The 69711-nt window shown below is 44.0% G+C and overlaps 2 protein-coding genes and 2 long non-coding RNA genes across 6 annotated transcripts; 2 read left to right on the top strand and 2 right to left on the bottom strand.

The window, feature by feature from the left end:
• Positions 1–14021: 14021 nt before the first annotated feature.
• LOC149119035 (uncharacterized) lies at positions 14022–19058 on the top strand. 3 transcript variants are annotated; one of them, XR_016203077.1, is made up of 2 exons: positions 14022–14703; positions 17197–19058. It is a non-coding gene; the product is annotated as an uncharacterized LOC149119035 (long non-coding RNA). The 3 variants fall into 3 exon arrangements; XR_016203078.1 differs by lacking the exon at positions 17197–19058 and having other exon boundaries at positions 14022–14355; positions 14622–14896; XR_016203076.1 differs by having other exon boundaries at positions 14025–14355.
• Positions 15471–16482, bottom strand: LOC149119036 (uncharacterized). Its single transcript, XR_016203079.1, has 2 exons — positions 16159–16482; positions 15471–15655 (listed from the first exon to the last, which is right to left on the bottom strand). It is a non-coding gene; the product is annotated as an uncharacterized LOC149119036 (long non-coding RNA).
• Positions 19059–39714: 20656 nt separating the features above from the next.
• LOC149119034 (uncharacterized) lies at positions 39715–42369 on the top strand. Its single transcript, XM_089276179.1, has 5 exons — positions 39715–40130; positions 40590–40857; positions 41043–41275; positions 41357–41667; positions 41879–42369. Exons 1-5 carry the CDS (start codon positions 39728–39730, stop codon positions 42101–42103), a joined length of 1440 nt encoding a protein of 479 aa, XP_089132305.1. The 5' UTR covers positions 39715–39727; the 3' UTR covers positions 42104–42369.
• Positions 42370–43027: 658 nt separating this feature from the next.
• LOC149119033 (uncharacterized) lies at positions 43028–47440 on the bottom strand. Its single transcript, XM_089276169.1, has 7 exons — positions 46857–47440; positions 46575–46691; positions 46347–46414; positions 45560–45687; positions 44571–45166; positions 44093–44276; positions 43028–44013 (listed from the first exon to the last, which is right to left on the bottom strand). Exons 1-7 carry the CDS (start codon positions 47352–47354, stop codon positions 43781–43783), a joined length of 1824 nt encoding a protein of 607 aa, XP_089132295.1. The 5' UTR covers positions 47355–47440; the 3' UTR covers positions 43028–43780.
• Positions 47441–69711: the final 22271 nt, after the last annotated feature.

Here is a 69711-nt window from a genome sequence, read left to right as displayed (position 1 = left end):
CTTGTCAAGTTCACCTCAAACCAAGGTGATCAGGAGTTAGTTTAAGGTCCCCAGGACTGGAAAATATCCCCCAAGTTCCCGGATATCGATCCGAGGGTGGTCAAAATCACGATTCGCGAAACGCGGGTCGGCTATTGTTGCCGTCTTAAAGTGAAGTGGGGCTATATTTCAGCCTAGAAGCTCGAAAGTGACCGTTTAAAAAGTTACGCTTCATGCATTTAACTGCAAAAAAAGGCCATCAGGAGTTTTTTTAAAGTCCCCTGGACTGGAAAATATCCTCCATGTTCCGGGAAATGGAGCTGAACTTGGTCAAAATCACGATGTGTGTAAGGCGGTCTCGGCTATTCTTTCAGTCTTCAAGTGAAGTGGGGCTATATTTTGGCGCAGAAGCTCGAAGATGAGCGTTCAAAAAGTTTTGCTGTGTCCATTTCATTGCAAACCAAGGCCATCAGGAATTAGTTTAGAGTCCACAGAACTGGAAAATATTCCCTAAGTTGCAGCCAATCGAGCCGAAGTTGGTCAAAATCACGATGCGCGCAACGCGGACTCGGCTCATCTTTCACTCCTCAAGTGAAGTGGGGCTATATTTCGGCCCAGAAGCTCGAAACTCTGCTTTCAAAAACTTTTGCTCTTCCAATTTCACTGCAAAACAAGGTCATCAGGACTTAGTTTAAAGTCCCCGAGACTAGAAAATATCCCCCAAATCTCGGGAAATCAAGCCGAAGGTGGTCAAAATCACGATGCGCGTAAAGCGGTCTCGGCAACTCTTTAAGTCTTAAAGTGAAGTGGGGTTATATTTGGGCCCAGAAGGTCCAAAGTGAGCGTTCAAAAAGTTTTGCTGTGTCCATTTCACTGCAAAGCAAGGCCATCAGGAGTTAGTTTAGAGTCCCCGGGACTGGAGAATATCCCCCAAGTTCCGGAAAATCAAGCCAAAGTTGGTGAAAATCACGATGCGCGTAAGACGGTCTCGGCTACTCTTTCAGGCTTAAAGTGAAGTGGGGCTATATTCGGCTCAGAAGCTTGAAAGTGAGCGTTTAAAATGTTTTGCTCTGTCCATTTCAATGCAAACCAAGGCGATCGGGAGTTAGTTTACAGTCCCTGGGACTGAAAAATATGCCACAAGTTCCGGCAAATTGAGCCAAAGTTGCTCAAAATCACGATGCGCGTAAGGGCGTTTCGTCTATTTTTTCAGTCTTAAAATGAAGTGGGGCTATATTTCGACCTAGAAGCTCGGCACCGAGCGTGCGCTAATTTAATCTGTGTCGATTTTACTGAAAACTAAGGCAATCAGGAGTTAGTTTAGAGCTCCCAAAGCTGGAAACTATCCCCCAAGTTCCGGGAAATCCAGCCATAGAGGCTCAAAATCACGATGCGCGTAAGGCGGTCTCGTCTACTCTTTCAGCCTTAAAATGAAATGGGCTATATTTCGGCCCAAAGGCTCGAAAGTGAGCGTTCAAAAAGTTTTCCTGGTCCATTTCACTGCGAACCAAGACCAAGAGGAAATACGTTAGAGTCCCCGGGACTGTAAAATATCCCCCAAGTTCCGGTAAATCAAACGGAAGTTGGTCAAAATCACGTTGCGTGCAAGGCGGTCTCGGCTATTCTTTCAGTTTTAAAGTGAAGTGGGGCTATATTTCGACCCAGCAGCTCGAAAGTGAGCGTTAAAAAAGTTTTCCTGTGTCCATTGCTCGGCCAACCAAGGCAATCAGGATTTAGTTTAGAGTCCCCGGGACTGGAAAATATCCCCCCAGTTCCGGGAAATAGAGCCGAACTTGGTCAAAATCACGATGCGCTTAAGACGGTCTCGGCTACTCTTTAAGTCTTAAAGTGAAGTGGGGCTATGTGTTGGCCCAGAAACTTTAAAGTGAGCGTTGAAAAAGTTTTGCCTTTTCCATTTTACTGCAAACCAAGGCAATCAGGAGTTACTTTAAAGTTCCCGGGTCTGGAAAATAACCCCCAAGTTTCCGAAAATCGAGCTTAAGTTAGTCAAAATTACGATGCGCGTAAGGCGGCCTCGGCTAGTCTTTATATCTTACAATGAAGTGGGGCTAAACTTTTGGGCCCAGAAGCTGGAAACTCAGCGTTCAAAAAGTTTTGCTGTTTCCATTTCACTCCAAACCAAGACAAGCAATAGTTAGTTTAGAGTCCCCGCGACTGGAAAATATCCCCCAAGTTCCGGGAAATCAACCCGAAGTTTATCAAAATCACGATGCGCGTAAGGCGGTCTCGGCTACCCTTTTAGTGTTAAAGTAAAGTGGGGCTATATTTTGGCCCAGAAGCTCGAAATTGAGCGTTCAAAAAGTTTTGCTGTGTCCATTTCAATGCAAACCAAGGCCATCAGGAATTAGTTTAGAGTCCTCAGAACTGGAATATATCCCCTAAGTTCCGGCAAATCGAGCCGAAGTTGATCAAAATCGGGATGCGCGTAAGTCGGTCTCGGCTACTCTTTGAGTCTTCAAGTGAAGTGGAACTATATTTCGGCCCAGAAGCCCAAAAGTGAGCCTTCAAAAAGTTTTGCTGTGTTCTTTGACTGATAAACAAGGCCATCACCAGTTAGTTTAGCGTCCCTGGGACTGGAAAATATTCCCCAAGTTCCGGTAAATCGAGCTGAAGTTGGTCAAAATCACGATGCACCAAAGCGTTCTCGGCTACCCTTTCAGTCTTAAAGTGAAGTGGGGCTTTATTTCTGTACAGAAGCTCGAAAGTGAGCGTTCAAAAAGTTTTGCTGTGTGCATTTCACTGCAAACCAAAGCTATCAAAAGTTAGTTTAGGGTCCCCGGGACTGGAAAATATTCCCCAAGTTCCGTGAAAGCGAGCCCAAGTTGATCAAAATCACGATGCGCGAAATGCGGTCTCGGCTACTGTTTCAGTCTTAAAGTAAAGTGTGTCTATATTTCGGCCCACAAGCTCGCAAGTGAGCGTTCAAAAAGTTTTGCTGTGTCCATTTGACTGCAAACCAAGGCAATCAGGAGTTACTTTAGAGACCCCGGAACTAGAAAATATTCTCCAAGTTCCAGGAAATGGCACCGAAGTTGATGAAAATTACGATGCGCGTAACGGGCTCTCGGTTATTCTTTCAGTCTTAAATTTAAGTAGGGCTATATTGCGGCACTGAAGCTCGAAGGTGAGCGTTCAGAATGTTTTGCTGTGTTCATTAAACTGCAAACCAAGGTCATCGGGAGTTAGTTTAGCGTCCCCGGGACTTTAAATTATTCGCCAACTTGCGGGAAATCGAGCAAAAGTGGCCCAAAATCACGATGTGCGTAAGGCGGTCTCGGCTACTCTTTCAGTCTTAAAATTAAGGGGGGCTATATTTCGACCTAGAAGCTCGAGACCGGGCGTGCGCTAATTTTACCTGTGTCCATTTCACTGACATCTTAGGCCATCAGGAGTTAGTTTAGAGTCCTTGGGACTGGAAAATATTTCCCAAATTCTGGCAGATCGAGCCAAAGTTGCTCAAAATCACGATGCGCGTAAGGCGGTCTCGGCTACTCTTTCAGTCTTAAAATGAAGTGGGGCTATATTTCGGCCGACAAGCTCAACACCGAGCGTGCGCTCCTTTTGCCTGTGTACGTATCACTGAAAACTAAGTTCATCAGGAGTTAACATAGAGTCCTCGGGACTGGAAAATATTCCCCGAATTCCGGCAAATCGAGCCAAAGATGCTCAAAATCACGATGCGCCTAAGGCGGTCTCGGCTACTCGTTTACTCCGAAAATGAAGTGGGGCTATATTTCGGTTCTACAAACTCGACACCGAGCGTGCTCTCCTTTTACCTGTGTCCATTTCACTAAGAACTAAGTCCATCAGGAGATAGTTTAGAATCCTCGAGACTGGAAGCTATCCTCCAAGTTTCGGCAAATTGAGCCATACTTTCTTAAAATTACGATAAGCGTACGGCAGTTTCGTTTACTCTTTCAGTCTTAAAATGGACTGGGGCTACATTTCGGCCTAGAAGCTCGACACCGAGCGTGCGCTCCTGTTACCTGTGACCATTTTACTGAAAACTAAGGCCATCAAGAGTTAGGGTAGAGTCCCCGGGACTGGAAAATATCCCCCAAGTTTTGGCATATCGAGCCATAGTGGCTAAAAATTTCGATGCGCTTAAGGCGGTTTCGTGTACACTTTCAGTCTTAAAATAAAGTGGGGCTATATTTCGGCCTACAACCTGGAAACCGAGCGTGCGCTCCTTTTACCTGTGTCCATTTCACTAAAAACCAAGGCATTCAGGAGCTAGTTTAGAGCTTCCGGGACTGAAAAATATCCCCCAAGTCCCAGGAAATCAAGCCGAAGTTCGACAAAATTACCATGCGCGTAAGGCGGTCCCGGCTACTCTTTCAGTCTTAAAGTGAAGTGGGGCTATATTTCGGCCCAGAAGCTCGAAAGTGAACGTTCAAAAAGTTTGGCTGTGTCCATTTCACTGGAAACCAAGGCCATCAGGAATTAGTTTAGAGTGCCCGGGACTGGCAATTATCTCCCAAGTTCCGGGAAATCGGGCCGAGGTGGCCCGAAATCACGATGCGCGTAAGGCGGTCTCGGCTAGTCTTTGTGTCTTAAAGTGAAGTAGTGCTATGCTTCGGCCCAGAAGCTCAAAAGTGAGCGTTCAAAAAGTTGTGCTGCGTCCATTTCATTGCAAACCGAGGAAATCAGGAGTTAGTTTAGAGTCCCCGGTACCGGAAAATATCCCCCATTTCCCGAGAAATTGAGCCAAAGTTGGTCAAAATCACGATGCGCGTAAGGCGGTCACGGTTACTCTTTCATTCTTAAAGTGAACTGGGGCAATATTTCGCCCCAGAAACTCGAAAGTGAGCGTTCAAAAAGTTGTGCTGTGTCCATTTCAATCCAGAGCAAGGCCATCAGGAGTTACTTTAGAGTCCGCGGGACTGGAAAATATCCCCCAAGTTCCGGGAAATCGAGCCGAAGTTTATCAAAATCACGATGCCCGTAAGGCGGTCTCGGCTACCCTTTTAGTGTTAAAGTAAAGTGGGGCTATATTTCGGCCCAGAAGCTCGAAAGTGAATGTTTAAAAAGTTTTGCTCTGTCACTTTCAGTGCAAACCAAGGCCATCAGAAGTTAGTTTAGAGTCCCCGGGACTGGAGAATATCCCCCAAGTCCCGGGAAATCCAGCCGAAGTTGATCAAATTCTTGATGCGCGTAACGTGGTCTCGGCTACTGTGTCAGTCCTAAAGTGAAGTGTGGCTATATTTCGGCCCACAAGCTAGAAAGTGAGCGTTCAAAAAGTTTTGTTGTGTCCATTTGACTTCAAAACAAGGCCATCAGGACTTAGTTTAGCGTCCAAGAGACTGCAAAATATCCCCCAAGTTCCGGGAAATCCATTAGAAGTTCGTCAAAATTACGATGCGCGTAAGACGGTCTCATCTACTCTTTCAGTCTTAAAGTAAAGTGGGGCTATATTTCTGCCCAGAAGCTCCTAAGTTGTGCTCTGTCCATTTCACTGAAAACCAAGGCCATCAGGAGTTACTGTAGAGTCCCTTTGACTGGAATATATCCCCCACGTTTCGGGAAATAAACGCGAAATTGCTCAAAATCACGATTCGCTCAGGACGGTCTCGCCTACTCTTTCAGTCTTAAAGTAAAATGGGGCTGTATTTCGGCCCAGAAGCTCGAGAGTGAGCGTTCAAAAACTTTCGCTGTGTCCATTTCACTGCAAACCAAGACAAGCAGGAGTTAGTTGAGAGTCCGCGGGACTGGAAAATATCCCCCAAGTTCCGGGAAATCAACCCGAAGTCTGTCAAAATCACGATGCACGTAAGGCGGTCTCGGCTACTCTTTCAGTCTTCAAGTGAAGTGGGGTTCTATTTCGGTCCAGAAGCTCGAAAGTATGCGTTCAAAAACTTTTTCTGTTTCAGTTTCACTGCAAACCAAGACCAGCACGAGTTAGTTTAGAGTCCCCGGGACTGGAAAATATTCCCCAAGTTCCAGGAAAGCGAGCAGAAGTTGCTCAAAATCACGATGCGCGTAACGCGGTCTCGGCTACTGTTTCAGTCTTAAAGTGAAGTGTGGCTATATTTAGGCCCACAAGCTCGAAAGTGAGCGTTCAAAAAGTTTGGCTGTGTCCATTTGACTGCAAACCAAAGCAGACAGCAGGTAGTTTAGAGTCCCCGGAACTGGAAAATATTCTCCAAGTTCCAGGAAATGGCGCCGAAGTTGATTAAAATTACGATGCGCGTAACGGGCTCTCGGTTATTCCTTCAGTCTTAAATTTAAGTAGGGCTATATTGAGGCACTGAAGCTCGAAGGTGAGCGTTCAGAATGTTTTGCTGTGTTCATTAAACTGCAAACCAAGGTCATCGGGAGTTAGTTTAGCGTCCCCGGGACTTTAAATTATTCGCCAACTTCCGGGAAATAGAGCAAAAGTGGCCCAAAATCACGATGTGCGTAAGGCAGTCTCGGCTACTCTTTCAGTCTTAAAATTAAGGGGGGCTATATTTCGACTTAGAAGGTCGAGACCGGACGTGGGCTAATTTTACCTGTGTCCATTTCACTGACATCTTAGGCCATCAGGAGTTAGTTTAGAGTCCTTGAGACTGGAAAATATTTCCCAAATTCTGGCAGATCGAGCCAAAGTTGCTCAAAATCACGATGCGCGTAAGGCGGTCTCGGCTACTCTTTCAGTCTTAAAGTGAAGTGGGGCTATATTTCGGCCGACAAGCTCAACACCGAGCGTGCGCTCCTTTTGCCTGTGTACATATCACTGAAAACTAAGTTCATCAGGAGTTAACATAGAGTCCTCGGGACTGGAAAATATTCCCCGAATTGCGGCAAATCGAGCCAAAGATGCTCAAAATCACGATGCGCCTAAGGCGGTCTCGGCTACTCGTTTACTCCGAAAATGAAGTGGGGCTATATTTCGGTTCTACAAGCTCGACACCGAGCGTGCTCTCCTTTTACCTGTGTCCATTTCACTAAGAACTAAGTCCATCAGGAGATAGTTTAGAATCCTTGAGACTGGAAGCTATCCTCCAAGTTTCGGCAAATTGAGCCATACTTTCTTAAAATTACGATAAGCGTACGGCAGTTTCGTTTACTCTTTCAGTCTTAAAATGGACTGGGGCTACATTTCGGCCTAGAAGCTCGACACCGAGCGTGCGCTCCTGTTACCTGTGACCATTTTACTGAAAACTAAGGCCATCAAGAGTTAGGGTAGAGTCCCCGGGACTGGAAAATATCCCCCAAGTTTTGGCATATCGAGCCATAGTGGCTAAAAATTTCGATGCGCTTAAGGCGGTTTCGTGTACACTTTCAGTCTTAAAATAAAGTGGGGCTATATTTCGGCCTACAACCTGGAAACCGAGCGTGCGCTCCTTTTACCTGTGTCCATTTCACTAAAAACCAAGGCATTCAGGAGCTAGTTTAGAGCTTCCGGGACTGAAAAATATCCCCCAAGTCCCAGGAAATCAAGCCGAAGTTCGACAAAATTACCATGCGCGTAAGGCGGTCCCGGCTACTCTTTCAGTCTTAAGGTGAAGTGGGGCTATATTTCGGCCCAGAAGCTCGAAAGTGAACGTTCAAAAAGTTTGGCTGTGTCCACTTCACTGAAAACCAAGGCCATCAGGAATTAGTTTAGAGTGCCCGGGACTGGCAATTATCTCCCAAGTTCCGGGAAATTGAGCCGAAGTAGCCCAAAATCACGATGCGCGTAAGGCGGTCGCGGCTAGTCTTTGTGTGTTAAAGTGAAGTAGGGCTATGCTTCGGCCTAGAAGCTCAAACGTGAGCGTTCAAAAAGTTGTGCTGTGTCCATTTCACTGCAAACCGAGGAAATCAGGAGTTAATTTAGAGTCCCCGGTACGGAAAAATATCCCCCATTTCCCGGGAAATCGAGCCAAAGTTGGTCAAAATCACGATGCGCGTAAGGTGGTCCCGGTTACTCTTTCATTCTTAAAGTGAACTGGGGCAATTTTCGTTCCAAAGGCTCGAATGTGAGCTTTCAAAAAGTTGTGCTGTGTCCATTTCACTCCAGAGCAAGGCCATCAGGAGTTACTTTAGAGTCCGCGGGACTGGAAAATATCCCCCAAGATCCGGGAAATCGAGCCGAAGCTGGTCAAAATTACGATGGGCGTAAGGCGGTCTCGGCTACTCTTTCACTCTTAAAGTGAAGTGGAGCTATATTTCGGCCCAGAAGCTCAAAAGTGAGCGTTCAAAAAGTCTTGCTGTGTCCATTTTACTGCAGACCAAGGACGTCGGGGCTCAGTTTACAGTCCCCGGCTCTGGAAAATATCCCCCAAGTTCCGGGAAATTTAACCAAAGTTGGTCAAAATCACGACGCGCGTACGGCGGTCTCGGCTACTCTTTCAGTCTTAAAGTGAAGTGGAGCTATATTTCGGCCCAGAAGCTCAAAAGTGAGCGTTCAAAAAGTCTTGCTGTGTCCATTTTACTGCAGACCAAGGACGTCGGGGCTCAGTTTAGAGTCCCCGGGACTGGAAAATATCCCCCAAGTTCCGGGAAATTTAACCGAAGTTGGTCAAAATCACGACGCGCGTACGGCGGTCTCGGCTACTCTTTCAGTCTTAAAGTGAATTGGGGCAATATTTCGTCCCAGAAGCTCGAAACTGAGTGTTTAAAAAGTTTTGCTGTGTCCATTTCACTGCAAAACAAGGCCATCACGACTTAGTTTAGCGTCAAAGGAACTGGAAATATCCCCCAAGTTACGGGAAATCCACCCGAAGTTAGTCAAAATCACGATGCGCTTAAGGGGGTCTCGGCTACTCTTTCAGTCTTAAGGTAAAGTGGGCTTAGATTTAACTCCAGAAGCTCGAAAGTAAGGGTTGAAAAATTTTTGTGTCTATTTCACTCACATCTTAGACAATCAGGAGTGAGTTTAGAGACTTTGGGACTGGAAAATATCTCCCAAGTTTCGCCAGATCGAGCCGAAGATCCTCAAAATCACAATGCGCGTAAGGCGCTCCCGCCTACTCTTTCAGTCTCAAAAAGAAGTAGGGCTATATTTCGGCCAGGAAGCTCGAAAGTGCACGTTCAAAAAGTGTTCCTGTGTCCATTTCACTGGAAACCAAGGCCATCAGCAGTTAGTTTAGAGTCCCCGGGACTGGAAAATATGCCCCTATTTCCGGGAAATCGAGCCGAAGTATCCCAAAATCACAATGCGCGTAAGGCGGTCTCGGCTACTCTTTCACTCTTAAAGTGAAGTGGAGATATATTTCGGCCCAGAAGCTCAAAAGTGAGCGTTCAAAAAGTCTTGCTGTGTCCATTTTACTGCAGACCAAGGACGTCGGGGCTCAGTTTACAGTCCCCGGCTCTGGAAAATATCCCCCAAGTTCCGGGAAATTTAACCGAAGTTGGTCCAAATCACGACGCGCGTACGGCGGTCTCGGCTACTCTTTCAGTCTTAAAGTGAAGTGGAGCTATATTTCGGCCCAGAAGCTCAAAAGTGAGCGTTCAAAAAGTCTTGCTGTGTCCATTTTACTGCAGACCAAGGACGTCGGGGCTCAGTTTAGAGTCGCCGGGACTGGAAAATATCCCCCAAGTTCCGGGAAATTTAACCGAAGTTGGTCAAAATCACGACGCGCGTACGGCGGTCTCGGCTACTCTTTCAGTCTTAAAGTGAATTGGGGCAATATTTCGGCCCAGAAGCTCGAAACTGAGTGCTTTAAAAGTTTTGCTGTGTCCATTTCACTGCAAAACAAGGCCATCACGACTTAGTTTAGCGTCAAAGGAACTGGAAATATCCCCCAAGTTACGGGAAATCCACCCGAAGTTATTCAAAATCACGATGCGCTTAAGGGGGTTTCGGCTACTCTTTCAGTCTTAAGGTAAAGTGGGCTTAGATTTAACTCCAGAAGCTCGAAAGTAAGGGTTGAAAAATTTTTGTGTCTATTTCACTCACATCTTAGACAATCAGGAGTGAGTTTAGAGACTTTGGGACTGGAAAATATCTCCCAAGTTTCGCCAGATCGAGCCGAAGATCCTCAAAATCACAATGCGCGTAAGGCGCTCCTGCCTACTCTTTCAGTCTCAAAAAGAAGTAGGGCTATATTTCGGCCAGCAAGCTCGAAAGTGTGCGTTCAAAAAGTGTTCCTGTGTCCATTTCACTGGAAACCAAGGCCATCAGGAGTTAGTTTAGAGTCCCCGGGACTGGAAAATATGCCCCTATTTCCGGAAAATCGAGCCGAAGTATCCCAAAATCACGATGCGCGTAAGGCGGTCTCGGCTACTCTCTCAGTCTTAAAGTTAAGTCGGGCTATATTTCGACCCATAAGCTCGAAAGTGAGCGTTCAAAAAGTTTTGCTGTGTCCATTTAACTGCAAACTAAGGCCATCGGAAGTTAGTTTAGCTTCCCTGGGAATTGAAAATATTCGCCAACTTCCGGGAAATCGAGCCGAAGTTGGTCAAAATTACGATGCGCGTAAGGCGGTCTCGGCTACTCTTTCAGTCTTAAAGTGAAGTAGGGCTATATTTCGGCCGAGAAGCTCGAAAGTGGGCGTTCAAAGAAATGTGCTCTGTCCATTTCACTGCAAACCAAGGCCATCAGCAGTTAATTTAGAGTACGCGGGACTGCAATATATCCCCGAAGTTCCGGGAAATCCAACGGAAGTTGGTCAAAATCACGATGCGCGTAAGACGGTCTCGGCTACTCTTTCAGTCTTAAAGTAAAGTGGGGCTATATTTCGGCCAGAAGCTCGAAAGTGAACCTTTAAAAAGTTACGCTTTGTGCATTTAACTGCAAACCAAGGCCATCAGGAGTTAGTTTAAAGTCCCCCGGACTGCAAAATATCCCCCAAGTTCCGGCAAATCGAGCTGAACTGGGTCGAAATCTCGATGCTCGTAAGGAGGTCTCGGCTACTATTTCAGTCTTAAAGTGAAGTACGGTTGTATTTCGGCCCAGAAGCTCGAAACTGAGCGTTCAAAAAGTTTTCCTGCGTCCATTTCACATCAAACCAAGGCCAGCAGGAGTTACTTTAGAGTATCTGGGACTTGAAAATATCGCCAAAATTCTAGAAAATTGAGCGCAAGTGGCTCAAAATTACGATGCGCGTAAGGCGATCTCGCCTACTCTTTCAGTCTTAAAGTGAAGTGAGGCTATATTTCATCCCAGAAGCTCGAAAATAAACGTTCAAAAAGTGTTACCTTGTTCATTTCACTGCAAACCAAGGCCATCAGGAGTTAGTTTAAAGTCCCCCGGACTGGAAAATATCCCCCAAGTTCCGGCAAATCGAGCTGAACTGGGTCGAAATCACGATGCTCGTAAGGAGGTCTCGGCTACTATTTCAGTCTTAAAGTGAAGTACGGTTGTATTTCGGCCCAGAAGCTCGAAACTGAGCGTTCAAAAAGTTTTCCTGCGTCCTTTCACATCAAACCAAGGCCATCAGGAGTTACTTTAGAGTATCTTGGGCAAGACACTTTACTCTCACAGTGCCTCTCTCCACCAAGGTGTATAAATGGGTACCGGCGAACTTAATGCTGGGGGTAACCCTGCGATGGACTAGCATCCCATCCAGGGGGGAGTAGAAATACTCCTAGTCGCTTCATGCTACAGAAACCGGGATAAGCTCCGGCCTGATGGGCCACTTGGCTCGCATGCAGACTTTACCTTTTTTTTATCCGGGACTTGAAAATATCGCCAAAATTCTAGAAAATCGAGCGCAAGTGGGTCAAAATCACGATGCGCGTAAGGCGATCTCGCCTACTCTTTCAGTCTTAAAGTGAAGTGGGGCTATATTTCATCCCAGAAGCTCGAAAATAAGCGTTCAAAAAGTGTTACCTTGTTCATTTCACTGCAAACCAAGGCCATCAGGAGTTAGTTTAGACTGCTCGGGACTGGAAAATATCGCCCAAGTTCGGGGAAATCGAGCCGAATTTTGTCAAAATCACGATGCGCGTAAGGCGGTCTCGGCTACTCTTTGATTCTTAAAGTGAACTGGGGCTATATTTCGGCCGAGAAGCTAGAAAGTGAAAGTTGAAAAAGTTTTGCTGTGTTCATTTCAGTGCAAACCAAGGCCATCAGGAGTTAGTTTAGACTGCTCGGGACTTGAAAATATCGCCCAAGTTCGGGCAAATCAAGCCGAATTTTGTCAAAATCACGATGCGCGTAAGGCGGTCTCGGCTACTCTTTGATTCTTAAAGTGAACTGGGGCTATATTTCGGCCCAGAAGCTAGAAAGTAAAAGTTCGAAAAGTTTTGCTGTGTTCATTTCACTGCAAACCAAGGCCATCAGCACTGGAAAAGTTGAAAATTTACATGGACATGTCAATTTTAATTTACAGCATGTAAATATTGATTTACATTCTTTGTAAATTACAATTTACATGTTAGGGTTTTGTAAAATAAATTTACAGGAAATTTACAGCTTTTAGTACAGCATGTAAATGTTCTGTAAATAGTGATTTACATTGTCTTTGTCGACAATGATCATTTGAAGAACATGTAAAAACCTGTAAAATATTTTACGCACTTTTACAGTATCTGCCTTTGTAAAAAACATGTAAATTGCTTTGCTAAACCATGTAAGAAACATGTAAATAATTCAAGCGAATGCTGTAAAAAGTCTGGAAATGTTATGTTTGTAACCCTGTAAAAACCATGTAAATGAAAAAAGGGGGCCTGTAAGAAACATGTAAAAACCATGTAAATGAAAAAAGGCGGCCGGTAAGAAACATGTAAAAACCATGTAAATGAAAAAAGGGGGCCTGTAAGAAACATGTAAAAACCATGTAAATGAAAAAAGGGGGCCTGTAAGAAACATGTAAAAACCATGTAAATGAAAAAAGGGGGCCTGTAAGAAACATGTAAAAACCATGTAAATGAAAAAAGGGGGCCTGTAAGAAACATGTAAAAACAATGTAAATGAAAGAAAGGGAGCCTGTAAGAAACATGTAAAAACCATGTAAATGGAAAACCTAGAAGTTGCACGGGTGCAGTGGGGGACTGTAAATAGCCTGTTAAAAACATGTAAATTAAAAAGGGGGACCTTGCAAAGGCTGTGAAAACAATTTAAATGAGCTAATGGGGGCTTTTCGAAAAACTGTTAAAACCACGTTAATGTAAAATGGAGACTCTTAGAAAAAAAAAATCTAAATTTAAGAGAAGGCCTGCCTAAACCCTGCAAAAACCATGTAACGGAAAAGTGGGCTTATTTAATATAACTCTGGTGTAATGGTTCAACCAACGGAGACTGTTGAAATGATGTAAATTCCAAGTTACCGACAGGTTCGCTATCCTCTTGTAAACGGTTGGTTGGATTTTGCAAAGAAATAAATGAAAAGTTACCCTGGCCAGGTTAAACTTGGGGGACGGGGGGGAGAGAGAGGAAGGGTTGTCTCGGGTAACCGAGAACATATAAATGGGACCTTTTAAAGGCGCGTAAAGTTAAAACGTAACACCGCCCTAAAGCTCCGTAAACCTACCGTGAAGCCTCCATTAAGGTGCCTTTTACGTTGAAGCATTTGAACTTCTCTAAAATCCAAGCGTGTGCTATAGTGTGCTTTAAATTGAAGTTGGGTGAGAGGGTATGCACCAAACTAAATCGCTGCATTGATCGACACCGCACGAAGCTGTCTTCTTGTGAACTTTCCGCGCATCCACAACGACAAAATAAAACTAGAATTGTTACTGCACATGCAGGCGTCCCAAGCTTACGCCTCTAGGAAAGGGAAAAATTAATTCTCGGACACGTACGTATTTATTCATGAAGGACCATGAAAGCGTCACGTGTTGTGTGAGTTCAAGACGGAAAGAGCCCCGGTGACCGAGTTTGAACTGACGCGAGTTAGGTTAGGCAGGGAACCATAAGGGACACGGCCGACCCAACGACCGTTTTCTCTCGAATGCTTTGAAACGCTGTTTTAGGCTATCTGGTGTACTTTCAAAGCTCTGTAGGTTAATTTTAGGTAGCGCAAAAAATAAATATATCTGTTCGGTTATTCTAGAGGAGCTTGGGTATCTCGTACTTATTAGGGCTTTTTTGTCCATTTCCCGAAAACGTTAGGACTTATCGCCTTTCCGAAAATGATAGCTGACTTTTTTTCGGTACTCAAAATGACATTTTGTTTTTTTGTTTTGTTTTGGTTTTTTTTTGTGATTTCTACCGTTCTGTGCTTTCATTGCCGTCACTGTTATCACAGTCCCTTTATAAGAGCGTACCAGCCTTGTGATTGCCCGATCTCCAACAAACAGGAATCAGCGGTCTTCATGTTAGGTACCAGGTCCTCTCGGTTCTCCCGCCATGTTCGGCAGTTCGTTGGAACTTGCATCGAACTCGAGCTCTGTTTCAGCGGGCCAAAATCCACTCTACCTTCGCTTCGTCATCGTGCACAGTTTCAAGGCAAAGTTTTCCGTTACCCAGAAGCTGAAGATAGCGATTACAGGCAACAACAACAACAGGTAAGCAAGTCTTGCATAAATTGAACGAGTAGAGTAAAGTAACGTCAAGATACGTATACATTTCGTTTTGTCTTTGGTTGTGAATGTGTCATTATCAAGGAGAAGTTACATTGCTTGTGGAATCGACTTTGTTGATGTTCACCTGCTGTGCATAAAGGGCTTTATTATCTGTTCTTATCTGTTCTCGATAACCGAGTAAGAGCATGCGACATTTGTTATTGGCTTATATGCACCTTATGATTCCTTCTGATGCATTCTCTTGTAAGGTTATGTTGCCCTCTGATGTGAATGCTAGTAAGCTAAAATGTAATGTGCCATCTTCAGCAGAGAAATTTCTCTTATGCTAGTGTAAGTATTCTGAAGTTACTCAAGTGTCTACAGTTGTACCTACATGCAAGTTACAATATGCTACATAACTGTATATGGACATTGCACCCACTGGTGCTGATAGTAAGTTAAATGTTGTGAAATTTTCTTTCACAAAAAAAACACTACGATACTTTATAAAGAGGTATACATGTACCTCAAACTGTCATGAAAACTACACAGGACTTGAAAAAAAGGAAGAGTAACTTGCCCAGGCAGGAAAATCTACTTGTCTTGGACGACACAGTATAGTCAATCGATTATTTCAACAATCAATAGGAATTAGTCAATGATATCAGAAATCAATAAAAGGATTCGTCATGAGTAATCGATTGTGATCAAATTTTCAATAAGCATTATCAATTTTGCTGATACTAGCTTATCTTTTAAGCAACATTTAATAAGAAAGAAATGAACAAAAGATATAAAGTGAAATATGAAATCATGAATACAATTGCATAAAAACATAACATTGTATCTTGTAAACAGAATATTTTGCTGGCATACATGTATTGGGGACTATGTTTTAGGGGTCTTTGGTAGTGCCTTTGAAATCTACATAAAAAAGTTACAATCAAACATTGTGTTGAGGGACACAATTTTTCTACAGTTTATGTGAACTAACAAAGAGAGGCCAACTTTCAATTGATTCTCTAATGACTGATAAATTTGGTAAAATCAAATTGATAACTTGAAACTTCTCTAGCATGTGAGTATGAATTTCTTTCAGTTGATTGATAGCACTGATAACACTTACATTAATTTCAATTTATTGATTTATATCAATTTATGGATCAATTTCAATCGATTGCCTTACCCTGGGATGACCAGACAGCATTTTAGAGACCTGTTACAGCTGTACATTTTACTTGTACGAAATTGGGCTCTTACCAAATACATGCAGGTTTCATGTGTCATGCATCTGTTCATTCATCTGTAGCAGGGCAGGAAAAAAAATTGTAAGTCACTTGCCCAGTGGGCCAGTCAATTTCAGTTTTCGCTTGCCCCCATTTAAATATTAGTTGCCAGTGTGGTGGCCAGTAAGGAAATCAGAGGACAAATGCGAATGAAGTACGCTCGGATTCCTAACTAATTCTTGCTTTCAACCTAATAATTAACTAATCTTTAGGTCTTAAGTTTTGAAATGGAATGACTGGAAATTATCATTTATCAAGCTTGCATTTTTAGTCAGACTCACAAGACTACTGAGGCTACATTGTAATTTCACTTGCCCACTGGGCCACTGAACTTCTATTGTCACTTGCCCAAGAGCAAAATTTACTTGGCTGAGTAAATCAGATCTGGTTTTTTCCTGCCCTGAGTAGATCACAGATAACACCAAAATGTGGTAAAAACAAAAAATATTCACATAAGCCATTACCAGAGTGTGTCACAGAATCTGTGAATTTTTCAGGCGTGTGTCACTGATGTTCTTACCACATTTTGATGTCTTCTGCCATCTATTACTGAACAGATGCGCGACAACGTAGAATCTATCTGCTTCATAATACATAACAAAGAAACAAAAACAAACATTTATGACATCAGCTGTACCTTTGTCCACCAATAGAGCATAAGTACACGTAAGAAACAATCAAATTGTGCCTGCAAATAACTTGACTTATTATTTAAACATTGTTTGATAGGAGTTTGATTTATTGTGCATGAATATTACAATGTAGAAGATAGTGAAAATTGAATATTTACTGCCACACATTTTGAGTTTAGTTCTTCTACATCCTCTGACATTCAGTGCCTTCCAATCAGAAATGCAAAGTTTTTGTCACACAGTAGCTACAGATGTAGATTAAGATCTGTTTGATTGATGAATATTCAGGGCTCAAAATAATGGCCGGTCAACGGGCAATGTCTGGCCAGAATGGTCACTTGACTGGCCAAAAACTTCACTCGCCAGTCATGTTGACCAGTCATGTCATGTTGAGACGGTCACGTTGTTCATTCTTGAATAAACAATCAAATCCCCAACTGTAGATCTGAGAGTTTTTAATCTCTTTTTTATTATGACCTCTAATGAAAACATACACCAATGCATACATGTATCTGTTCGAATGGCTAAAGACCATTCGCTTGCTGTTTGTCATGCATTCAAGATCGATAGGAATGCCATTCGAGTGACTGGGGTTAATATTAAGCCAATTTTTAAACGGTCTAGCAGTGACTGGAACAAATAAACTATATTTGTGGGTTTAATTTGGCTCACATTACATGTACTTGATTTTTGCATAAATATCCTGACCGGTCAGAAACGAGACATGACCGAGCTAAAATTACTTTGGCCAGTCAACATGACCGGCTACAGTCTGATTTCAAAGGTCACAGTATACATTGGAATGACAAGAAACAAAATAATATCTCCAATGTAAAATTCAGTGATTGATATCATACACAGAATTTGCTGATTCATATTCAGACATAACTTATCTTATTTAACGAAATGTTTTATGTTACTTGTAGGATGAAGTAAAATTGAGAGTGGTCAATACATGCATACTCCTTGGCATTGATGCTTGATCAGGAAAAAATCAGCCACTGAGAAGTCTACAGTACTTATGACTCTATAAGGGGTCCAAGGCCCATTTCTTGAAGGCCCTGGAAACTTTTCGGGCCCACAAAGCCATCTTTAATTGAGCTGTGTCTAAAAACTAAGAGCTGTATATGCCTGAAACTTCTTGTGTGAAGGAAACCTCTGTTCATATTGAGAATAAGCGATTAAAACAGCTCTGTAAGCATAAGATTTCAGATTTTGGTATGGCTTTCTGGGTGCGAAAACTTTTTGGGACCTTCGAGAAATGGGTCCCTGGTGCATTACAGTCTAACATGGTGACCTTCAACACTTTGATATGTTCTGGCAGCTTTCTGGCATAAATTCAACCACTTTAAACATTATTTTTTAATGCTTTGAAGTATCACTTACACTGTACCTGTGTTAGTGAATTAGCATCAAATTTAAATATCTTAGATTACTAGGTTGATACTTATTGTTCAATACAGCAGCTATAAGATTTCATCATAAAAAGAAAAGGCTATGTTTACATACATGTAGTACCATGATGTGTTATGGGAACTATGGTACTGATAGGCCTTTCAATTTCAACAGGCCCCTATGAATTTTTTTTTTTACAGTACAGTTTTTTATCACAAAAAGAAAAAGTAAAATTTTGAATATTGTTTACAGTGAACGTTTTGTCAGGGGTCCAAAATGTTTGTACTGTTTGGATTCCGTACAGTTTTGGAAAAAGAAGGAAACTGTGACTTTGTAAACATAGCCTAAAAGATGTCAGAAGCCTTGTTTTATGTTATGCAATGTAGTATTCCTTTGGCATGAATGTTTTTATGATGAATTTAAAATGTCAATCTCTATCTTGTGGTAAATGTTTTTTCTCCCTATTTTCTGTTATTTCAAACGAGAACAATTCACTCTATGAAAAAAGTTGATCAATACTTCACACTTACATTGCAGTAATATTTTCATAATAAGGTAAAGGTAAAGTCTGCATACGAGCCACATGGCCCAACAGGCTGGAGCTTATCCCGCTTTCTGTAGTAGGAAGTGACTAGGACTATTTCTACTCCCCCTGGATGAGATGCCAGTCCATTGCGGGGTTACCCAACCATTAAATTCGCTGCTACCCACTTATACACCTGGGTGGAGAGACACTGAGAGTAAAGTGTGTTGCCCAACAACACAACAGAATGTACCCGCCTAGAGCTTGAACCCGGATCGCTCGATCAGGAGTTGAGCACACTACATGTAACTACGAGGCCATCGTGCCTCCCCCATTTTTCATTGTTAAGGCTAATTTAATCCTACATTAATTACTTAGTAAGAAAAAACAGTTTATTCATTCATTTTATGACAAAGGTATTATCATTACGTTACATTTGACTTTGTGGATTTAGTATATATTTAAGAGAGGTATCCATTCGCAAACAATTTTAATTTAGTAATACACCTAAATTGCAAAATTTTTACTAGTTGTAGCTGACAACAGTATAGTTCTTAATCATTTTATTATTTATGAATTAAATAGAGCTGAATATGACATGGTTTCGCACAATCTTGAAAAGGTCTTGAATTTTAGTAGTCTTCTTGAAAAGTGCTTGAATTTGGTTAAAGGAGCTCAGTCATGGTATTTTAAAATATTTTGGCCATGCACAAAATTACATTTAAGTCGTCTTGTTATGAATAGATAGAAAAGAAAACATGTTTTATTTGTTGCAATGTATACACTGTAAACCTTATTCATGGCATATAAAAACTATTTGAATTTTACTGAGTTTTTTCTGATTGCAATAAATTTCTGATTCTGTATAAATTTGCATATTTTCTACTATTATAATTAAGGTCAACAGATTTGATTACAATAAAACTACATTCCATGCATTTTTCCTCAAGTGATTATTTACACATCATTTATTGCACAGGGTTTCTGCCTTCCTTTTTCGATTTTCATGTTATTTACAGGCTCCCTTTTTCAATTTACAGGTTATTTGCAGGCTCCCTTTTTCAATTTACAGGTTATTTACAGGCTCCCCTTTTCAGTTTACATGTTATTTACAGGTTCCCTTTTTCGATTTCCATGTTATTTACAGGCTCCCTTTTTCCATTTACATGCTCTTTACAGGCTCCCTTTTTCGATTTCCATGTTATTTACAGGCTCCCTTTTTCCATTTACATGTTATTTACAGGCTCCCTTTTTCGATTTACATGTTATTTACAGGCTCCCTTTTTCGATTTCCATGTCATTTACAGGCTCCCTTCTTCGATTTACATGTTATTTACAGGCTCCCTTTTTCGATTTACATGTTATTTACAGGCTCCCTGTTTTGATTTACATGTTATTTACAGGCTCCCTTTTTCGATTTACATGTTCTTTATGGGCTCCTTTTTTGATTTCCATGTTATTTACAGACTCCCTTTTTCAATTTACACGTTATTTACAGGCTCCCTTTTTCGATTTACATGTTATTTACAGGCTCCTGTTTTCATTTTCCATGTTATTTATAGCCTCCCTTTTTTTATTTACATGTTGTTTACAGCCTTCCCTTTTTTATTTACATGTTATTTACAGTATTATGGCACCCTCCCTGTATTAAATTTACATGTTATTTACGGGTTTCCAGGTTGAATCACAAGAAATTTACAGGCTATTTACAGTATTTGCACGAACAGTTTACATGTTATTTACATGATCTTAGCCCTTTGCTTTGAAACATTTAAAGTGTTTTCTTCATCATTTACATGTTTCACTTAAAATATTTACATGTTATTTACATGAAACCTCCAAAACATGTAAAAGGGGAAAAATCATGTAAATTATTCTTTACAGTCTTTTTTTGATTATTTACATGTTAAATACATGTTATTTACATACTCTGTAAATTTTCAACTTTTCCAGTGCAGGAGTTAGTTTAGCGTCCCCGGGACAAGAAAATATGCCCCAAGGTCCGGGAAATTGAGCCGAGGTTGGTCAAAATCACGATGCCCCTAAACTGGTCTCGGCTACTCTTTCATTCTTAAAGTGAACTGGGGCTATATTTCGGCCGAGAAGCTAGAAAGTGAAAGTTCAAAAAGTTTTGCTGTGTCCATTTCACCGCAAACCAAGCCACATCAGCAGATTGTTTACAGTGTCCGTACATCAAAATATCCCCCAAGTCCCGGGAAATCCAGCCGAAGTTTGTCAAAATCACGATGCGTCTAAGGCGGTCTCGGCTACTATTTCAGTCTTAAACTGAAGTGGGGCTATATTTCGGCTCAGAAGCCCAAAGGGGAGCGTTGAAAAAGTTTTGCTCTCTCCATTTCAATGCAAACCAAGGCAATCAGGAGTTACTTTAGAGTCCCCGGTACCGGAAAATATTCCCCATTTCCTGGGAAATCGAGCCAAACTTGGTCAAAATCACTATGCGCGTAAGGCGGTCTCGGCTATTCTTTACTTTATTCTGAACTCGAACTATATTTCGGCCCAGAAGCTCGAAAGTGAAAGTTCAAAAAGTTTTGCTGTGTCCATTTCACCGCGAACGAAGCCACATCAGGAGATAGTTTACAGTCTCCGGGACATCAAAATATCCCCCAAGTTCCGGGAAATCGAGCCGAAGTTTGTCAAAAACACGATGCGCGTAAAGCAGTCTCGACTACTCTTTTAGTCTTAAAGTGACGTGGCTGTATATTTTGGCCCAGAAGCTCGAAAGTGAGCGTTCAAAAAGTTATGCTGTGCCCATTTCACTGCAAAGCAAGGCCCTGAGGAAGTAGTTTACAGTCCCCGGAACTGGAAAATATCGTCCAAAATCCGCGAAATCGAGACGACGTTGGTCAAAATAACGATTCGCGTAAGGCGGTCTCGGCTACTCTTTGAGTCTGAAAGTGAAGTAGGGCTATATTTCGGTCCAGAAGCTCGAAAGTGAGCGTTCAAAAAGTTTTGCTCTCTCAATTTCACTGAAAACCAAGACCATCATGAGTTAGTTTAGAGTCCCCGGGAGTGGAAAATATCTTTTAAGTTCTGGCAACTCAAGCCGAAGTTGGTCAAAATCACGATGCGCCTAAGGCGGCCTCGGCTACTCTTTCAGTCTTAAAGTGAAGTGGGGCTCTATTTCGGCCCAGAAGCTCCAAAGTGAGCGCTGCAGAAAATTTGCTGTGTAGATTTCACTGCAAACCAAGGCCATCAGGAGTTAGTTTAGAGTCCCCGGGACTGCAATATATTTCCCAAGTTCCGGAAAATCGAGAAGACGTTGCTCAAAATCACGATGCGCGCAAGACGGTCTTGGCTAGTCTTTCAGTCTTAAAGTGAAGTGCGGCTATATTTCGGCCCAGAAACTCAAAAGTGAGCTTCAAAACGTTTTGCTGTATCCATTTCAATGCAAACGAAGGCCATCAGGGGCTACTTAAGAGTCTTTGGGACTGGAAAATATCCCCCCAAGTTCAGGGAAATTTAGCCGAAGTTGGTCAAAATCACGGTGCGCGTTAGGCTGTCTCGCTTACTGTTTCAGTCTTAAAGTGAAGTGAGGCTTTATTCCTGCCCAGGAGCTTGAAAGTGAGCGTTCAAAAAGTTTCCGCGTGTTTATTTGACAGCAAACCAAAGCCATCAGAAGCTAGTTTAGAGTCCCCGGAACTGGAAAATATCCCCCAACTTCCGGGAAATCGAGCCGAAGTTGGTCAATATCACGATTTGCGTAAGGTAGTGTGGGCTACTCTTTCAGTCCTAGAGTAAAGTGGGGCTATATTTCGGGCGAGAAGCCCGTAAGTGAACGTTCAAAAAGTTTTGCTGGGTCTATTTTAGTGCAAACCAAGGCCATCAGGAATTAGTTTAGAGTCCTCAGAACTGGAATATATCCCCTTAGTTCCGTCAAATCGAGCCGAAGTTGCTCAAAATCACGATGCACGTAAGGCGGTCTCGGCTACTCTTTCAGTCTTCAAGTGAAGTGGGGTTCTATTTCGGTCCAGAAGCTCGAAAGTATACGTTCAAAAACTTTTTCTGTTTCCGTTTCACTGCAAACCAAGACCAGCACGAGTTAGTTTAGAGTCCCCGGGACTGCAAAATATTTCGCAAGTTCCGGGAAATCGAGCCGAAGTTGATCAAAATCACGATGCGCGAAACGTGGTCTCGGCTACTGTTTGAGTCTTAAAGTGAAGTATGGCTATATTTCGGCCCACGACCTCGAAAGTGAGCGTTCAAAAAGCTTTGCTGTGTCCATTTCACTGCAAAACAAGTCCATCGGCACCTAGTTTAGCGTCCAAGGGACTGGAAAATATCCCCCAAGTTCCGGGAAATCCATTCGAAGTTCGTCAAAATCACGATGCGCGTAAGGCGGTCTCATCTACTCTTTCAGTCTTAAAGTAAAGTGGGGCTATATTTCTGCCCAGAAGCTCCAAAGTTGTGCTCTGTCCATTTCACTGAAAACCAAGGCCATCAGGAGTGACTGTAGAGTCCTTTTGACTGGAATATATCCCCCAAGTTTCGGGAAATAAACGCGAAATTGCTCAAAATCACGATTCGCTCAAGACGGTCTCGCCTACTCTTTCAGTCTTAAAGTAAAATGGGGCTGTATTTCGGCCCAGAAGCTCGAGAGTGAGCGTTCAAAAACTTTCGCTGTGTCAATTTCACTGCAAACCAAGACAAGCAGGAGTTAGTTGAGAGTCCCCGGGACTGGAAAATATCCTCCAAGTTCCGGGAAATCAACCCGAAGTTTGTCAAAATCACGATGCACGTAAGGCGGTCTCGGCTACTTTTTCAGTGTTAAAGTAATGGGGGCCTATATTTTGGCCCAGAAGCTCGACATTGAGCGTTCAAAAACTTTTGCTGGGTCTATTTTACTGCTAACCAAGGCCATCAGGAATTAGTTTAGCGTCCCCAGAACTGGAATATATTCCCTTAGTTCCGGCAAATCGAGCCGAAGTTGCTCAAAATCACGATGCACGTAAGGCGGTCTCGGCTACTCTTTCAGTCTTTAAGTGAAGTGGGGTTCTATTTCGGTCCAGAAGCTCGAAAGTATGCGTTCAAAAACTTTTTCTGTTTCCGTTTCACTGCAAACCAAGACCAGCACGAGTTAGTTTAGAGTCCCCGGGACTGCAAAATATTTCGCAAGTTCCGGGAAATCGAGCCGAAGTTGATCAAAATCACGATGCGCGAAACGTGGTCTCGGCTACTGTTTGAGTCTTAAAGTGAAGTATGGCTATATTTCGGCCCACAAGCTCGAAAGTGAGCGTTCAAAAAGCTTTGCTGTGTCCATTTCACTGCAAAACAAGTCCATCGGCACCTAGTTTAGCGTCCAAGGGAGTGGAAAATATCCCCCAAGCTCCGGGAAATCCACCCGAAGTTTGTCAAAATCACGATGCGCGTAAGGCGGTCTCGGCTACTTTTTCAGTATTAAAGTAAAGTGGGCTATATTTCGGCCCAGAAGCTTGAAGGTAAGCGTTGAAAAAGTTTTGCTGTCTCCATTTCACTGCAAACCAAGGCCATCAAGACTTAGTTTAGAGTCCCTGGGACTGGAAAATATCCCCCAAGTTCCGGAATATCGACGCGAAGTTGGTCAAAATCACGATGCGCGCACGCCGGGCTCGGATACTCTTTAAGTCGTAAGTGATGTGGGACTATATTTTGGCCTAAAAGCTCGAAAGTGTTCGTTCAAAAACTTGTGCTGTGTGAATTTCACTGCAAACCATGGCCATCAGGAGTTAGTTTAGAGTCCCCGGGACTGGAAAATATTCCCCAAGTTCCAGGAAAGCGAGCAGAAGTTGCTCAAAATCACGATGCGCGTAACGCGGTCTCGGCTACTGTTTCAGTCTTAAAGTGAAGTGTGGCTATATTTAGGCCCACAAGCTCGAAAGTGAGCGTTCAAAAAGTTTGGCTGTGTCCATTTCACTGCAATCCAAGGCAATCAGGAGTTAGTTTAGAGTCCCCGGAACTGGAAAATATTCTCCAAGCTCCAGGAAATGGCGCCGAAGTTGATGAAATTTATGATGCGCGTAACGGGCTCTCGGTTATTCTTTCAGTCTTAAATTTAAGTAGGGCTATATTGCGGCACTGAAGCTCGAAGGTGAGCGTTCAGAATGTTTTGCTGTGTTCATTAAACTGCAAACCAAGGTCATCGGGAGTTAGTTTAGCGTCCCCGGGACTTTAAATTATTCGCCAACTTGCGGGAAATCGAGAAAAAGTGGCCCAAAATCACGATGCGCGTAAGCCGGTCTCGGCTACTCTTTCAGTCTTAAAATTAAGGGGGGCTATATTTCGACTTAGAAGGTCGAGACCGGACGTGGGCTAATTTTACCTGTGTACATTTCACTGACATCTTAGGCCATCAGGAGTTAGTTTAGAGTCCTTGAGACTGGAAAATATTTCCCAAATTCTGGCAGATCGAGCCAAAGTTGCTCAAAATCACGATGCGCGTAAGGCGGTCTCGGCTACTCTTTCAGTCTTAAAATGAAGTGGGGCTATATTTCGGCCGACAAGCTCAACACCGAGCGTGCGCTCCTTTTGCCTGTGTACATATCACTGAAAACTAAGTTCATCAGGAGTTAACATAGAGTCCTCGGGACTGGAAAATATTCCCCGAATTGCGGCAAATCGAGCCAAAGATGCTCAAAATCACGATGCGCCTAAGGCGGTCTCGGCTACTCGTTTACTCCGAAAATGAAGTGGGGCTATATTTCGGTTCTACAAGCTCGACACCGAGCGTGCTCTCCTTTTACCTGTGTCCGTTTCACTAAGAACTAAGTCCACCATGAGATAGTTTAGAATCCTCGAGACTGGAAGCTATCCTCCAAGTTTCGGCAAATTGAGCCATACTTTCTTAAAATTAGGATAGGCGTACGGCAGTTTCGTTTACTCTTTCAGTCTTAAAATGAACTGGGGCTACATTTCGGCCTAGAAGCTCGACACCGAGCGTGCGCTCCTGTTACCTGTGACCATTTTACTGAAAACTAAGGCCATCAAGAGTTAGGGTAGAGTCCCCGGGACTGGAAAATATTCCCCAAGTTTTGGCATATCGAGCCATAGTGGCTAAAAATCTCGATGCGCTTAAGGCGGTTCGTGTACACTTTCTGTCTTAAAATAAAGTGGAGCTATATTTCGGCCTACAACCTGGAAACCGAGCGTGCGCTCCTTTTACCTGTGTCCATTTCACTAAAACCCAAGGCATTCAGGAGTTAGTTTAGAGCTTCCGGGACTGGAAAATATCCCCCAAGTCCCAGGAAATCAAGCCGAAGTTCGACAAAATTACCATGCGCGTAAGGCGGTCCCGGCTACTCTTTCAGTCTTAAAGTGAAGTGGGGCTATATTTCGGCCCAGAAGCTCGAAAGTGAAGGTTCAAAAAGTTTGGCTGTGTCCATTTCACTGAAAACCAAGGCCATCAGGAATTAGTTTAGAGTGCCCGGGACTGGCAATTATCTCCCAAGTTCCGGGAAATCGGGCCGAAGTAGCCCGAAATCACGATGCGCGTAAGGCGGTCTCGGCTAGTCTTTCAGTCTTAAAGTGAAGTAGGGCTATGCTTCGGCCCAGAAGCTCAAAAGTGAGCGTTCAAAAAGTTGTGCTGCGTCCATTTCACTGCAATCCGAGGAAATCAGGAGTTAGTTTAGAGTCCCCGGTACCGGAAAATATCCCCCATTTCCCGGTAAATCAAGCCAAAGTTGGTGAAAATGACCATTCGCGTAAGGCAGTCCCGGTTACTCTTTCATTCTGAAAGTGAACTGGGACAATATTTCGCCCCAGAAGCTCGAAAGGGAGCGTTCAAAAAGTTGTGCTGTGTCCATTTCACTCCAGAGCAAGACCATCAGGAGTTACTTTAGAGTCCGCGGGACTGGAAAATATCCCCCAAGTTCCGGGAAAGCGAGCCGAAGCTGGTCAAAATTAGGATGGGCGTAAGGCGGTCTCGGCTACTCTTTCACTCTTAAAGTGAAGTAGAGCTATATTTCGGCTTAGAAGCTCAAAGTGAGCGTTCAAAAAGTTTTGCTGTGTCCATTTTACTGCAGACCAAGGACGCCGGGGCTCAGTTTAGAGCCCCCGGGACTGGAAAATAACCCCCAAGTTCCGGGAAATTTAACCGAAGTTGGTCAAATCACGACGCGCGTACGGCGGTCTCGGCTACTCTTTCAGTTTTAAAGTGTATTGGGACAATATTTCGGCCCAGAAGCTCGAAACTGAGTGTTTAAAAAGTTTTGCTGTGTCCATTTCACTGCAAAACAAGGCCATCACGACTTAGTTTAGCGTCAAAGGAACTGGAAATATCCCCCAAGTTACGGGAAATCCACCCGAAGTTAGTCAAAATCACGATGCGCTTAAGGGGGTCTCGGCTACTCTTTCAGTCTTAAGGTAAAGTGGGCTTAGATTTAACTCCAGAAGCTCGAAAGTAAGGGTTGAAAAATTTTTGTGTCTATTTCACTCACATCTTAGACAATCAGGAGTGAGTTTAGAGACTTTGGGACTGGAAAATATCTCCCAAGTTTCGCCAGATCGAGCCGAAGATCCTCAAAATCACAATGCGCGTAAGGCGCTCCCGCCTACTCTTTCAGTCTCAAAAAGAAGTAGGGCTATATTTCGGCCAGCAAGCTCGAAAGTGTGCGTTCAAAAAGTGTTCCTGTGTCCATTTCACTGGAAACCAAGGCCATCAGGAGTTAGTTTAGAGTCCCCGGGACTGGAAAATATGCCCCTATTTCTGGAAAATCGAGCCGAAGTATCCCAAAATCACGATGCGTGTAAGGCGGTCTCGGCTACTCTCTCAGTCTTAAAGTTAAGTCGGGCTATATTTCGAGCAATAAGCTCGAAAGTGAGCGTTCAAAAAGTTTTGCTGTGTCCATTTAACTGCAAACTAAGGCCATCGGAAGTTAGTTTAGCTTCTCTGGGAATTGAAAATATTCGCCAACTTCCGGGAAATCGAGCCGAAGTTGGTCAAAATTACGATGCGCGTAAGGCGGTCTCGGCTACTCTTTCAGTCTTAAAGTGAAGTAGGGCTATATTTCGGCCGAGAAGCTCGAAAGTGAGCGCTCAAAAAAATGTGCTGTGTCCATTTCACTGCAAACCAAGGCCATCAGCAGTTAGTTTAGAGTCCCCGGGACTGGAATATATCCCCGAAGTTCCGGGAAATCGAACGGAAGTTGGTCAAAATCACGATGCGCGTAAGACGGTCTCGGCTACTCTTTCAGTCTTAAAGTAAAGTGGGGCTATATTTCGGCCCAGAAGCTCGAAACTGAGCGTTCAAAAAGTTTTCCTGCGTCCATTTCACATCAAACCAAGGCCATCAGGAGTTACTTTAGAGTATCCGGGACTTGAAAATATCGCCAAAATTCTAGAAAATCGAGCGAAGTTCCTCAAAATCATGATGCGCGTAAGGCGGTCTCGCCTACTCTTTCAGTCTTAAAGTGAAGTGGGGCTATATTTCTTCCCAGAAGCTCGAAAATAAGCGTTCAAAAAGTGTAATCTCTTTCATTTCACTGCAAACCAAGGCCATCAGGAGTTAGTTTAGACTGCTTGGGACTGGAAAATATCGCCCAAGTTCGGGGAAATCGAGCCGAATTTTGTCAAAATCACGATGCGCGTAAGGCGGTGTCGGCTACTCTTTGATTCTTAAAGTGAACTGGGGCTATATTTCGGCCCAGAAGCTAGAAAGTGAAAGTTCAAAAAGTTTTGCACTGTTCATTTCACTGCAAACCAAGGCCATCAGGAGTTAGTTTAGCGTCCCCGGGACAAGAAAATATGCCCCAAGGTCCGGGAAATTGAGCCGAGGTTGGTCAAAATCACGATGCCCCTAAAGTGGTCTCGGCTACTCTTTCTGTCTTAAAGTGAAGTGGGGCTATATTTCGGGCCAGAAGCCCGAAAGTGAGCGTTCAAAAAGTTTTGCTGTGTCCATTTCACTGCAAACCAAGGCCATCACGGGTTAGTCTAGACTCCCCGGGACTGGAAAATATTGCCCAAGTTAAGGGGAATCGAACCGAAGTTGATCAAAATCACGATGCGCGAAATGCGGTATCGGCTACTCTTTCAGTCTTAAAGTGAAGTGGGGCTATATTTCGGCCCAGAAGCTCCAAAGTGGGCGTTCAAAAATTTATGTTGTGCGCATTTCAGTGAAAACCAAGGCCATCCGGAGTTAGAGTCCCCCGGACTGGAAAATATCCCAAAAGTTGGGTGAAATCGAGCTGAATTTGGTCTAACTCACGATGCGCGTGAGGCGGTCTCGGCTACTATTTCAGTCTGAAAGTAAAGTGGGATTCTATTTCGGCCCAGAAGTTACAAAGAGAGTGTTCAAAAAGCTTTCCTTTGTCCATTTCACTGAAAACCAAGGCCATCAGGAGTTAGTTTAGAGCCCGCGGAAATGGAATATATCCCCCAAGTTTCGGGAAACCGACCCGAAGTTGGTCAAAATCACGATTTGCGCAAGACGGTCTCGGCTAGTCTTTCAGTCTTAAAGTAAAGTGGGGCTATATTTCGGTCCAGAGGCTCGAGAGTGAGCGTTCAAAAAGTTTCGCTGTGTCCATTTCACTGAAAACCAAGACAATCAGGAGTTAGTTTAGAGTCCCCGGGACTGGAAAATATCCCCCAAGCTCCGGCAAATCCAGCCGAAGTTGGTCAAAATCACGGTGCGCTTAAGGCGGTCTCGGCTACTCCTTCAGTCTTAAAGTGAAGTGGGGCCCTATTTCGGCCCACAAGCTCAAAGCTCAAAAAAAATTACTGTGTCTATTTCACTGCAAACCAAGGCTATCAGTAGTTAGTTTAGAGTCCCCGGGAGTGGAATGTATTTCCCAAGTTCCGGAAAATCGAGAAGACGTTGGTCAAAATAACGATGCGCGTAAGACGGTCTCGGCTACTCTATTAGTCTTAAAGTGAAGTGGGGCTATATTTCGGCCCAGAAGCTCGAAAGTGAATGTTTAAAAAGTTTTGCTCTGTCACTTTCAGTGCAAACGAAGGCCATCAGAAGTTAGTTTAGAGTCCCCGGGACTGGAGAATATCCCCCAAGTCCCGGAAATCCAGCCGAAGTTGGTCAAATTCATGATGCGCGTAACGTGGTCTCGGCTACTGTGTCAGTCCTAAAGTCAAGTGTGGCTATATCTTGGCCCACAAGCTAGAAAGTGAGCGTTCAAAAAGTTTTGTTGTGTCCATTTGACTTCAAAACAAGGCCATCAGGACTTAGTTTAGCGTCCAAGGGACTGCAAAATATCCCCCAAGTTCCGGGAAATCCATTCGAAGTTCGTCAAAATTACGATGCGCGTAAGGCGGTCTCATCTACTGTTTCAGTCTTAAAGTAAAGTGGGGCTATATTTCTGCCCAGAAGCTCCTAAGTTATGCTCTGTCCATTTCACTAAAAACCAAGGCCATCAGGAGTTACTGTAGAGTCCCTTTGACTGGAATATATCCCCCAAGTTTCGGGAAATAAACGCGAAATTGCTCAAAATCACGATTCGCTCAAGACGGTCTCGCCTACTCTTTCAGTCTTAAAGTAAAATGGGGCTGTATTTCGGCCCAGAAGCTCGAAAGTGAACGTTCAAAAACTTTCGCTGTGTCCATTTCCCTGCAAACCAAGACAAGCAGGAGTTAGTTGAGACTCCCCGGGACTGGAAAATATCCTCCAATTTCCGGGAAATCAACCCGAAGCTTGTCAAAATCACGATGCACGTAAGGCGGTCTCGGCTACTCTTTCAGTCTTCAAGTGAAGTGGGGTTCTATTTCGGTCCAGAAGCTCGAAAGTATGCGTTCAAAAACTTTTTCTGTTTCCGTTTCACTGCAAACCAAGACCAGCACGAGTTAGTTTAGAGTCCCCGGGACTGCAAAATATTTCGCAAGTTCCGGGAAATCGAGCCAAAGTTGACCAAAATCACAATGCGCGAAGCGTGGTCTCGGCTACTGTTTGAGTCTTAAAGTGAAGTATGGCTATATTTCGGCCCACAAGCTCGAAAGTGAGCGTTCAAAAAGCTTTGCTGTGTCCATTTCACTGCAGAACAAGGCCATCGGCACCTAGTTTAGCGTCCAAGTGACTGCAAAATATCCCCCAAGTTCCGGGAAATCCATTCGAAGTTCGTCACAATTACGATGCCCGTACGGCGGTCTCATCTACTCTTTCAGTCTTAAAGTAAAGTGGGGCTATATTTCTGCCCAGAAGCTCCAAAGTTGTGCTCTGTCCATTTCACTGCAAACCAAGGCCATCAGGAGTGACTGTAGAGTCCTTTTGACTGGAATATATCCCCCAAGTTTCGGGAAATAAACGCGAAATTGCTCAAAATCACGATTCGCTCAAGACGGTCTCGCCTACTCTTTCAGTCTTAAAGTAAAATGGGGTTCTCTTTCGGCCCAGAAGCTCGAGAGTGAACGTTCAAAAACTTTCGCTGTGTCCATTTCACTGCAAACCAAGACAAGCAGGAGTTAGTTGAGAGTCCCCGAGACTGGAAAATATCCCCCAAGTTCCGGGAAATCAACCCGAAGCTTCTCAAAATCACAATGCACGTAAGGCGGTCTCGGCTACTCTTTCAATGTTAAAGTAATGGGGGGCTATATTTTGGCCCAGAAGCTCGACATTGAGCGTTCAAAAAGTTTTGCTGGGTCTATTTTACTGCAAACCAAGGCCATCAGGAATTAGTTTAGAGTCCTCAAAACTGGAATATATCCCGTTAGATCCGGCACATCGAGCCGAAGTTGCTCAAAATCACGATGCACGTAAGACGGTCTCGGCTACTCTTTCAGTCTTCAAGTGAAGTGGGGTTCTATTTCGGTCCAGAAGCTCGAAAGTATGCGTTCAAAAACCTTTTCTGTTTCCGTTTCACTGCAAACCAAGACCAGCACGAGTTAGTTTAGAGTCCCCGGGACTGCAAAATATTTCGCAAGTTCCGGGAAATCGAGCCGAAGTTGATCAAAATCACGATGCGCGAAACGTGGTCTCGGCTACTGTTTCAGTCTTAAAGTGAAGTGTGGCTATATTTAGGCCCACAAGCTCGAAAGTGAGCGTTCAAAAAGCTTTGCTGTGTCCATTTCACTGCAAAACAAGGCCATCGGCACCTAGTTTAGCGTCCAAGGGAGTGGAAAATATCCCCCAAGCTCCGGGATATCCACCCGAAGTTTGTCAAAATCACGATGCGCGTAAGGCGGTCTCGGCTACTTTTTCAGTATTAAAGTAAAGTGGGCTATATTTCGGCCCAGAAGCTTGAAGGTGAGCGTTCCAAAAGTTTTGCTGTCTCCATTTCACTGCAAACCAAGGCCATCAAGAGTTAGTTTAGAGTCCCTGGAACTGGAAAATATCCCCCAAGATCCGGAATATCGACCCGAAGTTGGTCAAAATCACGATGCGCGCACGCCGGTCTCGGCTACTCTTTAAGTCGTAAGTGATGTGGGACTATATTTTGGCCTAAAAGCTCGAAAGTGTTCGTTCAAAAACTTGTGCTGTGTGAATTTCACTGCAAATCATGGCCATCAGGAGTTCGTTTAGAGTCCCCGGGACTGGAAAATATTCCCCAAGTTTCAGGAAAGCGAGTAGAAGGTGCTCAAAATCACGATGCGCGTAACGCGGTCTCGGCTACTGTTTCAGTCTTAAAGTGAAGTGTGGCAATATTTCCCCCCAGAAGCTCGAAAGTGAGCGTTGAAAAAGTTGTGCTGTGTCCATTTCACTCCAGAGCAAGGCCATCAGGAGTTACTTTAGAGTCTGCGGGACTGGAAAATATCCCCCAAGTTCCGGGAAATCGAGCCGAAATTGGTGAAAATTACGATGGGCGTAAGGCGGTCTCGGTTACTCTTTGATTCTTAAAGTGAACCGGGGCTATATTTCGGGCGAGAAGCTAGAAAGTGAAAGTTGAAAAAGTTTTGCTGTGTTCATTTCACTGCAAGCCAAGGCCATCAGGAGTTAGTTTAGACGCCTTAGGACTGGAAAATATCGCCCAAGTTTAGGGAAATCGAGCCGAATTTTGTCAAAATCACGATGCGCGTAAGCCGGTCTCGGCTACTCTTTGATTCTTAAAGTGAACTGGGGCTATATTTCGGCCGAGAAGCTCGAAAGTGAAAGTTCAAAAAGTTTTGCTGTGTCCATTTCACCGCAAACCAAGCCACATCAGCAGATTGTTTACAGTCTCCGGGACATCAAAATATCCCCCAAGTCCCTGGAAATCGAGCCGAAGTTTTTCAAAATCACGATGCGCGTAAAGGAGTCTCGGCTACTCTTTTAGTCTTAAAGTGACGTGGCTGTATATTTCGGCCCAGAAGCTCGAAAGTGAGCGTTCAAAAAGTTTTGCTCTCTCAATTTAACTGAAAACCAAGGCCATCATGAGTTAGTTTAGAGTCCGGGGGACTCAAAAATATCCCTTAAGTTCTGGCAACTCAAGCCGAAGTTGATCAAAATCACGATGCGTCTAAGGAGGTCTCGGCTACTATTTATGTCTTAAAGTGAAGTGGGGCTATATTTCGGCCCAGAATTTCGAAAGTAAGCGTTAAAAAAAATTTGCTGTGTCCATTTCACTGCAGACCAAGGCCATCAGGGATTAGTTTAGAGTCCTTGGAACTTGAATATATCCCCGAAGTTTCGGGAAATCCAGCCGAAGTTGGTGAAAATCACGATGCGCGTAAGACGGTCTCGGCTACTCTTTCAGTCTTAAACTGAAGTGGGGCTATATTTCGGCTCAGAAGCCCGAAGGGGAGCGTTGAAAAAGTTTTGCTCTCTCTATTTGAACGGAAACCAAAGCAAGCAGGACTTACTTTAGAGTCCCCGGTACCGGAAAATATTCCCCATTTCCTGGGAAATCGAGCCAAAGTTGGTCAAAATCACGATGCGCGTAAGGCGGTCTCGGCTATTCTTTCATTCTTAAAGTGAACTGGGGCTATATTTCGGCCCAGAAGCTCGAAAGTGAAAGTTCAAAAAGTTTTGCTGTGTCCATTTCACCGCGAACCAAGCCACATCAGGAGATAGTTTACAGTCTCCGGGACATCAAAATATCCCTCAAGTTCCGGGAAATCGAGCCGAAGTTTTTCAAAATCACGATGCGCTTAAAGCAGTCTCGGCTACTCTTTTAGTCTTAAAGTGACGTGGCTGTATATTTCGGCCCAGAAGCTCGAAAGTGAGCGTTCAAAAAGTTATGCTGTGCCCATTTCACTGCAAAGCAAGGCCCTGAGGAAGTAGTTTACAGTCCCCGGAACTGGAAAATATCGTCCAAAATCCGCGAAATCGAGACGAAGTTGGTAAAAATAACGATTCGCGTAAGGCGGTCTCGGCTACTCTTTGAGTCTGAAAGTGAAGTAGGGCTATATTTCGGTCCAGAAGCTCGAAAGTGAGCGTTCAAAAAGTTTTGCTCTCTCAATTTCACTGAAAACCAAGGCCATCATGAGTTAGTTTAGAGTCCCCGGGAGTGGAAAATATCTTTTAAGTTCTGGCAACTCAAGCCGAAGTTGGTCAAAATCACGATGCGCCTAAGGCGGCCTCGGCTACTCTTTCAGTCTTAAAGTGAAGTGGGGCTCTATTTCGGCCCAGAAGCTCCAAAGTGAGCGCCGCAGAAAATTTGCTGTGTAGATTTCACTGCAAACCAAGGCCATCAGGAGTTAGTTTAGAGTCCCCGGGACTGCAATATATTTCCCAAGTTCCGGAAAATCGAGAAGACGTTGCTCAAAATCACGATGCGCGCAAGACGGTCTTGGCTAGTCTTTCAGTTTTAAAGTGAAGTGGGGCTATATTTCGGCCCAGAAGCTCAAAAGTGAGCTTCAAAAAGTTTTGCTGTATGCATTTCAATGCAAACGAAGGCCATCAGGGGTTACTTAAGAGTCTTCGGGACTGGAAAATATCCCCCCAAGTTCAGGGAAGTTTAGCCGAAGTTGGTCAAAATCACGGTGCGCGTTAGGCGGTCTCGCTTACTGTTTCAGTCTTAAAGTGAAGTGAGGCTTTATTCCTGGCCAGGAGCTTGAAAGTGAGCGTTCAAAAAGCTTCCTTGTGTTTATTTGACTGCAAACCAAAGCCATGACGAGCTAGTTTAGAGTCCCCGGGACTGGAAAATATCCCCCAGCTTCCGGGAAATCGAGCCGAAGTTCGTCAAGATCACGATTTGCGTAAGGTAGTGTCGGCTACTCTTTCAGTCTTAGAGTGAAGTGAGGCTATATTTCGGACGAGAAGCCCGAAAGTGAGCGTTCAAAAAGTTTTGCTGTGTCCATTTCACTGCAAACCAAGGGCATCAGGAGTTAGTTTAGAGTCGCTGGGACTGAAAAATATTGGCCAAGTTCCGGGGAATCGAACCAAAGTTGATCATAATCACGATGCGCGAAATGCGGTATCGGCTACTCTTTCAGTCTTAAAGTGAAGTGGGGCTATATTTCGGCCCAGAAGCACGAAAGTGAGCCTTCAAAAAGTTTTGCTGTGTTCTTTGACTGAAACACAAGGCCATCACGAGTTAGTTTAGCGTCCCTGGGACTGGAAAATATTCCCCAAGTTCCGGTAAATCGAGCTGAAGTTGGTCAAAATCACGATGCTCCCAAAGCGGTCTCGGCTACCCTTTCAGTCTTAAAGTGAAGTGGGGCTATATTTCTGTCCAGAAGCTCTGGAAGAAGCTCTTGCTGTGTGCATTTCACTGCAAACCAAAGCTATCAAAAGTTAGTTTAGGGTCCCCGGGACTGGAAAATATTCCCCAAGTTCGAGGAAAGCGAGCAGAAGTTGCTCAAACTCACGATGCGCGTAACGCGGTCTCGGCTACTGTTTCAGTCTTAAAGTGAAGTGTGGCTATATTTAGGCCCACAAGCTCGAAAGTGAGCGTTCAAAAAGTTTTGCTGTGTCCATTTCACTGCAAAACAAGGCCATCAGGACTTAGTTTAGCGTCCAAGGGACTGGAAAATGTTCCCCAAGTTCCGGGAGATCCATCCGAAGTTTGTCAAAATCACAATGCGCGTAAGGTGGTCTCGGTTACTCTTGAAGTCTTAAAGTAAAGTGGGGCTTTATTTCGGCCAGGAAGCTCGAAGGTGAGCGTTCAAAAAGTTTTGCTCTGTCCATTTCACTGCAAACCAAGGCATTGAGGAGTTAGTTTAGAGTCCCCGGGACTGGAACATATCCCCCAAGTCCCGGGAAATCCAGCCGAAGTTGATCAAATTCATGATGCGCGTAACGTGATCTCGGCTACTGTTTCAGTCTTAAAGTAAAGTGTGGCTATATTTCGGCCCACAAGCTCGAAAGGGAGCGTTCAAAAAGTTTTGCTCTGTCCATTTCAATGCAAAGCAAGGCGATCAGGAGTTAGTTTAGAGTCCCCGGGACTGGAAAATATCCCCCAACTTCCGAGAAATCGATCCGAAAATGGTCAAAATCACGATGCGCGTAAGGCGATCTCGGCTACTCTTTCAGTCTTAAAGTGAAGTGGGGCTATATTTCGGCCCAGAAGCTCCAAAGTGGGCGTTTTAAAATTTATGCTGTGCGCATTTCAGTGCAAACCAAGGCCATCTGGAGTTAGTTTAGAGTCCCCCGGACTGGAAAATATCCCAAAAGTTGCGTGAAATCGAGCTGAACTTGGTCTAACCCACGATGCGCGTGAGGCGGTCTCGGCTACTATTTTAGTCTGAAAGTGAAGTGGGATTCTATTTCGGCCCAGAAGCTACAAAGAGAGTGTTCAAAAAGCTTTCCTTTGTCCATTTCACTGAAAACCAAGGCCATCAGGAGTTAGTTTAGAGCCCGCGGAAATGGAATATATCCCCCAAGTTTCGGGAAACCGACCCGAAGTTGGTCAAAATCACGATCTGCGCAAGACGGTCTCGGCTACTCTTTCAGTCTTAAAGTAAAGTGGGGCTATATTTCGGTCCAGAAGCTCGAGAGTGAGCGTTCAAAAAGTTTCGCTGTGTCCATTTCACTGAAAACCAAGACAATCAGGAGTTAGTTAGAGTCAACGGGACTGGAAAATATCCCCCAAGTTCCGGCAAATGGAGCCGAAATTGGTCAAAATCACGGTGCGCTTAAGGCGATGTCGGCTACTCCTTCAGTCTTAAAGTGAAGTGGGGCTCTATTTCGGCCTACAAGCTCAAAGCTCCAAAACAATTACTGTGTCTATTTCACTGCAAACCAAGGCTATCAGTAGTTAGTTTAGAGTCCCCGGGAGTGGAATGTATTTCCCAAGTTCCGGAAAATCGAGAAGACGTTGGTCAAAATAACGATGCGCGTAAGACGGTCTCGGCTACTCTTTCAGTCTTAAAGTGAAGTGGGGCTATATTTCGGCCCAGAAGCTCAAAAGTGAGCGTTCAAAAAGTTTTGCTGTGTCCAATTCAATGCAAACCAAGGTCATCAGGGGTTACTTAAGAGTCCTAGGGACTGGAAAATATCCCCCAAGTTCCGGTAAATCCAGCCGAAGTTGGTCAAAATCACGATGTGCGTAAGGTGGTCTCGGCTACTCTTTCAGTCTTAAAGTGAAGTGGGGCTATATTTCGGCCCAGAAACTCGAAAGTGAATGTTTAAAAAGTTTTGCTCTGTCACTTTCAGTGCAAACCAAGGCCATCAGAAGTTAGTTTAGAGTCCCCGGGACTGATGGATATCCCCCAAGTCCCGGGAAATCCAGCCGAAGTTGATCAAATTCATGATGCGCGTAACGTGGTCTCGGCTACTGTGTCAGTCCTAAAGTCAAGTGTGGCTATATCTCGGCCCACAAGCTAGAAAGTGAGCGTTCAAAAAGTTTTGTTGTGTCCATTTGACTTCAAAACAAGGCCATCAGGACTTAGTTTAGCGTCCAAGGGACTGCAAAATATCCCCCAAGTTCCGGGAAATCCATTGGAAGTTCGTCAAAATTACGATGCGCGTAAGGCGGTCTCATCTACTGTTTCAGTCTTAAAGTAAAGTGGGGCTATATTTCTGCCCAGAAGCTCCTAAGTTGTGCTCTGTCCATTTCACTCCAGAGCAAGGCCATCAGGAGTTACTTTAGAGGCGCGGGACTGGAAAATATCCCCGAAGATCCGGGAAATCGAGCCGAAGTTGGTCAAAATTACGATGGGCGTAAGGCGGTCTCGGCTACTCCTTCAGTCTTAAAGTTAAGTGGGGCTATATTTCGAGCAATAAGCTCGAAAGTGAGCGTTAAAAAAGTTTTGCTGTGTCCATTTAACTGCAAACTAAGGCCATCGGAAGTTAGTTTAGCTTCCCTGGGAATTGAAAATATTCGCCAACTTCCGGGAAATCGAGCCGAAGTTGGTCAAAATTACGATGCGCGTAAGGCGGTCTCGGCTACTCTTTCAGTCTTAAAGTGAAGTAGGGCTATATTTCGGCCGAGAAGCTCGAAAGTGAGCGCTCAAAAAAATGTGCTGTGTCCATTTCACTGCAAACCAAGGCCATCAGCAGTTAGTTTAGAGTCCCCGGGACTGGAAAATATCCCCCAACTTCCGAGAAATCGATCCGAAAATGGTCAAAATCACGATGCGCGTAAGGCGATCTCGGCTACTCTTTCAGTCTTAAAGTAAAGTGGGGCTATATTTCGGCCCAGAAGCTCCAAAGTGGGCGCTCAAAAATTTATGCTGTGCGCATTTCAGTGCTAACCAAGGCCATCCGGAGTTAGTTTAGAGTCCCTCGGAATTGAAAATATCCCATAAGTTGCGTGAAATCGAGCTGAATTTGGTCTTACTCACGATGCGCGTGAGGCGGTCTCGGCTACTATTTCAGTGTGAAAGTGAAGTGGGATTCTATTTCGGCCCAGAAGCTACAAAGAGAGTGTTCAAAAAGCTTTCCTTTGTCCAATTCACTGAAAACCAAGGCCATCAGGAGTTACTCTAGAGTCCTTTTGACTGGAATATATCCCCCAAGTTTCGGTAAATAAACGCGAAATTGCTCAAAATCACGATTCGCTCAAGACGGTCTCGCCTACTCTTTCAGTCTTAAAGTAAAATGGGGCTGTATTTCGGCCCAGAAGCTCGAGAGTGAGCGTTCAAAAACTTTCGCTGTGTCCGTTTCACTGGAAACCAAGACAAGCAGGAGTTAGTTGAGAGTCCCCGAGACTGGAAAATGTGCCCCAAGTTCCGGGAAATCAACCTGAAGCTTGTCAAAATCACAGTGCACGTAAGGCGGTCTCGGCTACTCTTTCAATGGTATAGTAATGGGGGGCTATATTTTGGCCCAGAAGCTCGACATTGAGCGTTCAAAAAGTTTTGCTGGGTCTATTTTACTGCAAACCAAGGTCATCAGGAATTAGTTTAGAGTCCTCAGAACTGGAATATATCCCCTTAGTTCCGGCAAATCGAGCCGAAGTTGCTCAAAATCACGATGCACGTAAGGCGGTCTCGGCTACTCTTTCAGTCTTCAAGTGAAGTGGGGTTCTATTTCGGTCCAGAAGCTCGAAAGTATGCGTTCAAAAACTTTTTCTGTTTCCGTTTCACTGCAAACCAAGACCAGCACGAGTTAGTTTAGAGTCCCCGGGACTGCAAAATATTTCGCAAGTTCCGGGAAATCGAGCCGAAGTTGATCAAAATCACGATGCGCGAAACGTGGTCTCGGCTACTGTTTGAGTCTTAAAGTGAAGTATGGCTATATTTCGGCCCACAACCTCGAAAGTGAGCGTTCAAAAAGCTTTGCTGTGTCCATTTCACTGCAAAACAAGGCCATCGGCACCTAGTTTAGCGTCCAAGGGACTGGAAAATATCCCCCAAGTTTCGGGAAATCCATTCGAAGTTTGTCAAAATCACGATGCACGTAAGGCGGCCTCGGCTACTTTTTCAGTATTAAAGTAAAGTGGGCTATATTTCGGCCCAGAAGCTTGAAGGTGAGCGTTGAAAAAGTTTTGCTGTCTCCATTTCACTGCAAACCAAGGCCATCAAGAGTTAGTTTAGAGTCCCTGGGACTGGAAAATATCCCCCAAGTTCCGGAATATCGACGCGAAGTTGGTCAAAATCACGATGCGCGCACGCCGGTCTTATGGTGTTCCATCCCCGCCAAAAATCAACTTTAGCACTCGACATCTAACTTTAGCCCTCAACATCCAACTTTATATCACTCAACATCCAACTTTATAGCTCTCAACATTCAACTTTAGCACTCAACATCCAACGTTAGCCATCAACATCCAACTTTAGGCCTCAACATCCAATTTTAGGGCACTCAACATCCAACTTTAAGAATCAATATGTAACTTTAGCACTCAACATTCAACTTTATAGCAATCAATATCCAACTTTAACACTCAACATCCAACTTTAGAACTCAACATCCAACTTTAAGACTCAACATGAAACTTTACCACTCAACATCCAACTTTACCACTCAACATCCAACTTCAGCAATCAACATCCAACTTAAGCAATCAACATCCAATTTTATCAACTTCGAAATTATCCTGTCGAAATGGTTTGATATTTTTATTACAAGGAACTTCTAAGCTTATTGTTCAATCGAAGTTAACCTTTTATTAAGGATTCAAGTTTGAATATTTCATTCCGACCACGGGCTTTCTTTCATTCAGCTTCGTAAGTCGAGCTTTCTAAAATGTACAGTCTCTGCGAAATGTTGACCTCAGCTTTGCGAACGGCGTACAATTTCCGCCAAAAAGTGTCAAATGTCAAAAGGTTACGTCACGTCCACAAGGACCTGGATCTGGTAGGTCAAAATGGCGGATTTCTGCAGTGTTGTGCAAGCCATAAATGACCTGGTTGTGAGGATCGAAAGATTGGAAGATTCTTGCGAAATCGGGTCGATAGTGTTAAGATTGGATTATATAAATAGGATGCTGGTTAATCTCGATGTTCCTGATGACATTGTGAACGTAATGTGTGGTCTGTACGAGACTATTGTGGCCATTGAAGCAAATCACAGCACCCAAGCTCGTCATGGTTATCAGGGACAGCTGCGTCGTACTGGGGTTCGAGGACGACCTTCGTTTCAAATACCCCAAGAGCAATTATCATTTCTCTTGGACCAGGGTTTCAAAGTGTCGGAAATCGGCGTTTTGTTGGGTGTAGGACAGAGGACTGTCGAAAGGAGAATGTCAGCGTTTGGCTTGAGTGTTTCTGGTGAGAGCTTTTAAGCTTACATGTAAAAGGTTTTCTCTTTATTTTTTGTGATATGTACCTATATTTTGAAAGTTTACTAGGTTGGAATTAGTACTGTTACCACGAGGTCCTTTTCTGTTGCTGTTGATCGTTAATGCCATAGATTTCATCCTTCTATTTTTCATATAATTTTAATTCTCATTTGCATATTTTAAATTTTAAGTTATTTTCTCTTTTTGTAATTTTTAACCTCAAATCTGCATTTAAACCAGCCTTAGCTCATCTGCGATATGTGAATAAATAAAGTTCACTGACTTACTTTACTTATAAACAAGGTGTAAGCTTATGTAGAATTGAAGGCCATGGGGATGGGGTGGGTAAATAATTTATCAGTTACAACGTCAGTAACAGAGGTAATGCGTGTTTAGTTTAACAACAGTTTGAATTTCAATAAATCCAAGGAAACCTTGTTTACTTCAGGTACGTTTAGTAACCTGAGTGATGAAGAACTAGAAAACTTGTTGAGATCTGCGCAACAGTCTCATCCTAATATTGGCATTAGGATGGCGAAAGGCTTACTACACAGTAAAGGACATCGGGTGCAAAGAGAACGGATCAGACAGTCATTATTGAGGACAGATTCTACTGGAGTGATGCAGCGATGGAGAGACGCAGTAAGAAGAAGACGATACAATGTCCACTCTCCATTGGCTCTTTGGCATATTGATGGCAACCATAAACTTATAAGGTAAATATGGAATTAAGAATTAGTTATGTCCTTCAAAGGTGTACTCTGCTGATTTCAAAAGTGCAAGTCAATGGGTAGTGCAAAAATAATAATCATAATAATAGTAAAAACGTGACTTCACTTAGGAGTATTAAGTTCCGATTTTCCACCTTTTCGCTGCCTTGCATACCTAATGTTATTTCTAGATGGAAAATAGTCATCCACGGAGGCATCGATGGATATTCCAGAATACCAGTCTATCTCCATGCATCAGACAACAACAAGGCAACCACTGTCCTTAACCTGTTTCTTGATGCAGTTAATGAATATGGTTTACCATCACGAGTACGCTCAGACAAGGGTGGAGAGAATGTGGATATATCATGGTACATGCTTACACATCCACAAAGGGGCTCCGGAAGAGGAAGTATGATAACGGGTAATAAATTGATGAAAGGAATTGATAATATGAAACTTTGTCTTAATTGTGCTTGCCATTGATTACTTTCATAAATTGTAGGTAAAAGCACACACAATCAACGGATAGAGAGGCTTTGGAGAGACGTTTCTGATGGATGCTCAACATTGTTTTACAATTTGTTTTATGAGTTGGAGAGGTCTGGGATGCTAAATCCAAATGATGAAATTCATTTGTGGTGCCTGCACTACACATTTTTACCAGTCATTAACAAGCATTTGACAAACTGGAAAAATGCATGGATTCATCATCCTTTGAGGTCTGAGCGGAACTCCACTCCAATGCAGTTATGGATAAGGGGACTCCATGGTATCTGGGGGAGTGGATCAACAATTGATAGAGAGGTTTTTCAGGTGAACATTTTGCTGGTTTGTTTGTTTGTTTTCAATTCCATTTCTTATCTTACTTTTAATATCATAATGTAAACATGTCATAAGACATTATTGGGCTTGGTTTTTAATGACTGGTGAAAATTTTAGAGAACCCCCATAAATCAGAAATAATTGAGTTGTGGGTTTTATATGTAAACAACGACATAAATAACTGTAGCCTTTTTGTTCGCAGAACGACTTCTCAAACTATGGAATTGACTGGGATGGACCCATACCAGCTCCATCTCCTGAAAGTGTAGAGGTTCCAGAAACTAGATGCCCTATTGATCCTGAAAGACTGCAATCTTTGTCCTTATTTTATCCCCCTCATAATGCATCAGTTAATGATGTTATTGAGTTATTTGTGCGTGCTGTTACACATGTGTATGAGATGTTGAATCCTCAGCATTCCACGTAACAACATAGGTATTTCTCCATAATAAGTCGTTTTTAATGATAAACCTAAAACATGGTTGAAATTAATATTATTATGTAAACCTAATGTTTCTGGTAAACATCAGTAATACAGTACTAATTTAAAAAACAATACAAGGCTCAGTGTAGCTTGTTAAATGCAATCAGTCAAGGCAAATGACAGGCCAACATGCTGAAGAAGCTTATTGCAAATGCCATTGTAAACAACAGGAACAATGCTACTTTAATAAAATTGTTAAGTACTACAAAGATCAGTCAATTCTCTAATTGCAAATCCCAAATGGCAAATCCTTTCTGTGTTTAATGGACAAGTACTGACCTAAAATAAGTCCTTTTTTATAAAACCTCAACTATCAAATTAGGCTGCATGACTCAAGTTGGGAATTGATTGATTCAAAAGCCTACAAATAACTGTAACATAACTATTAACTGCAGATGAACTGACACTCCAGTTTTGATATGACATCAATATACTGTACAAACCCCAGTAATTACATAAATCTTTCAAAATTTGCAAATATGTGTATTTTATGAAAGGAAACTATTCCATAACGTTCAGTTTGGAATATAAGTTTCAGTCACTTGTCAAACTCAATACTTATAGCTCTTAATACCAAGTAGTGACTTATAACAATTAGGGCTATTTATACAAGGAAAAAAAGCCGCAGATTATACAAGCCACTGCTTACATAAGATGCGAACTAACTGTGTAAACGGTACATTTTAACCAGTTCAAGTCTTACATGAGCCATGGATAACATAAGCCACAGCTTATTTTTCTTGTATAAATGACCCTATTGTCCTTTTCCTTATTACCCCCCCCCCTCCCCAACTTGTTGCAAACAATTTAACCCACACTTAATTAAGGGCTCTTAGTGGTATTGGTATTGTTAACACAACTCGATAATTTTGTGATAAACAGAAAACAGATTTGAAAACTTCAATCTGCATTTTTTTTCTACTAACACAGGTTTTGTCTGTTACTGAACTAATTAAAGAACCATTTAGACCTTCCTTAGTTGGCCATTCTACAACAGCTAACATTCATAGTATTTTGCATTAAACAGAATCACATGTGGAAAGCAGGGAAAATTTGTTAGGAAATTAATTCTTTCATCAAGTAGCTTAAGGGTGAATTATAAGCCTGTTTGACTTTCATACATGGAAGCTTGTAAACTGACTTGTGCAATTTGTGTCATGTGAAACTAAATCCTTGTGCTCCATATTTGATGGCGATGTCGAAGAATTTCTGAAAATCTTCGAAAGACTGGTATTTTGTCGGGATTGTAAGACTGAGGAAACACGTTTCCGCTATTGGGAGGTCGATGCTATCGTCGAATTTTACCAACAGGTCGGTGTATCTTGCTGGCAGGATGTTACTGCCTGTCCAGAAGCTACATAGGTCAACGAGGTCAGCGCCATCTGAAACATATCAATACCAAAACTCCTTTTTTAATGCAAAGAAAGTTTGTTCAGAACATAGTTTTCAAAGACACTGTTACAAGTCATTACAATGAATTCCTGGTGGGAAAAGGAAAAGGGTCATTTGTTGGACGCTATTTTAAATTGCTTTTCAGACTAAGAATTGACCCTGTTTTCTTGAAAGCAGTTAGTTGTTCTACATGTGCCCATTTGGTTCTGTGGTTGATTGTGTGTTTATTCACCCCTGTAACATTAACCGCGAAATACCTTCTTTTCTTAATTCCATGAACTCGATGTATCTGATAAAGAATTCAGCAGCCTTGGTATTGTTTGAAGCATCTCTTTCTTCAAAAGTAATTTTTCCTGTAAACTCGTCTCCTGTTAATGTTCTATCTTTTTCAAAAGCAAAGATGACATCCACGAGGCAAGGCCACTTAGCCAGGGCGGTTTGTAAACCAACCTCCTCCATTCCTAGTGAAGGAAAAGAAAAGGTTGCGTTAAAATGTTTGAATGTTCCTTGGTAGTGGTCATCGGTATTGTCATTTCTTACCTTTGGCAATGTCATCCAACTCAAGCTTACGTTTAAGGATGACATTGTACAGCATGAGTCCTTGGGTTATCAATCTAGGCGCCTCCTTCAGTTTATCGATGTCAAGGCCAGCTTCGTTTAAGTACGGTTGGATGTTCTCTCGGAGCTCGCTTCCCGGATGGTCATCTCTTCCCAAGGAATCAATCTGAATGTAAAACACAGGGGAGACCAATTGAATGGTGGTTTAATAAAAGAACAAAGCTATTTACTTGGTTAAGATTATTGTTAACGGTTTGTGAGTTGGGCCTAAACACAGAGGAGTAGGTAGGTACCAAGTAAAAATAAGCTTTTCAAATTCGCTACGGCGGTAAATTTGCTTTTATTCAAAATTATTGGACTGGCTTTTTAGGAGAAAGGGGGGAGCGATAGAGATGGGGGGGGGAGTGGGTGGAGGAAAAGAGTTGGTAGATTATTTGAGTTGATTTAATGTCAGACTAACCTCACTTATTAAATGCCTAAGATCTGTGTCTGGGATGTCTTCGACAGATATAGGCGGGGGATTTTCGCACATATCTGCAGAGGGGCTTGCCAAATAATATTTGATGGCAGGTGAAAGACCATGCAAAGCTGGACCACCGTGTAGGGCACAGTGCCCTATGATGCGACCGATCGCCTTGAATGCCCCTGTCAGTCTCAGCGACTGGTCATGTACAGGCAGTCTGTGATCTTTGTCGCCTTCGAAGAACATTATGGGCTTGAACGTGTTGGCGATCCCTTCGTCTGCAATTTTCATGGCACCGAGAAGGAATTCCCGCACGGGTCCACTTCCGGCACCCTCCTCCCCCTCGAACCTCACCCTTGGTCGTGCCTTCAGATTCGATTTTTTTGATTTGTAATTCACTAAAATATCGCGTTTAAGTTCCTCGACGCCCTCCATGCGCGAGACCGAAAACAGCTGCCGCGGATTATTCTCCTCTGTAACTTCGTCCCTGAAACGTTGAAGGGCGTCCATGGCATCTACCGGTTGCGCGTCTTCGTTTCTGGAGTCAGTAATTTTCACGGGATGGCAGTCATCCTCTTCATCCTGCTGTGCACCTGAAATACATAATTTAGGAGGCATTTCAGATCAGTCATACTTGCTGACCAGCTGGCTTGTATACGTAGAGAAAAATTCATCCGGTGGGTATGGGGTTATGTGAAACAATTTTAGCCGGGTTATTTTAATTTTATTGTAAGTTTTAATTAACGATTGAATAACCATTTAAAGTTTATCGAATACGCTGAAAACGTGTTATGGTGCGTTGCTTTTCGTTTGTTCTTTCAACACTAAAATCGGAATCCAACAGAATATAAAATCTCCTTGCGAATTTGTTGACGAAAAGTCAGCAAAAACATGTATCCCTGGATTATGATGGACACGTAAAATTAATTTGATAGCGTGTGGCTTTGCTAGTACTTGCAAGCTATTGGAAAATCTGATTAAGTTACCCAGTAAAGCATGTGCTGCCTGGTTTGCATCGCCTCCAGATGCGGATAGCGCTGCCTCAATCTCTCCAGTCGTTGCATCAGGACATATTTCCTCTAAAAACGAAGCCATACTTATGTTTCGTTGCGACCTGCATTGAAAACCCAAAATATATATATATGTGTGTGTGTGTAAAATTTGATTTTCGTAGAACAGTGCTCAATACATCAGAGTAGAGCGAAGTATACAATGTGGGAGGAAAGACACAAATAAACTACAAGTTCATCTCTACAAGCCTGTTTCGTGGTTGCCCACTCATCAGGGGATTTTGGGATATAAACTTTTAAAGGACGGACCTATTAAAGGGAAAATCAAGGGAATCATCAAGGGAAAATCCCCTGATGAGTGGGCAACCACGAAACAGGCTTGTAGGGATGAACTTGTAGTTTATTTGTGTTTTTCCTCCCACATTGTATATATATATTACAAGAAAAAAAGTGGTTACTCAAGAAAAAAATAACCCAACAAGACAAGACGTGCTGAAACTTAAACTGAGTTTGGCAAGATACAGGCCCATAGGTAGAATCGTAGACTAAAATTTGGGCTTAAACCGACTCTTCCACACCCACTCCCGAGTGTATTCTGGACTACGATGTAGAACGACATTTCACATGAGGAGGTTGACAAAGTTATTCCAGAAATAAAAAGAGTAAAGGCCTTCTGCACTGTATGTCAGACTTCTGTTCCCCTATCCTCAAAGCTGTGTTTGAGATCAATCTATAGGTCCGTCCTTTAAAAGTTTATATTTACCTTGACGAAGTACAAGGTATGTCATTGTGGTCATCCTCAATGACTAGTTCGTCTATGGTTCGTTGTCTCTATCAGCAACAGAAATGTGGCATTAACACATGCATGAACATATCATTACTGTTTTTTTTTTGTTTTTTTCAATGAATACCAGAGCATGTAAAATGGCATTTGCTTAAAAATCAGAAAATCAGTAATAAATGGTTGCCGTGAACATGTATATCTCTTTACCTTTAACTGGGGAACATCACGCTCATCGTTGTGCTCATCGGTTATATGGCTACTCAAACTTGCCATTGGGACTGCAATTCCACATTGTAAGCAGTTCACTTTAGGACCATCTTCATCCTAATAGAGGGACGCGTTCAATAGCATTAAAAGTGGGGCGTAGGTGAGCGTTGTTGCGTTCGTACTCATTTGTGGTTATATTGTATCTGAAGACTCTAGCTCTCGCTGTTTTTGTTCACTATATAATAGTATTGAAGAAAAGAATTTCAATATTAAACTAATTACCTTAAGTAACTCGGTACAATGTTCCACAGGGCTTTCGTCTAAATCTTTCTGAAGGGGCCTTAAATATATTTTAGAACTTCCGGCGGTATCCCTCATACGTTGCGGAGTGTAAGGGGAAGGGATGTTGTAAAAGCCTGCGTCCTCCCCTCGCTGGTACAAAAGCAATTCATAGCCAGTTTCCAGCAGTTTGGGAAACTTGCTCACTATCTGCTGATGGCACTCCAAAGTGCTACTGTCCATTTGGAATTGAATAGTGGCATCTCCCAGACCGGCGTTCAACAGCGCGGTCCTCTCTTTGACCGCAGTTGGCGGTTTAATAGCGTTGGCCTGGGAAAGACAAAAGAACTTTAACGTGCAGGTGGGGATCCGCTTGCCTTTCCCGCGACTAGAGCCTCTCGTTTTTCTGTCAGCTTCCCTTACGAAAGCATTCTTTCCTCTTGAAGAAAAGAGCCTCCTGTGCTCCTGTGCAGCCTGGTTCGTGGTGATAGGCGGCTGCATCCCTAGATCCAGCTGACTAGTGGACGGTGCGACAAGGGTGGTTGATCCGGGGGAGCTCGTACGTACGAAATGCGACCCTGGCAGTATTCATGTACAAGTTAAAACAGATCAAGTGTGAACAAAATGCGTCAAAGGAAGTGAAGTATAATTATTCAAATTGAACGATAGTTAAAAGGACCAACAGCATTAAGGAGTTTTTTCCTAATTACGGGTGAATTTGTAATAGAACCGTACACTCTTCCAATGCTTATAAAAATAACCCAATTGGAAAACTGATTTTTGCACCTATCCCTTTTTTTTTCATTTAACATTGTAGTTCTCCATAGATCATATATTTCTTTTGCTCAACGACTACAAAACTCGGATATTTAACTTTCTTTGGAGCATCCAAGCGATCGCAGTTTTAAGTAGTCATAGGGGAATGGGGGCGGGGTTTGGGGCGTCGGAACCTCTCCCCTCCTCTCTCGTCTCTTCCCTTTCTTCCCGCTCTCTCTTCGCCCCATCCTTGACTAGAGAGCGTGTTCACAGAATACATTAAAACAACTAGCAAATACCACAGGTACGTTATGTCTGTTGGCGACTGTGTGACAATTTAAAAGACGTGGTGGGAAAGCGCGAAAATCGTTCGAAATCGCTCAAAATGTTAAATGACGCTGTCTAACCCTGTGAAATGAAAAATCGAAAAACATCCAATGGAAAAAGTCAAGAAATTGTGATGTTATAGAGGATAAATAAAGAGGAAAGAACTTTCCAAGTTTTAGGCCTGTGCGTTTCCCCAAACTTCAGCCGAGTATTCCTCGAAATGTTGCGCAGAAATTTAGAGCCCCGTATGAAAACGCACAAACGGTGTATATCCGTGGTACATCTGGAACTTACTCAGCTTACTTTGGCTATATAGGCGGCTGATTATCTGTACTGAACAAACAAGCATTTACATAAGCACTTTCCCGAATGCATTGACTTCTAAAACGGCTCAAAATCATGAGATAAGTATATATTTTTCAACAAACTCGATCGTAGCTTTGTGCCACGCACCGCTGTAAACTCTGAAATTCAAAATGCTCTGGTTTTCAAACGAAGCACGCCATTTAGCTGTAAAATTGTAAACAGATATAAGTTTAGCGCCTCTTATGCCTAAAAAAGTCACGCAGTCACCAACGCACACAGTCACGTAGACGGTTGCTTCGCCTGTATGAAACCCATTGATTTATTTTACACGTGGCGTGCACACCAATTTCCCCTAAAAGTGAACCTTTTATCATTGTTTCTGGAAGCATAATGATCTCACTTGTGGATCGATGAGGTACGTGGTATGCACGAAAAAAAAATCAATGGCTGTTTTTACTGGTACGATCGCCAAATCACGTTCTTACCTTGACTCGCGGCATGAGACGTGCCGGTTCGATTCATTTCATCTAGTCTCTCAGCTACTCGACGCAGAGCGTCTTTCACTGCACCCAGTTGACCCTGTTCGTTATTCATCTCGAATCGAATTCGATCAATGTAGCGGGAACAATTGAACAAACAACTAATTGAGAATTTTTGTAGACTAATCGGTCGGTGTATTAGCTTGTGTGAGCTTGGATCGAATGGCCCGTTCTGGCGGGAAATCAAAGGTCACCTTTGCGGATGTGACGTAACCTTTTGACATTTGACACTTTTTGGCGGACACTGTACGTCGTTCGCAAAGCTGAAGTCGACATTTCGCAGACTGTGCATTTTAGAAAGCTCGACTTACGTAGCTGAATCAACGAAAGCCCGTGGTCGGAATGAAATATTCAAACTTGAATCCTTAATAAAAGGTTAACTTCGATTCAACATTAAGCTTACAAGTTCCTTGTAATGAAAATATCAAACCATTTCGACAGGATAATTTCGAAATTGATAAATTGGATGTTGATTGCTAAAGTTGGACGTTGATTGCTGAAGTTGGATGTTGAGAGGTAAAGTTGTATGTTGAGTGTTAAAGTTGGATGTTGAGTTCTAAAGTTGGATGTTGAGTGTTAAAGTTGGATGTTGATTGCTAAAAAGTTGAATGTTGAGTGCTAAAGTTGCATGTTGATTGCTAAAGTTAGATGTTGAGTGCCCTAAAGTTGGATGTTGAGGCCTAAAGTTGGACGTTGATGGCTAACGTTGGATGTTGAGTGCTAAAGTAGGATGTTGAGAGCTATAAAGTTGGATGTTGAGTGATATAAAGTTGGATGTTGAGAGCTAAAGTTAGATGTCGAGTGCTAAAGTTGATTTTTGGCGGGGATGGAACACCATACGGTCTCGGCTACTCTTTAAGTCGTAAGTGATGTGGGACTATATTTCGGCCTAAAAGCTCGAAAGTGTTCGTTCAAAAACTTGTGCTGTGTGAATTTCACTGCAAACCATGGCCATCAGGAGTTAGTTTAGAGTCCCCGGGACTGGAAAATATTCCCCAAGTTCCTGGAAAGCGAGCAGAAGTTGCTCAAACTCACGATGCGCGTAACGCGGTCTCGGCTACTGTTTCAGTCTTAAAGTGAAGTGTGGCTATATTTAGGCCCCCAACCTCGAAAGTGAGCGTTCAAAAAGCTTTCCTGTGTCCATTTCACTGCAAAACAAGGCCATCGGCACCTAGTTTAGCGTCCAAGGGAGTGGAAAATATCCTCCAAGTTCCGGGAAATTCAACCGAAGTTTGTCAAAATCGCGATGCGCGTAAGGCGGTCTCGGCTACTTTTTCAGTATTAAAGTAAAGTGGGCTATATTTCGGCCCAGAAGCTTGAAGGTGAGCGTTGAAAAAGTTTTGCTGTCTCCATTTCACTGCAAACCAAGGCCATCAAGAGTTAGTTTAGAGTCCCTGGGACTGGAAAATATCCCCCAAGTTCCGGAATATCGACGCGAAGTTGGTCAAAATCACGATGCGCGCACGCCGGTCTCGCCTACTCTTTAAGTCGTAAGTGATGTGGGACTATAATTCGGCCTAACAGCTCGAAAGTGTTCGTTCAAAAACTTGTGCTGTGTGAATTTCACTGCAAACCATGGCCATCAGGAGTTAGTTTAGAGTCCCCGGGACTGGAAAATATTCCCCAAGTTCCACGAAAGCGAGCAGAAGTTGCTCAAAATCACCATGCGCGTAACGCGGTCTCGGCTACTGTTTCAGTCTTAAAGTGAAGTGTGGCTATATTTAGGCCCACAAGCTCGAAAGTGAGCGTTCAAAAAGCTTTGCTGTGTCCATTTCACTGCAAACCAAGGCAATCAGGAGTTAGTTTAGAGTCCCCGCGACTGGAAAATATTCTCCAAGCTCCAGGAAATGGCGCCGAAGTTGATGAAAATTACGATGCGCGTAACGGGCTCTCGGTTATTCTTTCAGTCTTAAATTTAAGTAGGGCTATATTGCGGCACTGAAGCTCGAAGGTGAGCGTTCAGAATGTTTTGCTGTGTTCATTAAACTGCAAACCAAGGTCATCGGGAGTTAGTTTAGCGTCCCCGGGACTTTAAATTATTCGCCAACTTCCGGGAAATCGAGCAAAAGTGGCCCAAAATCACGATGCGCGTAAGCCGGTCTCGGCTACTCTTTCAGTCTTAAAATTAAGGGGAGCTATATTTCGACCTAGAAGCTCGAGACCGGGCGTGCGCTAATTTTACCTGTGTCCATTTCACTGACATCTTAGGCCATCAGGAGTTAGGTTAGAGTCCTTGGGACTGGAAAATATTTCCCAAATTCTGGCAGATCGAGCCAAAGTTGCTCAAAATAACGATGCGCGTAAGTCGGTCTCGGCTACTCTTTCAGTCTTAAAATGAAGTGGGGCTATATTTCGGCCGACAAGCTCAACACCGAGCGTGTGTTCCTTTTCCCTGTGTACATATCACTGAAAACTAAGTTCATCAGGAGTTAACATAGAGTCCTCGGGACTGGAAAATATTCCCCGAATTGCGGCAAATCGAGCCAAAGATGCTCAAAATCACGATGCGCCTAAGGCGGTCTCGGCTACTCGTTTACTCCGAAAATGAAGTGGGGCTATATTTCGGTTCTACAAGCTCGACACCGAGCGTGCTCTCCTTTTACCTGTGTCCATTTCACTAAGAACTAAGTCCATCAGGAGATAGTTTAGAATCCTCGAGACTGGAAGCTATCCTCCAAGTTTCGGCAAATTGAGCCATACTTTCTTAAAATTAGGATAGGCGTACGGCAGTTTCGTTTACTCTTTCAGTCTTAAAATGAACTGGGGCTACATTTCGGCCTAGAAGCTCGACACCGAGCGTGCGCTCCTGTTACCTGTGACCTTTTTACTGAAAACTAAGGCCATCAAGAGTTAGGGTAGAGTCCCCGGGACTGGAAAATATCCCCCAAGTTTTGGCATATCGAGCCATAGTGGCTAAAAATTTCGATGCGCTTAAGGCGGTTTCGTGTACACTTTCAGTCTTAAAATAAAGTGGGGCTATATTTCGGCCTACAACCTGGAAACCGAGCGTGCGCTCCTTTTACCTGTGTCCATTTCACTAAAAACCAAGGCATTCAGGAGTTAGTTTAGAGCTTCCGGCACTGAAAAATATCCCCCAAGTCCCAGGAAATCAAGCCGAAGTTCGACAAAATTACCATGCGCGTAAGGCGGTGCCGGCTACTCTTTCAGTCTTAAAGTGAAAAGGGGCTATATTTCGGCCAGGAAGCTCGAAAGTGAACGTTCAAAAAGTTTGGCTGTGTCCATTTCACTGAAAACCAAGGCCATCAGGAATTAGTTTAGAGTGCCCGGGACTTGCAATTATCTGCCAAGTTCCGGGAAATCGAGCCGAAGTAGCCCAAAATCACGATGCGCGTAAGGCGGTCTCGGCTAGTCTTTCAGTCTTAAGGTGAAGTAGGGCTATGCTTCGGCCCAGAAGCTCAAAAGTGAGCGTTCAAAAAGTTGTGCTGTGTCCATTTCACTGCAAACCGAGGAAATCAGGAGTTAGTTTAGAGTCCCCAGTACCGGAAAATATCCCCCATTTGCCGGGAAATCGAGCCAAAGTTGGTCAAAATCACGATGCGCGTAAGGCGGTCCCGGTTACTCTTTCATTCTTAAAGTGAACTGGGGCAATATTTCGCCCCAGAAGCTCGAACGTGAGCGTTCAAAAAGTTGTGCTGTGTCCATTTCACTCCAGAGCAAGGCCATCAGGAGTTACTTTAGAGGCGCAGGACTGGAAAATATCCCCGAAGATCCGGGAAATCGAGCCGAAGTTGGTCAAAATCACGATTTGCGTAAGGTAGTGTCGGCTACTCTTTCAGTCTTAGAGTGAAGTGAGGCTATATTTCGGGCCAGAAGCCCGAAAGTGAGCGTTCAAAAAGTTTTGCTGTGTCCATTTCACTGCAAACCAACGCCATCAGGAGTTAGTTTAGAGCCTCCGGGACTGAAAAATATTGCCCAAGTTCCGGGGTATCGAACCGAAGTTGATCAAAATCACGATGCGCGAAATGCGGTATCGGCTACTCTTTCAGTCTTAAAGTGAACTGGGGCTATATTTCGGCCCAGAAGCCCGAAAGTGAGCCTTCAAAAAGTTTCTGTGTTCTTTGACTGAAACACAAGGCCATCACGAGTTAGTTTAGCGTCCCTGAAACTGGAAAATATTCCCCAAGTTCCGGTAAATCGAGCTGAAGCTGGTCAAAATCACGATGCTCCCAAAGCGGTCTCGGTTACCCTTTCAGTCTTAAAGTGAAGTGGGGCTATATTTCTGTCCAGAAGCTCGAAAGTGAGCGTTCAAAAAGTTTTGCTGTGTGCATTTCACTTCAAAACAAGGCCATCAGGACTTAGTTTAGCGTCCAAGGGACTGGAAAATGTTCCCCAAGTTCCGGGAGATCCACCCGAAGTTTGTCAAAATCACAATGCGCGTTAGGTGGTCTCGGTTACTCTTTAAGTCTTAAAGTAAAGTGGGGCTTTATTTCGGCCAGGAAGCTCGAAGGTGAGCGTTCAAAAAGTTTTGCTCTGTCCATTTCACTGCAAACCAAGGCCATGCGGAGTTAGTTTAGAGTTCCTGGGACTGGAAAATATCCCCCAAGTTCCGGAATATCGACCGGAAGTTTGTCAAACGCACGATGCGAGCAAGGCAGTCTCGGCTACTCTTTCAGTCTTAAAGTGAAGTGGGGCTATATTTCGGCCCAGAATCTCGAAAGTGTGCGTTCAAAAAATTGTGCTGTGTCCATTTCAATGCAAACCAAGGCCATCAGGAGTTAGTTTAGAGTCCCCAGGACTGGAACATATCCCCTAAGTCCCGGGAAATCCAGCCGAAGTTGATCAAATTCATGATGCGCGTAACGTGGTCTCGGCTACTGTTTCAGTCTTAAAGTCAAGTGTGCCTATAATTCGGCCCACAAGCTAGAAAGCGAGCGTTCAAAAAGTTTTGCTGTGTGCATTTCACTTCAAAAGAAGGCCATCAGGACTTAGTTTAGGGTCCCCGGGACTGGAAAATAATCCCCAAGTTTCGGGAAAGCGAGCCGAAGTTGATCAAAATCACGATGCGCGAAATGCGGTCTCGACTACTGTTTCAGTCTTAAAGTAAAGTGTGGCTATATTTCGGCCCACAAGCTCGAAAGTGAGCGTTCAAAAAGTTTTGCTGTGTCCATTTCAATGCAAAGCAAGGCGATCAGGAGTTAGTTTAGAGTCCCCGGGACTGGAAAATATCCCCCAAGTTCCGGAAAATCGAGCTGAAGTTGGTCAAAATCACGGTGCGCTTAAGGCCGTGTTGGCTACTCCTTCAGTCTTAAAGTGAAGTGGGGCTCTATTTCGGCCCACAAGCTCAAAGCTCAAAAAAAAAATTACTGTGTCTATTTTACTGCAAACCAAGGCTATCAGTAGTTAGTTTAGAGTCCCCGGGAGTGGAATGTATTTCCCAAGTTTCGGAAAATCGAGAAGACGTTGGTCAAAATCACGATGCGCGTAAGACGGTCTCGGCTACTCTTTCAGTCTTAAAGTGAAGTGGGGCTATATTTCGGCCCAGAAGCTCGAAAGTGAGCGTTCAAAAAATTTTGCTGTATCCATTTCAATGGAAACCAAGGCCATCAGGAGTTAGTTTAGAGTCCCCGGGACTGGAAAATATCCCCCAAGTCCCGGGAAATCCAGCCGAAGTTGATCAAATTCATGATGCGCGTAACGTGGTCTCGGCGACTGTGTCAGTCCTAAAGTCAAGTGTGGCTATATTTCGGCCCACAAGCTAGAAAGTGAGCGTTCAAAAAGTTTTGTTGTGTCCATTTGACTTCAAAACAAGGCCATCAGGACTTAGTTTAGCGTCCAAGGGACTGCAAAATATCCCCCAAGTTCCGGGAAATCCATTGGAAGTTCGTCAAAATTACGATGCGCGTAAGGCGGTCTCATCTACTGTTTCAGTCTTAAAGTAAAGTGGGGCTATATTTCTGCCCAGAAGCTCCAAAGTTGTGCTCTGTCCATTTCACTGAAAACCATGGCCATCAGGAGTTACTGTAGAGTCCCTTTGACTGGAATATATCCCCCAAGTCTCGGGAAATAAACGCGAAATTGCTCAAAATCACGATTCGCTCAAGACGGTCTCGCCTACTCTTTCAGTCTTAAAGTAAAATGGGGCTGTATTTCGGCCCAGAAGCTCGAGAGTGAGCGTTCAAAAACTTTCGCTGTGTCCATTTCACTGCAAACCAAGACAAGCAGGAGTTAGTTGAGAGTCCGCGGGACTGCAAAATATCCCCCAAGTTCCTGGAAATCAACCCGAAGTTTGTCAAAATCACGATGCACGTAAGGCGGTGTCGGCTACTCTTTCAGTGTTAAAGTAATGGGGGGCTATATTTTGGCCCAGAAGCTCGACATTGAGCGTTCAAAAACTTTTGCTGGGTCTATTTTACTGCAAACCAAGGCCATCAGGAATTAGTTTAGAGTCCTCAGAACTGGAATATATCCCCTTAGTTCCGGCAAATCGAGCCGAAGTTGCTCAAAATCACGATGCACGTAAGGCGGTCTCGGCTACTCTTTCAGTCTTCAAGTGAAGTGGGGTTCTATTTCGGTCCAGAAACTCGAAAGTATGCGTTCAAAAACTTTTTCTGTTTCCGTTTCACTGCAAACCAAGACCAGCACGAGTTAGTTTAGAGTGCCCGGGACTGCAAAATATTTCGCAAGTTCCGGGAAATCGAGCCGACGTTGATCAAAATCACGATGCGCGAAACGTGGTCTCGGCTACTGTTTGAGTCTTAAAGTGAAGTATGGCTATATTTCGGCCTACAAGCTCGAAAGTGAGCCTTCAAAAAGCTTTGCTGTGTCCATTTCACTGCAAAACAAGGCCATCGGCACATAGTTTAGAGTCCAAGGGACTGGAAAATATCCCCCAAGTTCCGGGAAATCCATTCGAAGTTCGTCAAAATTATGATGCGCGTAAGGCGGTCTCATCTACTCTTTCAGTCTTAAAGTAAAGTGGGGCTATATTTCTGCCCAGAAGCTCCAAAGTTGTGCTCTGTCCATTTCACTGAAAACCAAGGCCATCAGGAGTTACTGTAGAGTCCTTTTGACTGGAATATATCCCCCAAGTCTCGGGAAATAAACGCGAAATTGGTCAAAATCAGATTCGCTCAAGACGGTCTCGCCTACTCTTTCAGTCTTAAAGTAAAATGGGGCTGTATTTCGGCCCAGAAGCTCGAGAGTGAGCGTTCAAAAACTTTCGCTGTGTCCATTTCACTGCAAACCAAGACAAGCAGGAGTTAGTTGAGAGTCCCCGGGACTGCAAAATATCCCCCAAGTTCCGGGAAATCAACCCGAAGCTTCTCAAAATCACAATGCACGTAAGGCGGTGTCGGCTACTCTTTCAGTGTTAAAGTAATGGGGGGCTATATTTTGGCCCAGAAGCTCGACATTGAGCGTTCAAAAACTTTTGCTGTGTCCATTTCACTGCAAACCAAGGCCATCAGGAATTAGTTTAGAGTCCTCAGAACTGGAATATACCCCCTTAGTTCCGGCAAATGGAGCCGAAGTTGCTCAAAATCACGATGCACGTAAGGCGGTCTCGGCTACTCTTTCAGTCTTCAAGTGAAGTGGGGTTCTATTTCGGTCCAGAAGCTCGAAAGTATGCGTTGAAAAACTTTTTCTGTTTCCGTTTCACTGCAAACCAAGACCAGCACGAGTTAGTTTAGAGTCCAATGGAATTGCAAAATATTTCGCAAGTTCCGGGAAATCGAGCCGAAGTTGATCAAAATCACGATGCGCGAAACGTGGTCTCGGCTACTGTTTGAGTCTCAAAGTGAAGTATGGCTATATTTCGGCCCACAAGCTCGAAAGTGAGCGTTCAAAAAGCTTTGCTGTGTCCATTTCACTGCAAAACAAGGCCATCGGCACCTAGTTTAGCGTCCAAGGGAGTGGAAAATATCCCCCAAGCTCCGGGATATCCACCCGAAGTTTGTCAAAATCACGATGCGCGTAAGGCGGTCTCGGCTGCTTTTTCAGTATTAAAGTAAAGTGGGCTATATTTCGGCCCAGAAGCTTGAAGGTGAGAGTTTAAAAAGTTTTGCTGTCTCCATTTCACTGCAAACCAAGGCCATCAAGAGTTAGTTTAGAGTCCCTGGGACTGGAAAATATCCCCCAAGTTCCGGAATATCGACCCGAAGTTGGTCAAAATCACGATGCGCGCACGCCAGTCTCGGCTACTCTTTAAGTCGTAAGTGATGTGGGACTATATTTTGGCCTAAAAGCTCGAAAGTGTTCGTTCAAAAACTTGTGCTGTGTGAATTTCACTGCAAACCATGGCCATCAGCAGCTAGTTTAGAGTCCCCGGGACTGGCAAATATTCCCCAAGTTCAAGGAAAGCGAGCAGAAGTTGCTCAAAATCACCATGCGCGTAACGCGGTCTCGGCTACTGTTTCAGTCTTAAAGTGAAGTGTGGCTATATTTAGGCCCACAAGCTCGAAAGTGAGCGTTCAAAAAGCTTTGCTGTGTCCATTTCACATCAAAACAAGGCCATCGGCACCTAGTTTAGCGTCCAAAGGACTGGAAAATATCCTCCAAGTTCCGGGAAATTCAACCGAAGTTTGTCAAAATCACGATGCGCGTAAGCCGGTCTGGGCTACTTTTTCAGTATTAAAGTAAAGTGGGCTATATTTCGGCCCAGAAGCTGGAAGGTGAGCGTTCAAAAAGTTTTGCTGTCTCCATTTCACTGCAACCCAAGGCCATCAAGAGTTAGTTTAGAGTCCCTGAGACTGGAAAATATCCCCCAAGTTCCGGAATATCGACCCGAAGTTGGTCAAAATCACGATGCGCGCACGCCGGTCTCGGCTACTCTTTAAGTCGTAAGTGATGTGGGACTATATTTTGGCCTAAAAGCTCGAAAGTGTTCGTTCAAAAACTTCTGCTGTGTGAATTTCACTGCAAACCATGGCCATCAGGAGTTAGTTTAGAGTCCCCGGGACTGGAAAATATTCCCCAAGTTCCAGGAAAGCGAGCAGAAGTTGCTCAAAATCACGAAGCGCCTAACGCGGTCTCGGCTACTGTTTCAGTCTTAAAGTGAAGTGTGGCTATATTTAGGCCCACAAGCTCGAAAGTGAGCGTTCAAAAAGCTTTGCTGTGTCCATTTCACTGCAAACCAAGGCAATCAGGAGTTAGTTTAGAGTCCCCGGAACTGGAAAATATTCTCCAAGTTCCAGGAAATGGCGCCGAAGTTGATGAAAATTACGATGCGCGTAACGGGCTCTCGGTTATTCTTTCAGGCTTAAATTTAAGTAGGGCTATATTGCGGCACTGAAGCTCGAAGGTGAGCGTCCGGAATGTTTTGCTGTGTTCATTAAACTGCAAACCAAGGTCATCGGAAGTTAGTTTAGCGTCCCCGGGACTTTAAATTATTCGGCAACTTCCGGGAAATCGAGCAAAAGTGGCCCAAAATCACGATGCGCGTAAGGCGGTCTCGGCTACTCTTTCAGTCTTAAAATTAAAGGGGGCTATATTTCGACCTAGAAGCTCGAGACCGCGCGTGCGCTAATTTTACCTGTGTCCATTTCAGTGACATCTTCGGCCATCAGGAGTTAGTTTAGAGTCCTTGGGACTGGAAAATATTTCTCAAATTCTGGCAGATCGAGCCAAAGTTGCTCAAAATCACGATGCGCGTAAGGCGGTCTCGGCTACTCTTTCAGTCTTCAAGTGAAGTCGGGTTCTATTTCGGTCCAGAAGCTCGAAAGTATGCGTTAAAAAACTTTTTCTGTTTCCGTTTCACTGCAAACCAAGACCAGCACGAGTTAGTTTAGAGTCCAATGGAATTGCAAAATATTTCGCAAGTTCCGGGAAATCAAGCCGAAGTTGATCAAAATCACGATGCGCGAAACGTGGTGTCGGCTACTGTTTGAGTCTCAAAGTGAAGTATGGCTATATTTCGGCCCACAACCTCGAAAGTGAGCGTTCAAAAAGCTTTGCTGTGTCCATTTCACTGCAAAACAAGGCCATCGGCACCTAGTTTAGCGTCCAAGGGACTGGAAAATATCCCCCAAGCTCCGGGAAATCTACCCGAAGTTTGTCAAAATCACGATGCGCGTAAGGCGGTCTCGGCTACTTTTTCAGTATTAAAGTAAAGTGGTTTATATTTCGGCCCAGAAGCTTGAAGGTGAGAGTTCAAAAAGTTTTGCTGTCTCCATTTCACTGCAAACCAAGGCCATCAAGAGTTAGTTTAGAGTCCCTGGGACTGGAAAATATCCCCCAAGTTCCGGAATATCGACCCGAAGTTGGTCAAAATCACGATGCGCGCACGCCGGTGTCGGCTACTCTTTAAGTCGTAAGTGACGTGGGACTATATTTCGGCCTAAAGGCTCGAAAGTGTTCGTTCAAAAGCTTGTGCTGTGTGAATTTCAGTGCAAACCATGGCCATCAGGAGTTAGTTTAGAGTCCCCGGGACTGGAAAATATTCCCCAAGTTCCACGAAAGCGAGCAGAAGTTGCTCAAAATCACCATGCGCGTAACGCGGTCTCGGCTACTGTTTCAGTCTTAAAGTGAAGTGTGGCTATATTTAGGCCCACAAGCTCGAAAGTGAGCATTCAAAAAGCTTTGCTGTGTCCATTTCACTGCAAACCAAGGCAATCACGAGTTAGTTTAGAGTCCCCGGAACTGGAAAATATTCTCCAAGCTCCAGGAAATGGCGCCGAAGTTGATGAAAATTACGATGCGCATAACGGGCTCTGGGTTATTCTTTCAGTCTTAAATTTAAGTAGGGCTATATTGCGGCACTGAAGCTCGAAGGTGAGCGTTCAGAATGTTTTGCTGTGTTCATTAAACTGCAAACCAAGGTCATCGGGAGTTAGTTTAGCGTCCCCGGGACTTTAAATTATTCGGCAACTTCCGGGAAATCGAGCAAAAGTGGCCCAAAATCACGATGCGCGTAAGGCGGTCTCGGCTACTCTTTCAGTCTTAAAATTAAAGGGGCCTATATTTCGACCTAGAAGCTCGAGACCGCGCGTGCGCTAATTTTACCTGTGTCCATTTCAGTGACATCTTCGGGCATCAGGAGTTAGTTTAGAGTCCTTGGGACTGGAAAATATTTCCCAAATTCTGGCAGATCGAGCCAAAGTTGCTCAAAATAACGATGCGCGTAAGGCGGTCTCGGCTACTCTTTCAGTCTTAAAACGAAGTGGGGCTATATTTCGGCCGAGAAGCTCAACACCGAGCGTGCGCTCCTTTTGCCTGTGTACATATCACTGAAAACTAAGTTCATCAGGAGTTAACATAGAGTCCTCGGGACGGGAAAATATTCCCCGAATTCCGGTAAATCGAGCCAAAGATGCTCAAAATCACGATGCGCCTAAGGCGGTCTCGGCTACTCGTTTACTCCGAAAATGAAGTGGGGCTATATTTCGGTTCTACAAGCTCGACACCGAGCGTGCTCTCCTTTTACCTGTGTCCATTTCACTAAGAACTAAGTCCATCAGGAGATAGTTTAGAATCCTCGAGACTGGAAGCTATCCTCCAAGTTTCGGCAAATTGAGCCATACTTTCTTAAAATTAGGATAGGCGTACGGCAGTTTCGTTTACTCTTTTAGTCTTAAAATATAACTGGGGCTACATTTCGGCCTAGAAGCTCGACACCGAGCGTGCGCTCCTGTTACCTGTGACCTTTTTACTAAAAACTAAGGCCATCAAGAGTTAGGGTAGAGTCCCCGGGACTGGAAAATATCCCCCAAGTTTTGGCATATCGAGCCATAGTGGCTAAAAATCTCGATGCGCTTAAGGCGGTTTCGTGTACACTTTCAGTCTTAAAATAAAGTGGGGCTATATTTCGGCCTACAACCTGGAAACCGAGCGTGCGCTCCTTTTACCTGTGTCCATTTCACTAAAAACCAAGGCATTTAGGAGTTAGTTTAGAGCTTCCGGGACTGGAAAATATCCCCCAAGTCCCAGGAAATCAAGCCGAAAGTCGACAAAATTACCATGCGCGTAAGGCGGGCTCGGCTACTCTTTCAGTCTTAAAGTGAAGTGGGGCTATATTTCGGCCTAGAAGCTCGAAAGTGAACGTTCAAAAAGTTTGGCTGTGTCCATTTCACTGAAAACCAAGGCCATCAGGAATTAGTTTAGAGTGCCCGGGACTGGGAATTATCTCCCATGTTCCGGGAAATCGAGCCCAAGTAGCCCAAAATCACGATGCGCGTAAGGCGGTCTCGGCTAGTCTTTCAGTGTTAAAGTGAAGTAGGGCTATGCTTCGGCCCAGAAGCTCAAAAGTGAGCGTTCAAAAAGTTGTGCTGTGTCCATTTCACTGCAAACTGAGGAAATCAGGAGTTAGTTTAGAGTCCCCGGTACCGGAAATTATCCCCCAAGTTCCGGGAAATCGAGCCAAAGTTGGTCGAAATCACGATGCGCGTAAGGCGGTCCCGATTACTCTTTCATTCTTAAAGTGAAGTGGGGCAATATTTCGCCCCAGAAGCTCGAAAGTGAGCCTTCAAACAGTTGTGCTGTGTCCATTTCACTCCAGAGCAAGGCCATCAGGAGTTACTTTAGAGTCCGCGGGACTGGAAAATATCCCCCAAGTTGCGGGAAATCGAGCCGAAGTTGGTCAAAATTACGATGGGCGTAAGGCGGTCTCGGCTACTCTTTCAGTCTTAAAGTTAAGTGGGGCTATATTTCGGCCCAGAAGCTCAAAAGTGAGCGTTCAAAAAGTTTTGCTGTGTCCATTTTACTGCAGACCAAGGACGTCGGGGCTCAGTTTAGAGTCCCCGGGACCGGAAAATATCCCCCAAGTTTCGGGAAATTTAACCGAAGTTGGTCAAAATCACGACGCGCGTACGGCGGTCTCGGCTACTCTTTCAGTCTTAAAGTGAACTGGGGCAATATTTCGGCCCAGAAGGTCGAAACCGAGTGTTTAAAACGTTTTGCTGTGTCCATTTCACTGCAAAACAAGGCCATCACGACTTAGTTTAGCGTCAAAGGAACTGGAAATATCCCCCAAGTTACGGGAAATCCACCCGAAGTTAGTCAAAATCACCATGCGCTTAAGGAGGTCTCGGCTACTCTTTCAGTCTTAAGGTAAAGTGGGCTTAGATTTAACTCCAGAAGCTCGAAAGTAAGGGTTGAAAAATTTTTGTGTCTATTTCACTCACATCTTAGACAATCAGGAGTGAGTTTAGAGACTTTGGGACTGGAAAATATCTCCCAAGTTTCGCCAGATCGAGCCGAAGATCCTCAAAATCACAATGCGGGTAAGGCGCTCCCGCCTACTCTTTCAGTCTTAAAAAGAAGTAGGGCTTGTTTCGTCCAGCAAGCTCGAAAGTGGGCGTTCAAAGAGTGTTCCTGTGTCCATTTCACTGGAAACCAAGGCCATCAGGAGTTAGTTTAGAGTCCCCCGTAGTAGAAAATATTTCCCTATTTCCGGAAATCGAGCTGAAGTATCGCAAAATCACGATGCGCGTAAGGCGGTCTCGGCTACTCTTTCAGTCTTAAAGTTAAGTGGGGCTATATTTCGAGCAATAAGCTCGAAAGTGAGCGTTCAAAAAATTTTGCAGTGTCCATTTAACTGCAAACTAAGGCAATCGGAAGTTAGTTTATCTTCCCCGAGAATTGAAAATATTCGCCAACTTCCGGGAAATCGAGCCGAAGTATCCCAAAATCACGATGCGCGTAAGGCGGTCTCGGCTACTCTTTCAGTCTTAAAGTGAAGTAGGGCTATATTTCGGCCGAGAAGCTCGAAAGTGAGCGTTCAAAAAAATGTGCTGTGTCCATTTCACTGCAAACCAAGGCCATCAGCAGTTAGTTTAGAGTCCCCGGGACTGGAATATATCCCCTAAGTTCCGGGAAATCCAACGGAAGTTGGTCAAAATCACGATGCGCGTAAGACGGTCTCGGCTACTCTTTCAGTCTTAAAGTAAAGTGGGGCTATATTTCGGCCCAGAAGCTCGAAAGTGAACCTTTAAAAAGTTACGCTTTGTGCATTTAACTGCAAACCAAGGCCATCAGGAGTTAGTTTAAAGTCCCCCGGACTGGAAAATATCCCCCAAGTTCCCGGAAATCGAGCTGAACTGGGTCAAAATCTCGATGCTCGTAAGGAGGTCTCGGCTTCTATTTCAGTCTTAAAGTGAAGTACGGTTGTATTTCGGCCAAGAAGCTCGAAACTGAGCGTTCAAAAAGTTTTCCTGCGTCCATTTCACATCAAACCAAGGCAATTAGGGGTTAGTTTAGAGTCCCAGGGACTTGAAAATATCGCCAAAATTCTAGAAAATCGAGCGGAAGTTGCTCAAAATCACGATTCGCGTAAGGCGGTCTCGCCTACTCTTTTAGTCTTAAAGTGAAGTGGGGCAATATTTCATCCCAGAAGCTCGAAAATAAGCGTTCAAAAAGTGTTACCTTTTTCATTTCACTGCAAACGAAGGCCATCAGGAGTTAGTTTAGACTGCTCGGGACTGGAAAATATCGCCCAAGTTCGGGGAAATCGAGCCGAATTTTGTCAAAATCACGATTCGCGTAAGGCGTTTAGAGTCCCCCGTAGTAGAAAATATCCCCCTATTTCCGGGAAATCGAGCTGAAGTATCGCAAAATCACGATGCGCGTAAGGCGGTCTCGGCTACTATTTCAGTCTTAAAGAGAAGTGGGGCTATATTTCGGCCCAGAATTTCGAAAGTAAGCGTTCAAAAAAATTTGCTGTGTCCATTTCACTGCAGACCAAGGCCATCAGGGGTTAGTTTAGAGTCCTTGGAACTTGAATATATCCCCGAAGTTTCGGGAAATGCAGCCGAAGTTGGTCAAAATCACGATGCGCGTAAGACGGTCTCGGCTACTCTTTCAGTCTTAAACTGAAGTGGGGCTATATTTCGGCTCAGAAGCCCGAAGGGGAGCGTTGAAAAAGTTTTGCTCTCTCCATTTCAATGCAAACCAAGGCAATCAGGAGTTAATTTAGAGTCCCCGGTACCGGAAAATATTCCCCATTTCCTGGGAAATCGAGCCAAAGTTGGTCAAAATCACGATGCGCGTAAGGCGGTCTCGGCTATTCTTTCATTCTTAAAGTGAACTCGGGCGATATTTCGGCCCAGAAGCTCGAAAGTGAAAGTTCAAAAAGTTTTGCTGTGTCCATTTCACCGCAAACCAAGCCACATCAGGAGATAGTTTACAGTCTCCGGGACATCAAAATATCCCCCAAGTTCCGGGAAATCGAGCCGAAGTTTGTCAAAATCACGATGCGCGTAAAGCAGTCTCGGCTACTTTTTTAGTCTTAAAGTGACGTGGCTGTATATTTTGGCCCAGAAGCTCGAAAGTGAGCGTTCAAAAAGTTATGCTGTGCCCATTTCACTGCAAAGCAAGGCCCTCAGGAAGTAGTTTACAGTCCCCGGAACTGGAAAATATCCTCCAAGTTCCGCCAAATCGAGACGAAGTTGGTAAAAATAACGATTCGCGTAAGGCCGTCTCGGCTACTCTTTCAGTCTGATAGTGAAGTAGGGCTGTATTTCGGTCCAGAAGCTCGAAAGTGAGCGTTCAAAAGGCTTTCCTCTCTCAATTTCACTGAAAACCAAGGCCATCATAAGTTAGTGTAGAGTCCCCGAGAGTGGAAAATATCTTTTAAGTTCTGGCAACTCAAGCCGAAGTTGGTCAAAATCACGATGCGCCTAAGGCGGCCTCGGCTACTCTTTCAGTCTTAAAGTGAAGTGGGGCTCTATTTCGGCCCAGAAGTTCCAAAGTGAGCCCTGCAAAAAATTTGCTGTGTCCATTTCACTGCAAACCAAGACCATCAGGAGTTAGTTTAGAGTCCCCGGGACTGCAATATATTTCCCAAGTTCTGGAAACTCCAGAAGACGTTGGTCAAAATCACGATGCGCGCAAGACGGTCTTGGCTAGTCTTTCAGTCTTAAAGTGAAGTGGGGCTATATTTCGGCCCAGAAGGTCAAAAGTGAGCTTCAAAAAGTTTTGCTGTATCCATTTTAATGCAAACGAAGGCCATCAGGGGTTACTCAAGAGTCTTCGGGACTGGAAAATATCGCCCAAGTTCAGGGAAATTTAGCCGAAGTTGCTCAAAATCACGGTGCGCGTTAGGCGGTCTCGCTTACTCTTTCAGTCTTAAAGTGAAGTGAGGCTTTATTTCGGCCCACAAGCTCGATAGTGAGCGTTCAAAAAGTTTTGCTGTGTCCATTTCACTGGAAAACAAGGCCTTCAGGACTTAGTTTAGCGTCCAAGGGACTGGAAAATGTTTCCCAAGTTCCGGGAGATCCACCCGAAGTTTGTCAAAATCACAATGCGCGTAAGGTGGTCTCGGTTACTCTTTAAGTCTTAAAGTAAAGTGGGGCTTTATTTCGATCAGGAAGCTCGAAGGAGAGCGTTCAAAAAGTTTTCCTCTGTCCATTTCACTACAAACCAAGGCCATGAGGAGTTAGTTTAGAGTTCCTAGGACTGGAAGATATCCCCCAAGTTCCGGAATATCGACCGGAAGTTTGTCAAACTCACGATGCGAGCAAGGCGGTCTCGGCTACTCTTTCAGTCTTAAGTGAAGTGGGGCTATATTTCGGCCCAGAATCTCGAAAGTGTGCGTTCAAACAATTGTGCTGTGTCCATTTCAATGCAAACCAAGGCCATCAGGAGTTAGCTTAGAGTCCCCGGGACTGGAACATATCCCCCAAGTACCGGGAATTGGAGCCGAAGTTGATCAAATTCATGATGCGCGTAACGTGGTGTCGGCTACTGTTTCAGTCTTAAAGTCAAGTGTGCCTATATTTCGGCCCACAAGCTCGAAAGTGAGCGTTCAAAAGGTTTTGCTCTGTCCATTTCAATGCAAAGCAAGGCGATCAGGAGTTAGTTTAGAGTCCCCGGGACTGGAAAATATCCCCAAGTTCCGAGAAATTGATCCGAAAATGGTCAAAATCACGATGCGCGTAAGGCGATCTCGGCTACTCTTTCAGTCTTAAAGTGAAGTGGGGCTATATTTCGGCCCAGAAGCTCCAAAGTGGGCGTTCAGAAATTTATGCCGTGCGCATTTCAGTGCAAACCAAGGCCATCCGGAGTTAGTTTAGAGTCCGCCGGACTGGAAAATATCCCAAAAGTTGCGTGAAATCGAGCTGAACTTGGTCTAACTCACGATGCGCGTGAGGCGATCTCGGCTACTATTTCAGTCTGAAAGTGAAGTGGGATTCTATTTCGGCCCAGAAGCTACAAAGCGAGTGCTCAAAAAGCTTTCCTTTTTCCATTTCATTGAAAACCAAGGCCATCAGGAGTTAGTTTAGAGCCCGCGGAAATGGAATATATCCCCCAAGCTCCGGGAAACCGATTCGAAGTCGGTCAAAATCACGATTTGCGCAAGACGGTCTCGGCTACTCTTTCAGTCTTAAGGTAAAGTGGGGCGATATTTCGGTCCAGAAGCTCGAGAGTGAGCGTTCAAAAAGTTTCGCTGTGTCCATTTCACTGAAAACCAAGACAATCAGGAGTTAGTTTAGAGTCCCCGAGACTAGAAAATATCCCCCAAGTTCCGGCAAATCGAGCCGAAGTTGTTCAAAATCACGGTGCGCTTAAGGCGGTGTCGGCTACTCCTTCAGTCTTAAAGTGAAGTGGGGCGCTCTTTCGGCCCACAAGCTCAAAGCTCAAAAAAAATTACTGTGTCTATTTCACTGCTAACCAAGGCTATCAGTAGTTAGTTTAGAGTCCCCGGGAGTGGAATGTATTTGCGAAGTTCCGGAAAATCGAGAAGACGTTGGTCAAAATCACGATGCGCGTAAGACGGTCTCGGCTACTCTTTGAGTGTTAAAGTGAAGTGGGGCTATATTTCGGCCCAGAAGCTCAAAAGTGAGCGTTCAAAAAGTTTTGCTGTATCCATTTCAATGCAAACCAAGGCATATCAGGGGTAAGTTAAGAGTCTTCGTTACTGGAAAATATCCCCCAAGTTCCGGTAAATCCAGCCGAAGTTGGTCAAAATCACGATGTCCGTAAGGTGGTCCCGGCTACTCCTTCAGTCTTAAAGTGAAGTGGGGCTATATTTCGGCCCAGAAGCTCGAAAGTGAGTGTTTAAAAAGTTTTGCTCTGTGACTTTCAGTGCAAACCAAGGCCATCAGAAGTTAGTTTAGAGTCCCCGGCACTGGAGAATATCTCCCAAGTCCCGGGAAATCCAGCCGAAGTTGATCAAATTCATGATGCGCGTAACGTGGTTTCGACTACTGTGTCAGTCCTAAAGTCAAGTGTGGCTATATTTCGGCCAACAAGCTAGAACGTGAGCGTTCAAAAAGTTTTGTTGTGTCCATTTGACTTCAAAACAAGGCCATCAGGACTTAGTTTAGCGTCCAAGGGACTGCAAAATATCCCCCAAGTTCCGGGAAATCCATTGGAAGTTCGTCAAAATTACGATGCGCGTAAGGCGGTCTCATCTACTGTTTCAGTCTTAAAGTAAAGTGGGGCTATATTTCTGCCCAGAAGCTCCAAAGTTGTGCTCTGTCCATTTCACTGAAAACCAAGACCATCAGCAGTTACTGTAGAGTCCCTTTGACTGGAATATATCCCCCAAGTCTCGGGAAATAAACGCGAAATTGCTCAAAATCACGATTCGCTCAAGACGGTCTCGCCTACTCTTTCAGTCTTAAAGTAAAATGGGGCTGTATTTCGACCCAGAAGCTCGAGAGTGAGCGTTCAAAAACTTTCGCTGTGTCCATTTCACTGCAAACCAAGACAAGCAGGAGTTAGTTGAGAGTCCCCGGGACTGGAAAATATCCCCCAATTTCCGGGAAATCAACCCGAAGTTTGTCAAAATCACGATGCACGTAAGGCGGTGTCGGCCACTCTTTCAGTGTTAAAGTAATGGGTGGCTATATTTTGGCCCAGAAGCTCGACATTGAGCGTTCAAAAAGTTTTGCTGGGTCTATTTTACTGCAAACCAAGGCCATCAGGAATTAGTTTAGAGTCCTCAGAACTGGAATATATCTCCTTAGTTCCGGCAAATCGAGCCGAAGTTGCTCAAAATCACGATGCACGTAAGGCGGTCTCGGTTACTCTTTCAGTCTTCAAGTGAAGTGGGGTTCTATTTCGGTCCAGAAGCTCGAAAGTATGCGTTCAAAATCTTTTTCTGTTTCCGTTTCACTGCAAACCAAGACCAGCACGAGTTAGTTTAGAGTGCCCGGGACTGCAAAATATTTCGCAAGTTCCGGGAAATCGAGCCGAGGTTGGTCAAAATCACGATGCCCCTAAAGTGGTCTCGGCTACTCTTTCTGTCTTAAAGTGAAGTGTGGCTATATTTCGGCCCACAAGCTCGAAAGTGAGCGTTCAAAAAGCTTTGCTGTGTCCATTTCACTGCAAAACAAGGCCATCGGCACCTAGTTTAGCGTCCAAGGGAGTGGAAAATATCCCCCAAGCTCCGGGAAATCCACCCGAAGTTTGTCAAAATCACGATGCACGTAAGGCGGTCTCGGCTACCTTTTCAGTATTAAAGTACGGTGGGCATATTTCGGACCAGAAGCTTGAAGGTGAGCGTTGAAAAAGTTTTGCTGTCTCCATTTCACTGCAAAGCAAGGCCATCAAGAGTTAGTTTAGAGTCCCTGGGACTTGAAAATATCCCCCAAGTTAAGGAATATCGACCCGAAGTTGGTCAAAATCACGATGCGCGCACGCCGGTCTCGGCCACTCTGTGAGTCGTAAGTGATGTGGGACTATATTTCGGCCTAAAAGCTCGAAAGTGTTCGTTCAAAAACTTGTGCTGTGTGAATTTCACTGCAAACCATGGCCATCAGGAGTTAGTTTAGAGTCCCCGGGACTGGAAAATATTCCCCAAGTTCCAGGAAAGCGAGCAGAAGTTGCTCAAAATCACGAAGCGCCTAACGCGGTCTCGGCTACTGTTTCAGTCTTAAAGTGAAGTGTGGCTATATTTAGGCCCACAAGCTCGAAAGTGAGCGTTCAAAAAGCTTTGCTGTGTCCATTTCACTGCAAACCAAGGCAATCAGGAGTTAGTTTAGAGTCCCCGCAACTGGAAAATATTCTCCAAGCTCCAGGAAATGGCGCCGAAGTTGATGAAAGTTACGATCCGCGTAACGGGCTCTCGGTTATTCTTTCAGTCTTAAATTTAAGTAGGGCTATATTGTGGCACTGAAGCTCGAAGGTGAGCGTTCAGAATGTTTTGCTGTGTTCATTAAACTGCAAACCAAGGTCATCGGGAGTTAGTTTAGCGTCCCCGGGACTTTAAATTATTCGCCAACTTCCAGGAAATCGAGCAAAAGTGGCTCAAAATCACGATGCGCGTAAGGCGGTCTCGGCTACTCTTTCAGTCTTAATATTAAGGGGGACTATATTTCGACCTACAAGCTCGAGACCGGGCGTGCGCTAATTTTACCTGTGTCCATTTCACTAACATCTTAGGCCATCAGGAGTTAGTTTAGAGTCCTTGGGACTGGAAAATATTCCCCGAATTCCGGCAAATCGAGTTAAAGATGCTCAAAATCACGATGCGCCTAAGGCGGTCTCGGCTACTCGTTACTCCGAAAATGAAGTGGGGCTATATTTCGGTTCTACAAGCTCGACACCGAGCGTGCTCTCCTTTTACCTGTGTCCGTTTCACTAAGAACTAAGTCCATCAGGAGATAGTTTAGAATCCTCGAGACTGGAAGCTATCCTCCAAGTTTCGGCAAATTGAGCCATACTTTCTTAAAATTAGGATAGGCGTACGGCAGTTTCGTTTACTCTTTCAGTCTTAAAATGAACTGGGGCTACATTTCGGCCTAGAAGCTCGACACCGAGCGTGCGCTCCTCTTACCTGTGACCATTTTACTGAAAACTAAGGCCATCAAGAGTTAGGGTAGAGTCCCCGGGACTGGAAAATATCCCCCAAGTTTTGGCATATCGAGCCATAGTGGCTAAAACTTTCGATGCGCTTAAGGCGGTTTCGTGTACACTTTCAGTCTTAAAATAAAGTGGGGCTATATTTCGGCCTACAACCTGGAAACCGAGCGTGCGCTCCTTTTACCTGTGTCCATTTCACTAAAAACCAAGGCATTTAGGAGTTAGTTTAG

Source organism: Orbicella faveolata, unplaced genomic scaffold (assembly GCF_042242905.1).
Source record: "Orbicella faveolata isolate gen_17 unplaced genomic scaffold, um_ofav_v1 contig_1, whole genome shotgun sequence".
NCBI classification, from domain to species: Eukaryota; Metazoa; Cnidaria; class Anthozoa; order Scleractinia; family Merulinidae; genus Orbicella; species Orbicella faveolata.
The sequence above is the reverse complement of the archived record's forward strand: the minus strand, read 5'-3'. Positions and strand labels throughout refer to the sequence as shown.

Coding starts and splice junctions, on each gene's coding strand:
- LOC149119034 (XM_089276179.1), top strand. CDS start 39,728: ATGGCGGATTTCTGCAGTGTTGTGCAAGCCATAAATGACCTGGTTGTG. Junction 40,858..41,042: donor GGCAACCATAAACTTATAAG/GTAAATATGGAA, acceptor TGTTATTTCTAG/ATGGAAAATAGTCATCCACG. Junction 41,276..41,356: donor AAGAGGAAGTATGATAACGG/GTAATAAATTGA, acceptor CATAAATTGTAG/GTAAAAGCACACACAATCAA.
- LOC149119033 (XM_089276169.1), bottom strand. CDS start 47,354: ATGCAGCCGCCTATCACCACGAACCAGGCTGCACAGGAGCACAGGAGG. Junction 46,692..46,856: donor ATTGTACCGAGTTACTTAAG/GTAATTAGTTTA, acceptor TCCCTCTATTAG/GATGAAGATGGTCCTAAAGT. Junction 44,277..44,570: donor TTAGGCATTTAATAAGTGAG/GTTAGTCTGACA, acceptor TTTTACATTCAG/ATTGATTCCTTGGGAAGAGA.